Below are 72,089 nucleotides of genomic sequence, written 5' to 3' on the forward strand. Positions count from 1 at the left end.
GACACCCAAATTGGCTCTTAAGCCCAAATTGGGAGTCAAATTTCCGGCGATGATCCAACGATCCAGAGAGAGGCCGCTCCTTATTTTAATTATTTAGTGTGGGCGCGTGTGGGTGGTTCATTCTATTTTGGACCACTTACTGCTGTCTGACCCGTGCCGACACCCGCATAGGTTTGAAATTGCCCGAGCATTTTCCCGTCGCCACAGTGGAAGGTGATCTGCAAGAATTCGTGGCGCGCCACGAACTTGAATTCTGCAGTCTCTTGGAAAAGCTTTGTCAAATCATCGGTGACAAGCTCGCCGACAAAATCATCCATTTTGCAGCAATGTCGTCGAACACGTATGCGAGATCGGTGGGCTCGACATGAAAGAGCTTCTTATCATCGACCTCCTCGGCCTTCTCGAAGCCTACATAGTGCACCTGATCATTATCTGAATGCTCCTCGATGTACGACGCAACAGCCTTAAGATGAGCCGCCTGGAGGGCCTACTGGAAGTTGCTCACAAGGCGGCGGCGCTATAGGGTGCAGGCCATATTGACTCTGATTAGATTATAGCTAGAGGTGAATGAGTTAGATTATATTATGCGGCGATGGTGCGTGTTGAGGAGACCTTGAAGAGGCTGGCTTTACGACCCTATCATGTCATCACTAATTTCACGGCTCAAAGTGGGCAATATTCCTCGTGCTAGATAATTTTGATTGAGAGGTGGGCGTGCTCGTGCTCGTGCTCGTGCTGCCCTGTCCAACTAATTTTAAGCGCATAGTCCCCACTATGCATGACTCATGATGAGCAAGCATCATCTTCGATACGGGTGGAATCGGGGCATGAGAAGAGAGCGATAAGGATTGTTCCTGCGTAAATCAATGGTGTACTCTCATCAATATGAGGAATATAATCGTTCATTCGACAAAATAATTATGGAATCGGGGCATGAGAAGAGAGAGATAAGGACTGTTCCTGCGTAAATCTTTTTTTTTACCAACAAGCGCAAGAATTAATTAAGAGAGACAAAATTACAATGACTGGCTGGGATACAGCACTGGGTTCACTGATCACAATCATCACAATCAAAAGACCTCAGATCATAACCCAAACCCTCAATAATCATAGCTTAATGCTTCAATTCTGGTTTGCAACATAGCCACAAAGTAGTTGGACTCATCAATCTTCCTTTGGTGCTCATTCAGCTGATCCTGGATGAAGTAGTCCATGTTCCTTAGTTGAGTTTGAGTTTCTCCAAGCACCCCAGCTTGAGTGGTGTACAATCTCGTCTGCACCATATGAAAATCATAAATTTGCACATGAATGTCAGCAAAAAGACTTTTCAGATTTGGAATCTGGTAAGCACTTTTCAAATGCAGTTGCACATCTATCTTTCCATATCACCCAAAGGAATTCAGCTTTGATTCTAGCCTAGCACCGGGGGAGCACCCCTACAGTATCCCCTAGTAACAGTTGTTTAGCAGAGGGCAGACAACCCAAAACAGACCAGATCGGTGTGACAGAATATCTATAGATCTCTAGCAATTTCTGAACAGATGACCAATATCTTCGATACTTAGTTTGCACCTAGCACATACCCCATCTGTTAACCCACATTTCCTGCACTTGTCGCCTGTCCATATGGCTTTATGCATAATCAGCCACAGTAAAACTGATTTCTTAGGCTGAATCTCTTTAGACCAAATTGTTGAAAACTTAAAGTTCCATTGGCGCCTGTCACATAGAGAACTGACGAACTCTTATTAAGCACCACATGCACAGGGAACGACGGTGCTGAGTGCACACGAGGGGGGTGGTCGAAAGCTGATCCTCCTCTCCAACATAGAGCTTTGAGGGATATGGGCTCTGAGACTCTCAGCTGGCCAAGCCTCACACTCAGGAAAGTTGTTGATACGCTCACGTACTAACTGAACTTCCCAAGGAAGAAGCGAGAAGCTCTACATCAATTCATCATTGGTCATCCACCTTTGGGAGTGAGTTTGCCACACATTTGCCCACACTCTGATGCCCTTTTTGTGAATACGTAGGGCAGTACGCATTACATTATGAGACACCGATGGCAATGGACTAAGAGGAAACCAGAGAGAGTCAAGAGCTCTGATAGAGTAGCTATGTCTGCTTTCCCACACCACTCCTACCTTATCCCGAAATTTGTTCCAAGCCTTCCACAATGAGCGAAGAAGCTCCGACCCTTTTGGCTTAATAGCTTCATGGCCTATCAAAATAGTAATCTGAGGCAGATCCCTCCAACCTGAAAATTTCTCAAAGGAGAATTGGCCAATATTTCTGAACAACAGAACGGACGAAAGTTCCTCAGGGTGAGAAACTGCTCTAATGATAGTTTTAACAGCAAGCCTGTCGGCCCAAGCGTGTATATCTACAACCCCCAATCCCCCTTTGTCCTTGGGGAGACAGCAGAATTCCCATCTCACTTTGGCAGCTCCTCTCCTGAAAGGGTCTCCTGTCCACAGGAAGTTTCTACATAATTTTTCAATTTCCTTTAGATGAGAGTCTCGAGGTCTCCAGCAGGTAAGGAAGAAGAGAATGTAAGCAACTAGAAAGTGATTAATTACCAGCACTCTGCCAGCTACCGATAACTGCATACCCAGCCACCTATTCAACTTACCCCTGAATTTATCAACTACCCATTTCCACCGTTGCTTTAGGGTAACCTCGAAACCCATAGGTATACCCAGTAGCTGAAATACTTCACCAGCACGAATACGCTGACAACCCTGCTGCACCAGCCAATTAGGAAGATTTCCTTATGCAGAGAATAATCCCATTTTAGTATGATTTACCTTGGATCCAAATGCTAAGCAAAAGGTGTCAACACCTTCTAGAAAGTCAAGAGAGAATTCTAATCATTATTGAGTAGCGCATTGGTGTCATCCGCAAACTGAGAAAGTATCTGATCACAATTTGAGATAGGCAAGGGAATGCCTTTAATTTGCCCCAATCCCTGGTATCTTTTGACCATACAATTCAAGCTATCCACAGATAACACAAACAACAATGGAGCAAGAGGACACCCCTGCCGGACTGACCTGGCCAGGGGGAAGGAATCTGACATTGCACTATTTAACGCCACTCTAACTGAAGCATTACCGAAGAGGGTTTTTACAAACTGAACCAAGCCTGGGCCATATCCCATCTTTTCCAAATTGAGCAATACAAAGCTCCATTCAAGCCTGTCATAGGCTTTGTCAAAGTCTACTTTGGCAAAAATAAAGTCGATCCCTTTTTCCTGAGCAAACTCTACTCCTTCCCAAATTGCAATGACAGTTTCAATAAGTCTCCTTCCTCGGATAAATCCTTTCTGCTCTGCTGAGATGTGCCTCATTAAGCTGGGTGTGATTCTAAACACTATTACTTTGGCTAACACTTTGTATATAGAATTCAGCATAGTCAGTGGCCTCCAGTTTTCTAGGAGCTCCTTAGGCCCTCGTTTGTGAATCGGTTTTATCACTCCAGCATATACATTGGTGGGCAAGGCCGAAAACTTCACAGATTCTTCCCAAACCCTTTAGATGAATGGGGCAATCCAATCTTTAAAAGCATGAAAAACTCACCTGGCATTCCATCCATACCCGGAGTTCTATTAGGTTTTAAGCTCTCAATGGCCATATTAATTTGAGAGATTGAAATAGGCAAATTTAGATGCCTTGCCAGCTCATCAGAGATGACTTTAGTTCTAGCCTCCCACACAGAATTGCAGGCCTTAGCCTTCAGCTCCGAGGACTGCTCCGATGAACTAAAAAGCTTTTGAAAGTGGTTGCGAACCAGCACAAGCACTTTTCCTCCTCAGTTCTGGTGGCAGCACCTTCACTTGTAGACAGCAAAGGCACTAAGTCCTTAACTTGTTTTTTCCTAAGAATCTTGAACATTTCTTTAGAAGGACGGTCAATCCTGCCAGCCCACCATTCTCTGAAGAAGACCGTGGCATGTTTGAGGGCCAGCTCCTCCTCTGATCTGATCTGAGCTCTCAACCGGGTAATCTCATCCTGGTCCTTCGCTACAGGATTAGCCTTGGCTTCAAGTTCCATAAGCTGTTGGTAAGCTGAACTTGCTTTAGCTAGAAGAGGGAAGCATTAGTGTGGAACCAAGAATTTCTGAGCTTGGTGGCTTTATCATCCAAAGTGACCAACAGTGGATAATGATCCGACAAACAGGAGGAATATTTCGGTTTAGCCTTAACCCTGGAGTAAATATTGGCTATCTCTGAAGAAATGTAGCATCTATCACGTCTAGCCTTTTTGGCGTTATCACCAGAGGAGTAGTTCTGCTAGGTAAACTCAGCCTCCTCACCTAAGTCCCACAACGACAAGTACTCTTTGACTTGAGTCCACCTCTCTTTCTCCAAACCCTTAATTACCTGGCCCATGCCTTTATATCTATCCGCTGAAGACTCCACCATATTGAAATCTCCAACAATCACTGCAGGACCATCCATCGCCTTGAGCTCACTCCACAGATTGGCTCTGTCAGCAGTAGCCGACCCCCTGCATAGACAGAACAAATCTGCATTTTGACTGGATTATCTAGCCTAACTGAGATCCAATTCAAACCCCCAACAATCAAGTTAGGAGCAACACCCCAACTACCAGGAACTCCCAGAACAGCTCCTCCAGAACCCCTGGTATGAGCCGAAGAAAACCACCTGTGATCCTTTGAGACCTCTTTTAGACAGCTAAGAAGGTTGTCACTAGTGGCTTTAACCTCCTGTAGTACTATTACCTTCGATTGGTTGATGCAAAACCATTGTTTCAGTTTCTTAGCCTTGTTGGGGTCTGACACACCCTTGACATTCCAAGAAACAATCCTCATTTATGGGACTTCTTGAGGGATTTCTTAACCTGGGATCTCTTGGGCGATGCCTGAGAAGCAGCTTGCATTGGTCTTTATGAATCTCCATAGGATTAAAAACCCATCCCCCTCCACATGCACTTCATTATCTTTATTAGCAGAGGTTTCCACCCCCTGAGTATTTGCATTCAGATCGAACATTGTAATTTGGTCGATTTCATTGACCTGGTCTTCTAGCGATTTGTCCACCTCGACTTCTTCATCAGAACCGGAGAGAAGAGACTCTTCAACCTTCGAGTCCACCCACTTTGGTAGAGAAGCTAGGAGAGCAAATTTGTTGACAATTTTCAGGCTAGGCTTACTGTCCTCCTGCCAGGTCTCTTTAGCCGCCCTCTTAGGGGGAATGTCTCTTACTTCTTTAGGACCTTGCTGAAGCGGGTGGAATCTGGAGAAGTTGGGGAAGGAGCATTATCCGGGGCACGACGAGGGCAATTTCTGACGAAGTGCCCCTTGGCACCACAATGAAAACAAGCAGAGGGTAGGTACTTGTAAACTATGGCTTGCTCGAGGTACTCCCCATCGTCAGTGAAGATGTCTATAGCTGAGGGCAAATCCAGAGAGATGTCCATTTCTATGAGTATTTGACGGTGCCATGACGGCACATAATCAGAGCAGGGTTTACCTCCCAGAACTTTCCCAAGCTTAGAGCCAATAACTCCAAGGTGATTATGATAGTGGAGGGGCAGAATAGGAAATTCTACCCAGACCGGGTAGTTAACCAAAGCAGAGGCTTCAGGATTGAAGTCTTTATTCCAGTGAAATAAACTAAGGGGGGAATTTTGAATGAGCCACTGGCCTCTACTGAGGACATCAAACGCCATTTGCGGGTGTCTGAACACAAACAAATAATGGCTTTTAGGGAGAGCGTGGATGGTCTCCACTTCAGCACCAAGCGCACCCCACTGAGAGCATATCTAGCTTCTAATCGCTCTGCAGGGGGTCTACGACCCGCCAACAGCCCGATGAGTGCCGTGGCTTCCAGATCATCCTGAATCCTCCTGATTTGGGAAGAAGGAAGAGTAACTGAGGGCTTACCTCCATCCTCGGTCTCTCCTGCGCCTGCTCCAGCAGCACCGATGCTTCCGCTCTACAGAGATGTTCAGAGGCAGGATGTCCGTGGGAGACCAGAGAAGCGATAGCCAGAGGAATAGGGGGTTTCTCAGCTGGACCAGATTCAGCATCATGCACCTTGCGACCAGCTTCCTTGACATGTCAACTTAGGGGGCCACGGAAGGCTTCGTACACTGCAGCAGCAGCAGGTGGAGAAGGTACGCTTGTAGGGCTTGGTGCAAATCCATTGAAGTTGGCTGGTCGAATTGGAGAGTTGAACTAGAGCAGAGAGGGTCTTGCATGTGCATGCACCTGAGAGGCATGTCCTGATGCGGCGGCCATGCAGGCTACCCTAGCGGTAACCTGTCCACCGTTAATCTCTCATAGATAATGCTTTACACAACGATTAGCAGACACTAAGCTTTCCACTAATAGCCGTTCTTGCTTAGCATGGCCCCTGCGCAACGATTCTAGCTTGATTTTTGAAAATTGACGGTGTTTGGAGGAATTTAAGCCATCAAGAAAACTTGGGAAATAATCTTATTCCTGCGTAAATCAATGGTGTACTCTCATCAACAATCATCAATATGAGGAATATAATCGTTCATTCGGCAAAATAATTGTGGAATCAGGGCATGAGAAGAGAGAGATAAGGATTGTTCCTGCGTAAATCAATGGTGTACGATAAGGAAGATGGATGGGACTATGATTTTGATGATGATGTGATAATCCCCGAGGAAGACTTAGGAAAGGCACACCTACTCTTGAGAGGAAGGGAGATTCAAATAGAGATCCCTCGAAGTCGACCCAAACGTAAATGCTGTAAGAGCCATAAGAGAATCCGTAAACAAGATGAGAGGGAACGATGTGAGAGAATACAAAAAGAAGACAAGGAGTTTGAGAATGAACACTCTGGACCACCACCTCACTTCTCAGGAAAGAATGGATATCTATACTATGTCCAAGCACAAGATAGTATCAAAGACCAAGTAAAACGATCAGATGGATTCCAACCAAGAGAAAAGCTAAAAACTGTTAGCAAAAATCACAAAAAAATAAAGAATCTAAAACAAAAACTCAAGTCTCGAACAGATTCAAAAGAGAGTGTCGGAAGTGCAAAGATAAAGGTTGAACGAAAAACTCTGATGCAAGATTGCAAAAGAGAGCTCAAAACTGCATGGTCTTCAATTAGTGATGACTCAAGTGGACAAGAACAAGGTCTCAATGTTCCCCCCAACTTCACACAATACACTCTTCAAGATCGGAAGATTGTTCTTCAACAGCCCGTGCGACAAAAGCCAAGCATGCCAGGGGTTTCATATGATGGTCCAGAAGATGCGAAAAAATTTGATATCGCTGAGCCAGGAAAAGAGCCTCGCTATGTGTGGATTGCCACAGACTTGTCCTTAGATGAGGAGAAGTTATTAATTCAAACAATAAAGGAGTATCGCGATGTTTTTGCTTGGAGTTATAAAGACCTCATAAAGACCTCAAATGATTTGATCCAAGCATATGTCAGCATACAATTCCATTGCGAGAGGATGCAAAGCCTTCCAAGCAACGTCCTTATACTTACAATGAGAATTTTGCACAAAAGATAAAAGAAGAAATAGACAAGCTCTTAGAGGTAAAATTTATCTATGAGATTGAACACACTGGGTCTCCCCTATTGTAGTGGTACCCAAGAAAAATGGAAAACTTCGAGTATGTGTAAACCTCAAGAAGGTAAATGCAGCTACGATACGTGATCATTACCCACTTCCAATCACGGATCATGTTTTGGAACGAGTTGCAGGGAAAAAGGAAGTACAAACAATTGTTTCTCCTAGAAGTAAGCATACAATGAAAACCTTACCATCTTATTTGGGAGAATATGAGAACTGTTCTCAAACCTTGAGGATACCCTCCATGCATAGAAGGTTGATAAAGGAGGTGGATATGGGTATCGTGCAAGCTATTTTGTCAGCACCAGTGGCTTGTACCTTACCTTTGCTTGATTTGATAAAGCTCCGACCAGAGTTGTGAAATGATATTGCCACATGTTTGTCAGAGCAGGTATTGCTACAAAAGGGTCACCATCATTGTACTATACACCCTGAGACAAAGCATGTTATGCTAGTTCCTATCAACAAAGTAGGAAAATTTTGTGACGACGATCAGGGAAATGCTACCCTCCCATTAGAAGTGTGAAAAGTAGTTTCAACTGCAATACTTGATAGTGGTGCAGGAGTGGGCATTGTGACAAGGTCCATTTGGGAAAAGTGGAGCAAACCAGCTATTAGGAGTACCAGGATGCGCTTGCAGCTAGTAGATGGAAGCTTAGAACATCCCATTGGGCTGCTAGAGAACATATTGGTCACCACATGTGGGATTGAATATGAGCACACATTTGCAGTAGTGGATTTTGGAAAGCATCCAAACTATGAAGTGATATTGGGTAGACCATTCATGCGACAATTTCAAATGATTCAAGATTGGGGATACAATTATTTGTACCTCCGACATGATTCTGTCATCACAAGGGTCAACCTAAAGAATCACTCATATCGTGATGTAACAAGGTCTCCAATAGATGAGTTTGATTCTGCTTCATCTGAGGGCTCAAGAGTTACATTGTCAGATGGGCGAGAAGATATGTGGATGTGTGGAGCCTCATGTAAGGATTTCAATAGTGAGAGACTTAAGGGTAATCGAAGTGTATTAGATGAGTCATACATTCCATAACCCTTCCCTGAGCACTTAATTGATCCCCTAGAATGGAGTCATGACCTTGCAACATTATTGACATGTGCTTTACCTAAGCCAATTCAATTTTGTGACTAAGATGGATATGACATTATTCCTATACGAATGGTACAACCACGTGACCTTCTAGATGATTTGTACTATGGGGATGCATCCACAGCACTGCATGTAGAGGAAGTCTCGGTGGAGGATTTAACACTCGAATTTGCTAATGATGCTGATAAGGAAGATGGATGGGACTCTGATTTTGATGATGATGTGATAATCCCTGAGGAAGAGTTAGGAAAGGCACACCTACTCTTAAGAGAGGAAGGGAGGTTCAAATAGAGATCTCTCGAAGCCGACCCAAACGTAAATGCTGTAAGAGGCATAAGAGAATCCATAAACAAGATGAGAGGGAACGATGTGAGAGAATACAAAAAGAAGACGAGGAGTTTGAGAATGAACACTCTCGACCACCACCTCACTTCTCAGGAAAGAATGGATATCTATGCTATGTCCAAGCACAAGATAGTATCAAAGACCAAGTAAAACGATCAGATGGATTCCAACCAGGAGAAAAGCTAAAAATTGTTAGCAAAAATCACAAAAAAAACAAAGAATCCAAAACAAAAACTCAAGTCTTGAACAGATTCAAAAGAGAGTGTCAGAAGTGCAAAGATAAAGGTTGAATGAAAAGCTCTGATGCAAGATTGCAAAAGAGAGCTCAAAACCGCATGGTCTTCAATTACTGATGACTCAAGTGGACAAGAACAAGGTCTCAATGTTCCCCCCAACTTCACACAATACACTCTTCAAGATCCGAATATTGTTCTTCAACAGCCCATGCGACAAAAGCCAAGCATGCCAAGGGTTTCATATGATGGTCCAGAAGATGCAAAAAAATTTGATATCGCTGAGCCAGGAAAAGAGCCTCGCTATGTGTGGATTGCCACAAACTTGTCCTTAGATGAGGAGAAGTTATTAATTCAAACAATAAAGAAGTATCGCGATGTTTTTGCTTGGAGTTATAAAGACCTCAAATGAGTTGATCCAAACATATGTCAGCATTCATTGCGAGAGGATGCAAAGTCTTCCAAGCAACGTCCTTATACTTACAATGAGAATTTTGCACGAAAGATAAAAGAAGAAATAGACAAGCTCTTAGAGGTAAAATTTTTCTATGAGATTGAACACACTGAATGGGTCTCTCCTATTGTAGTGGTGCCCAAGAAAAATGGAAAACTTCGAGTATGTGTAAACCTCAAGAAGGTAAATGCAGCTACAGTACGTGATCATTACCCACTTCCAATCACGGATCATGTTTTAGAACGAGTTGCAAGGAAAAAGGAAGTTCAAACAATTGTTTCTCCTAGAAGTAAGCATACAATGAAAACCTTACCATCTTATTTGGGAGAATATGAGAACTGTTCTCAAACCTTGAGGATACCCTCCATGCATAGAAGGTTGACAAAGGAGGTGGATATGGGTATCGTGCAAGATATTTTGTCAGCACCAGTGGCTTGTACCTTACCTTTGCTTGATTCGATAAAGCTTCGACCAGAGTTGTGGAATGATATTGCCACATGTTTGTCAGAGTAGGTATTGCTACAAAAGGGTCACCATCATTGTACTATACACCCTGAGACAAAGCATGTTATGCCAGTTCCTATCAACAAAGTAGGAAAATTTTGTGAGGACGATCAGGGAAATGCTACCCTCCCATTAGAAGTGCGAAAAGTAGCTTCAACTGCAATACTTGATAGTGCTGCAAGAGTGGGCATTGTGACAAGGTCCATTTGGGAAAAGTGGAGTAAACCAGCTATTAGGAGTACCAGGATGCGCTTGCAGCTAGCAGATGGAAGTTTAGAACATCCCATTGGGCTGCTAGAGAACATATTGGTCACCACATGTGGGATTGAATATGAGCACACATTTGTAGTAGTGGATTTTGGAAAGCATCCAAACTATGAAGTGATATTGGGTAGACCATTCATGCGACAATTTCAAATGATTCAAGATTGGGGATACAATTATTTGTACCTCCGACATGATTCTGTCATCACAAGGGTCAACCTAAAGAATCACTCATATAATGATGTAACAAGGTCTCCAATAGATGAGTTTGATTCTGCTTCATTTGAGGGCTCAAGAGTTACATTGTCAGATGGGCGAGAAGATCTGTGGATGTGTGGAGCCTCATGTAAGGATTTCAACAGTGAGAGACTTAAGGGTAATCAAAGTGTATCAGATGAGGCATACATTCCATAACCCTTCCCTGAGCACTTAATTGATCCCCTAGAATGGAGTCATGCCCTTGCAACATTATCGACATGTGCTTTACCTAAGCCAATTCAATTTTGTGACTCAGATGGATATGACATTATTCCTATAACGAATGGTACAACCACGTGACCTTCTAGATGATTTATACTATGGGGATGCATCCACAGCACTGCATGTAGAGGAAGTCTCGGTGGAGGATTTAACACTCGAATTTGCTAATGATGCTAATAAGGAAGATGGATGGGACTCTTATTTTGATGATGATGTGATAATCCCTGAGGAAGAGTTAGGAAAGGCACACCTACTCTTGAGAGGAAGGGAGGTTCAAATAGAGATCCCTCGAAGCCGACCCAAACGTAAATGTTGTAAGAGCCATAAGAGAATCCGTAAACAAGATGAGAGAGAGCGATGTGAGAGAATACAAAAAGAAGACAAGGAGTTTGAGAATGAACACTCTCGACCACCACCTCACTTCTCAGGAAAGAATGGATATCTATACTATGTCCAAGCACAAGATAGTATCAAAGACCAAGTAAAACGATCAGATTGATTCCAACCAGGAGAAAAGCTAAAAACTGTTAGCAAAAATCACAAAAAAACAAAGAAACCAAAACAAAAACTCAAGTCTCGAACAGATTCAAAAGAGAGTGTCGAAAGTGCAAAGATAAAGGTTGAACGAAAAACTCTGATGCAAGATTGCAAAAGAGAGTTCAAAACTGCATGGTCTTCAATTAGTGATAACTCAAGTGGACAAGAACAAGGTCTCAATGTTCCCCCCAACTTCACACAGTACACTCTTCAAGATCGGAAGATTGTTCTTCAACAACCCGTGCGACAAAAGGCAAGCATGCTAGGGGTTTTATATGATGGTCTAGAAGATGCAAAAAAAATCGATATCACTGAGCCAGGAAAAGAGCCTTGCTATGTGTGGATTGCCACAGACTTGTCCTTAGATAAGGAGAAGTTATTAATTCAAACAATAAAGGAGTATCGCGATGTTTTTGCTTGGAGTTATAAAGACCTCATAGGAGTTGATCCAGGCATATGTCAGCATACAATTCCATTGCGAGAGGATGCAAAGACTTCCAAGCAACGTCCTTATACTTACAATGAGAATTTTTCACGAAAGATAAAAGAAGAAATAGACAAGCCCTTAGAGGCAAAATTAATCTATGAGATTGAACACACTGAATGGGTCTCCCCTATTGTAGTGGTGCCCAAGAAAAATGGAAAACTTCGAGTATGTGTAAACCTCAAGAAGGTAAATGCAGCTACAGTACGTGATCATTACCCACTTCCAATCACGGATCATGTTTTGGAACGAGTTACAGGGAAAAAGAAAGTTCAAACAGTTGTTTCTCCTAGAAGTAAGCATACAATGAAAACCTTACCATCTTATTTGGGAGAATATGAGAACTGTTCTCAAACCTTGAGGATACCCTCCATGCATAGAAGGTTGACAAAGGAGGTGGATATGGGTATCGTGCAAGCTATTTTGTCAGCACCAGTGGCTTGTAACTTACCTTTGCTTGATTCGATAAAGCTTTGACCAGAGCTGTGGAACGATATTGCCACATGTTTGTCAGAGCAGGTATTGCTACAAAAGGATCACCATCATTGTACTATACACCCTGAGACAAAGCATGTTATGCCAGTTCCTATCAACAAAGTAGTAAAATTTTGTGAGGACGATCAGGGAAATGCTACCCTCCCATTAGAAGTGCGAAAAGTAGCTTCAACTGCAATACTTGATAGTGGTGCAGGAGTGGGCATTGTGACAAGGTCCATTTGAGAAAAGTGGGGTAAACCAACTATTAGGAGTACCAGGATGCGCTTGCAGCTAGTAGATGGAAGCTTAGAACATCCCATTGGGGTGCTAGAGAACATATTGGTCACCACATGTTAGATTGAATATGAGCACACATTTGCAGTAGTGGATTTTGGAAAGCATCCAAACTATGAAGTGATATTGGGTAGACCATTCATGCGACAATTTCAAATGATTCAAGATTGGGGATACAATTATTTGTACCTCCGACATGATTCTGTCATCACAAGGGTCAACCTAAAGAATCACTCATATCGTGATGTAACAAGGTCTCCAATAGATGAGTTTGATTCTGCTTCATCTGAGGGCTCAACACTGAGAGACTTAAGGGTAATCGAAGTGTATCAGATGAGTCATACATTCCATAACCCTTCCCTGAGCACTTAATTGATCCCCTAGAATGGAGTCATGTCCTTGCAACATTATTGACATGTGCTTTACCTAAGCCAATTCAATGTTGTGACTCAAATGGATATGACATTATTCCTATACGAATGGTACAACCACGTGACCTTCTAGATGTTTGGTACTATGGGGATGCATCCACAGCACTGCATGTAGAGGAAGTCTCGGTGGAGGATTTAACACTCGAATCTGCTAATGATGCTGATAAGGAAGATGGATAGGACTCTGATTTTGATGATGAAGGCACACCTACTCTTGAGAGGAAGGGAGATTCTAATAGAGATCCCTCGAAGCCGACCCAAACGTAAATGCTGTAAGAGCCATAAGAGAATCCGTAAACAAGATGAGAGGGAACTATGTGAGAGAATACAAAAAGCAGACAAGGAGTTTGAGAATGAACACTCTCGACCACCACCTCACTTCTCAGGAAAGAATGGATATCTATACTATGTCCAAGCACAAGATAGTATTAAAGACCAAGTAAAACGATCAGATGGATTCCAACCAGGAGAAAAGCTAAAAACTGTTAGCAAAAACCGTAAAAAAACAAAGAAACCAAAACAAAAACTCAAGTCTCGAACAGATTCAAAAGAGAGTGTCGGAAGTGCAACGATAAAGGTTGAACGAAAAACTCTGATGCAAGATTGCAAAAGAGAGCTCAAAACCGCATGATCTTCAATTAGTGATGACTTAAGTGGACAACAACAAGGTCTCAATGTTCCCCCCAACTTCACACAGTACACTCTTCAAGATCGGAAGATTGTTCTTCAACAGCCCATGCGACAAAAGCCAAGCATGCCAGGGGTTTCATATGATGGTCCAGAAGATGCAAAAAAAATTGATATCGCTTAGCCAAGAAAAGAGCCTCGCTATGTGTGGATTGCCACAGACTTGTCCTTAGATGAGGAGAAGTTATTAATTCAAACAATAAAGGAGTATCGCGGTGTTTTTGCTTGGAGTTATAAAGACCTCAAAGGAGTTGATCCAAGCATATGTTAGCATACAATTCCATTTGCGAGAGGATGCAAATCCTTCCAAGCAATGTCCTTATACTTACAATGAGCATTTTGCACGAAAGATAAAAGAAGAAATAGACAAGCTCTTAGAGGCAAAATTAATCTATGAGATTGAACACACTGAATGGGTCTCCCCTATTGTAGGGGTGCCCAAGAAAAATAGAAAACTTCGAGTATGTGTAAATCTCAAGAAGGTAAATGCAGCTACAGTACGTGATCATTACCCACTTCCAATCACGAATCATGTTTTGGAATGAGTTGCAGGGAAAAAGGAAGTTCAAACAATTGTTTCTCCTAGAAGTAAGCATACAATGAAAACCTTACCACGAGTGGCTTGTATCTTACCTTTGCTTGATTTGATAAAGCTTCGACCAGAGTTGTGGAATGATATTGCCACATGTTTGTCAGAGCAGGTATTGCTACAAAAGGGTCACCATCATTGTACTATACACCTGAGACAAAGCATGTTATGCCAGTTCCTATCAACAAAGTAGGAAAATTTTGTGAGGACGATGAGGGAAATGCTACCCTCCCATTAGAAGTGCGAAAAGTAGCTTCAACTGCAATACTTGATAGTGGTGCAGGAGTGGGCATTGTGACAAGGTCCAGTTGAGAAAAGTGGGACAAACCAGCTATTAGGAGTAGCAAGATGTGCTTGCAGCTAGCAGATGGAAGATTAGAACATCCCATTGGGCTGCTAGAGAACATATTGGTCACCACATGTGGGATTGAATATGAGCACACATTTGCAGTAGTGGATTTTGGAAAGCATCCAAGCTATGAAGTGATATTGGGTAGACCATTCCTGTGACAATTTCAAATGATTCAGGATTGGGCATACAATTATTTGTACCTCCGACATGATTCTGTCATCACAAGGGTCAACCTAAAGAATCACTCATATCGTGATGTAACAAGGTCTTAAATAGAGGAGATTGATTGTGCCTTATCTGAGGGCTCAAGAGTTACATTGTCAGATTGGCGAGAAGATCTGTGGATGTGTGGAGCCTCATGTAAGGATTTTAACAGTGAGAGACTTAAGGGTAATCGAAGTGTATCAGATGAGGCATACATTCCACAACCCTTCCCTGAGCACTTAATTGATCTCCTAGAATGGAGTCATGTCCTTGCAACATTATCGACATGTGCTTTACCTAAGCCAATTGAATTTTGTGACTCAGATGGATATGACATTACTCCTATACGAATGGTACAACCACGTGACCTTCTAGATGATTTGTACTTTGGGGATGCATCCACAGCACTGCGAAGTCTCGGTGGAGGATTTAACACTCGAATCTGCTAATGATGCTGATAAGGAAGATGGATGGGACTCTAATTTTGATGATGATGTGATAATCCCCGAGGAAGAGTTAGGAAAGGCACACCTACTCTTGAGAGGAACGGAGGTTCAAAATAGAGATCCCTCAAAGCCGACCCAAACGTAAATGTTGTAAGAGCCATAAGAGAATCCGTAAACAAGATGAGAGGGAACGATGTGAGAGAATACAAAAAGAAGACGAGGAGTTTGAGAATGAACACTCTCGACCACCACCTCACTTCTCAGGAAAGAATGGATATCTATACTATGTCCAAGCACAAGATAGTATCAAAGACCAAGTAAAACGATCAAATGGATTCCAACCAGGAGAAAAACTAAAAACTGTTAGCAAAAATCGTAAAAAAACAAAGAAACCAAAACAGAAACTCAAGTCCCGAACAGATTCAAAAGAGAGTGTCGGAAGTGCAACGATAAAGGTTGAACGAAAAACTCTGATGCAAGATTGCAAAAGAGAGCTCAAAATCGCATGGTCTTCAATTAGTGATGAATCAAGTGGACAAGAACAAGGTCTCAATGTTCCCCCCAACTTCACACAGTACACTCTTCAAGATCGGAAGATTGCTCTTCAACAGCCCATGCGACTAAAGCCAAGCATGCCAGGGGTTTCATATGATGGTCCAGAGGATGCGAAAAAATTTGATATCGCTACGCCAGGAAAAGAGCCTCGCTATGTGTGGATTGCCACAAACTTGTCCTTAGATGAGGAGAAGTTATTAATTCAAACAATAAAGGAGTATCGCGATGTTTTTGCTTGGAGTTATAAAGACCTCAAATGAGTTGATCCAAGCATATGTCAGCATACAATTCCATTGCGAGAGGATGCAAAGCCTTCCAAGCAACGCCCTTATACTTACAATGAGAATTTTGCACGAAAGATAAAAGAAGAAATAGACAAGCTCTTAGAGGCGAAATTTATCTATGAGATTGAACACACTGAATGGGTCTCCCCAATTGTAGTGGTGCCCAAGAAAAATGGAAAACTTCGAGTATGTGTAAACCTCAAGAAGGTAAATGCAGCTACAGTACGTGATCATTACCCACTTCCAATCACGGATCATGTTTTGGAACGAGTTGCAGGAAAAAAGGAAGTTCAAACAATTGTTTCTCCTAGAATTAAGCATACAATGAAAACCTTACCATCTTATTTGGGAGAATATGAGAACTGTTCTCAAACCTTGAGGATACCCTCTATGCATAGAAGGTTGACAAAGGAGGTGGATATGGGTATCATGCAAGCTATTTTGTCTCAGCACCAATGGCTTGTACCTTACCTTTGCTTGATTTGATAAAGCTTCGACCAGAGTTGTGGAATAATATTGCCACATGTTTGTCAGAGCAAATATTGCTACAAAAAGGTCACCATCATTATACTATACACCCTAAGACAGAGCATGTTATTCGAGTTTTCCTATCAACAAAGTAGGAAAATTTTGTGAGGACGATCAGGGAAATGCTACCCTCCCATTAGAAGCGCGAAAAGTAGCTTCAACTGCAATACTTGATAGTGGTGCAGGAGTGGGCATTGTGACAAGGTCCATTTGGGAAAAGTGGGGCAAACCAGCTAGGAGTACCAGGATGTGCTTGCAGCTAGCAGATGGAAGCTTAGGACATCCCATTAGGCTGCTAGAGAACATATTGGTCACCACATGTGGGATTGAATATGAGCACACATTTGCAGTAGTGGATTTTGGAAAGCATCTAAACTATGAAGTGATATTGGGTAGACCATTCATGCAACAATTTCAAATGATTCAAGATTGGGGATACAATTATTTGAACATCCGACATGATTCTGTCATCACAAGGGTCAACCTCAAGAATCACTCATATCATGATGTAACAAGGTATCCAATAGATGAGTTTGATTCTGCTTCATTTGAGGGCTCGAGTTACATTGTCAGATGGGCGAGAAGATCTGTGGATATGTGGAGCCTCATGTAAGGATTTCAACACTGAGAGACTTAAGGGTAATCGAAGTGTATCAGATGAGGCATACATTCCACAACCCTTCCCTGAGCACTTAATTGATCCCCTAGAATGGAGTCATGTCCTTGCAACATTATCGACATGTGCTTTACCTAAGCCAATTGAATTTTGTGACTCAGATGGATATGACATTATTCCTATACGAATGGTACAACCACGTGACCTTCTAGATGATTTGTATTATGGGGATGCATCCACAGCACTGCATGTAGAGGAAGTCTCGGTGGAGGATTTAACACTCAAATCTGCTAATGATGCTAATAAGGAAGATGGATGGGACTCTGATTTTGATGATGATGTGATAATCCCCGAGGAAGAGTTAGGAAAGGCACACCTACTCTTGAGAGGAAGGGAGGTTCAAATAGAGATCCCTCGAAGCCGACCCAAACGTAAATGCTGTAAGAGCCATAAGAGAATCCGTAAACAAGATGAGAGGAAACGATGTGAGAGAATACAAAAAGAAGACGAGGAGTTTGAGAATGAACACTCTCAACCACCACCTCACTTCTCAGGAAAGAATGGATATCTATACTATGTCCAAGCACAAGATAGTGTCAAAGACCAAGTAAAACGATCAAATGGATTCCAACCAAGAGAAAAGCTAAAAACTGTTAGCAAAAATTGCAAAAAAACAAAGAAACCAAAACAAAAACTCAAGTCTCGAACAGATTCAAAAGAGAGTGTCGGAAGTGCAAAGATAAAGGTTGAACGGATGCAAGATTGCAAAAGAGAGCTCAAAATCGCATGGTCTTCAATTAGTGATGACTCAAGTGCGTGTAAATCTTAAGAAGGTAAATGCAGCTACAGTACGTGATCATTACCCACTTCCAATCACGGATCATGTTTTGGAACGAGTTGCAGGGAAAAATGTTGAGATATCGAGCTCATCTAGTGAGGCGGTCGCCACCGATGACCCGCCTGGGGGATAGGACCCACACTTACACCACTGGCATGGTTGGTGAGATCATGGGAGATATACGGCCAGTGGGATGACAGGCTGTGTGACAGCCATTCTAGAGACTGGCATAGTTATAGCGCCGGCTCATTTAGATGGGTTCACACTATAGAGAACCCGTGTATGTATTGGTTGAGTACCTTTCATATTATGTGTACTCTTATTCTTGTATATGGTGTGTTGAGTGTTGAGTAGAGAAGAAGAAGATTTCAGCCTCTCACCTTGTGTGTTCTCTATTAGGGTTTTGTGAGTGTGTGTGTGTGCTTGCAAGAGCTCAAGCTCTCTTCCCCCGTGCATCTTTTCAAAAAAGGCATATAGTTTCTTGGATGGATTCTCCGGTTACAATCAAGTGTCAATTGATCTAAAGGATCAACACAAGATAGCCTTTGCTACTGAAGATGGCATCTTTGCCTATCGTGTTATGCCATTTGGTTTAACAAATGCACCTGCAACCTTTCAGCGGTTAATGAGTCATGTATTCAAGGAGTACCTTAGGCAATTTCTTGAGATCTTCATGGATGATTTATGTGTTCACTCACAAGAGCGTGATGATCATATAGAACACCTCAGACTTGTGTTTCAAAAATGTCAAGTTTATCGTATATGCTTGAATCCTGACAAGTGCAAATTCATGGTAAGACAAGGGAAGATTTTGGGCCATATTATTTCTCGCAATGGTATTTCAACAGATATGGATAAAATTGATGTCATTGTCTCATTACCTCGGCCTATCAACCCTAAAGGGGTACAAATATTCATGGGACATTGTGGCTATTATCGTCGATTCATCTACATGTATGCTGTCCTAGCCAGACCATTATATGCTCTTCTTGTAAAGTTTAATTGGATTGACGAGTGTGAGGAATCCTTTGAAAAGTTGAAGCAAGCATTAGTTTCTGCACCCATCTTATGGGCACCAAATTGGAATAAAACCAAATCTTTCATGTCCATATTGATGCTTCAAACTTTGCAATTGGATGTATTTTGGCTCAATCGGGAGAACATAATAAGGATTTCCCAATCTCATATGCTAGTCGACAGTTGAACAATGCTGAGAAGAACTATACCACAATAGAAAAAGAAGGTTTGTCCATGATATATGCAGTGAAAAAGTTTCGCCATTACCTTTTGGCAAACAAATTTATATTTTTTTGTGGACCATCAAGCACTGCTATATTTGGTGAATAAGCCTTGTGCAACTAGAAGCATTGTGAGATGGTTTGTCATCCTTGTTGAGTTTGATTTTGAAGTGGCCATCCGAAAAGGAACAACTCATCTTAGGGCAGATCATTTGTCTCGAATCACCTCTGGAGAAGCTCCTGTGTGGGTGTGGATGATGATATGTTAGATTCAACACTTTTCCTTGTAGAGACAGCTCCTAAATGGTCTGAACCCATCTTAGAAATTTTGACAAGTGGGCAGATACAACTAGCGGGTCCTAATGTGGACCTATGGCGACCATTCAAGTTAATCTCAGGGAGATTATATCGTCAGGGTAATGATGGAGTGTTGCGGCTTATACCTAACCCTGACCAATATGAGGAGATCTTGGCATGGGCACATGAGGGTATTGGTGGAATCCATGCATCAGCTACTACTTGTGTGCGACGTATAACTCAGGATGGGCAATGGTGGCCTACCATGCATGCGGATGCTAAAAAATTTGTTCGTAACTGTGCTTCATGTCATATTCAACAACCAATTCATAATGTCACATTATTCCAAATTTCAACTACACCAAGTTGGAGTAAGTATATTGTGGACTATCTTGATCACGGTCATACTGATCGAACAATTCCTAAATATCAAAAGCATGCTATTGAAGTTGAAGCCGCCAAATATATGCTGATAGAGGGCCAACTCTACAAGAGGGGCAAGGATGGCAACTTGCGCATGTGTGTATGTGAAGTTGACTACTTGAAAATCTTGACTCATGCACATGCCGGTGTTGGGGATGGACACTTTTCAGGCAATACCACACCTAAGTTGATTAGGTGGTCTGGGCTTTGGTGGCCAACCTTACAAATGGATGCCGAAGAATATGTAAAATGTTGTGACGATTGTCAAAGGGCCAAACCTCCCATCACAAAGGACAATATGCCATTGCGGCCTATGTTAAGCACACGTGCTTTTGCCAAATGGGGTATTGATTTTGTCGGTCCCATTAAACCTCCAGCTTGTCACACGCATGCCAAATATATTATAGTCGCAAACTGACTATTTGACCAAATGGGTAGAGGCAAAGGCTACAGTCAAAAATGATTCCAGAACCACAGCCAAGTTCTTATATGAGTACGTGTTTACACGCTATGGCTTACCTATTGAAATCGTTAGTGATCAAGGTGTGCACTTTGTGAATGAGGTCATAGAGTTTTTACTTCAAGAATTTATGGTAATTCACAAGCGTTCTGCACCCTATCATCCCCAGAACAATGGTCAAGCTGAGAGTACTAACAAGATTCTCTGCAGAGCACTCACAAAGATTGTTGAGGGACATAGGACTGATTGGGAGCAAAAGTTGCACTCAGTTCTTTGGGCATATAAAACAGCCTATAAAACATCTATGGGCACAACCCCATTTGAGCTTGCTTTTGGGCAAGATGCAATTCTTCCCATTGAATTTCTTGTACCTACTCTACAAGTTGCTAAACAATTGGATTAGACATTGAGACTACGATCATAACCTGCGCGGTGTACAAGCACACTTGCCTTTGCATAGCACTATCTACCACTTAGTCTCACTTTGACTAGTCTTTACTCACTTCTTTTAGCACTCTTTAAAACTCTAATCGGCCTTTCACTTGCATGCTCATGTGTGAGATTGTCATTGGCTGGTTTTTTTCAATAAAAGGTTTTACTTGTCTTCCATTGTTTTTTGCAGCTTTTGTTTCTACCGCGCCCGAGAACGTGCGCGATTTAGGAAGGGGGGAATGTTCCACAGGAACACTCACGGGAACACGGATCATGGAAGGAGGCCGGAAGCAATTAATGCAAGAGAGCGGAATTGTAGCCATGGGAACATAAAGACGCACATAATTTTTCAATATTTTTGTGCCGAAGTGCAATGTAAATCGTTTTAGGCCAATGTGGGTTCTAAATGAGAGTTCTAAGTGTATTAAGCAAGGCTCACTTATGGGGTTGTCCACCCATGTGTGAAAGAGGCCTAGGGTTAGGGTTAGTGGCATCTCTATAAAAGAGATGTTAGCTAAAGAAAGGGGACGTTTTTGGCCATTCTCATAAGCTATTGAGTGAAGCTATTGAGCTCTCAAGCTATGGCAACTCTCTAACTCTCTCTCTATTGTACTCTAATGAGCATCAAGCTCCATAGCTCCACTTCTTTCTCTTAATCTGTTTTAGCATCATTGAAGTAGATTAATCTATGATTAGTTGAATGCTTATTTCTTTCTCTTGTGTATGGATGCTTGTAGTGTGTGTGTGTGTGTGTGTAGTCTCCATTGATGCAAGCTCTTGCCCACTTCATTGGCAATGAGCTATTCATGGATAGACTCTCTCTATGAGCTTGTGGGTTTGTGAATGTTACATTCTATGCTTGCTTAAGCTTGTGGGTTAGTAGATGCACGCTCATGGGTTTGCTGGCATTAGGGAAAGCTAATATTTAATCAATGTTTGAATGGGATTAAGAGATTGCCATGCATTGCTTGTTCTCTTGATTAGTGTAATGGGTTTAAGGGATTGAGAGATTGATTGAGGTGCTGAATGGTTGAATCATCAAGTGGTGGTTCGTGTATGTGAGCTCTCCCGCAAGGCATAAGCCTTCATGCACTAATCGGGTCGAGTCCTCGGATTGACATTGTGTTTCTCAACACATTTGTTGATCGGTAGTACTCTCTATGAGCACTATATTGCACAGTAGAGAGAACTGCTCTTCAGATGCTTTATCGGACATCCCCCCACCATGTCCAGACTTCTGATAGGTTTGTTTTGTCCTTGGCCATGCAAAAAGTGAAATGGTATTAAGGAAGATCCTTTTTATAAGAGAGTTGCAAAAAGGTAAAGCTCCCACATTTAGCAGTACTTTTCTAAAAGCAGATGTAACTACTTGTGAGAAAACCACACTACATGCACAATCGTCCATTGTAAGCTACTCCTTTCAACGCTTGGATCTTCCATCGGTAGAACCAATTAAATAGCTCATCCAATGCTTTGGTCCTTGTAACTCCCCTGCCATGAAATGTCGCTCGAAAATAGGTTGTACGAGTGACTTTTCCATTGCTTGGGTATTCCAAACCGCGAGAGTTCCATTGTTGTGGATAAAATATGGACAATGCACAAACAAAATATGTTATAACATGCATCAAGAGAATGTATTAAGTGAGTATCTATGTTTTGGGAGATTTCACCTAGGGGGTTGACTATGTAAACACTACCTGTAGCACGTGCTTTCAAGGGGTATTTAAAAACACCCGTATTAATAAATTTTGTATATTAAATATACCCTTTATGTATGGATTTTGGTAATAAAACTAGCCCTTATGTATGGAGATTTTCACTTTTTCAATTTAAAAACCCCTTATGTATGTAAATATTTCTGTAAGTCTATCTAAGAAAAAACCCCTTCTATTGAACACACGTGCTATCTTACATATTCTTTAGTGGACCCTCAATAAATTTTACAAGGTAATTTGCACCTCACTCACCAAATACCATGTTATGTCTTTCGATCCCCATGACTTCACAATACTTTGAACAAGGTTTTGAATAGAGTATGTGTACTCTTCCTCATATTTCTCTTCCGTTTGCAGCACATCACCTTCATTGTCATGGACAAGACGTGTCATCCTTAATAAATGTACAAAATTATCTAATTCTATCCACACATAGATACGTAGATTGGCCATGGCAAGGTGGATCTGAGTTAAGTTGAATACATGGTTTTCTTGGGCATTGCATCATTAAGTAGTATTATGGTGATGGTCTTGATGAAGTATCGGACCGAGTAAATGCTCAACCTTCAGGCATGCAGCTCATACGTGTATTCCAATTCACGCAGTATGGCTCATCAATCTCCATTCGAACACACACATATTCAACAATCGCATGAAGGAAATTAAGCAGCTTATTTTAAGTGTGGGTTAAGCAAGCATTGAACACAAAATTAGAGATGTACGTGAAATGTGAGATTAAGGTCAAAATATTCAATCCCATCTTGGTGGTAATTTCATGTCATGGAACACGTGAAGGCAATTGTTTCTTGCATAAGTAGGGCTAAGTTACCCGCCGGGGTGGGTATGGGGTCTAACCAAGGTGGAGCTCATCTGGTGTGGTAGTAGCAAATCAATATCACTTCACAATTAGATATAGTGGTGGGTACACGAGGTGTAATTGTACCATAGAGCTATCTTGTACTCTATTATTTTGCTGAATTAACGATTATACTGCTTATATTCTCGACCAATGCTCCTCTTAGTCAATCTTTGATGGAGAACCAAGCTAGCCCCAAGCACATGAGACTAGGGGAAGAACAAGTCTGAAGTCTATACCTCACGGAGAGAGAGAAAATGCAATTGAAGGAAGCCATCCTCAAGAATCCTGGGAGAACGCGACCAGAGCTCGATCCCAACATCACGTGCAACAAGGCCTTGGAGATGCTGGAGGAGAAGCTGCAAACAGGCAGACACAGTAAGCTCTCTGTCATCTCACTCTCTATAATGTTAGTACATGAGTGGCAAAGAGTCTACCAGACCAGGGCTTTGTTATGATCCGTGACCTCCTGCAGAGGTCCTTGAAACTTGGATAAGAAATAACTGGTCGATTGTAGAGCATACCCAGTTTCTTCCAAATAATTACTTTCAAGGAAGAAAGTATGGCCCTCAACACCCTAGGGGCCGGACAATGGGTTATCAAAAACTCCTCTTTATCCCTCTTTCAATGGTCTATTGATTTCTCCTTGGTAGGACGCAAACTGCCTCTCTGTCCTATCTAGGTCGAATTGCGAAATCTATCTCTACACTTGAACCCTCTAATCTAACTTCTTCTCGAGCCAGTGGGTAGACTCCTTGGGGTTAGGGCCAATGTTGACTTCAACCCTAGATGGCATCCTCAAGCCCTAATCAAAACAGACCTAAGTAAAGATCTCCCAGACTCTATTATGAAAGACATTGGCTTGCCTATTCCCATAGATCAGCCCCTTATCTTCAAAAATGTACCCAACACTTGCTTCCACTATGGGTCAAAGGACCACTATATCAAAAACTGTCCTATCAAATTCCCACCTCTGGCTCAACCCCCTATTAATCAGTACTCTCCCTCAGATGATAGTTAGGGATACCAATAGGTGGGTAGAAGAGGAAAAACCCAAAACCATCCCCAGCCTGCAAGAAACCAAACAAGACAACCAAATTATAATAGATTTTATCCTTTGCTAGTGGACCTTTCTGAACCTACGCTTAACATTATAGAATCATCTAGTGATGAAGAGGAAGAAGAAACTTGCCTTGCAAAGCCACGGTAGTGACCTGGAGAAGGAGGTTGAAGAAATGGACTTTCAAGACGGGTCTAAATTCAACCTCGACCATGGCCTACATCTCAAAGCTGAGGAAGAATCCTTGTCTGTTAAAAATAGAAAGGCAATTTCCTTGGCGACAATCAAAAAAACTATTAGAATTGTTGGTCATTACAAAAATGAGCCTTCTGCACAAAAAAGAAGACAATCACAAGTTGGTGGGATGGTCTCTCCCCTTCCCACAGAAAAAAGACCACAAGAGTCAAAACCCGCCCTCCCAAAGAATAAAAAATTATGACAGAGTTCTCCATACTATCATAAAGCACCAAAGGTCATACAGATGCTATTCGAGATAGAGTAATAAAGAATTAGTTTTTTCAAACCAATACCAAAGAGGATTTTATTTGCCTTCAAGAAGTGAAAGCGGCGAGTAACTTCCTCACTCAAAACCTAGCAAATATCTCTAACCAGCACAACTGGTTTCAAACTAACCATGATCAGGTCTCTAGAGGTACCGTGATAGGTCTCCATATATCTTGGATGCCCTACTACAAGTCCCATGAGATTGATCCATTCAATCGTTGGGTCGCTATCCATCTGGATCACCTCAATTTCAAGTTTGGTATTGTCTTTGTTTATGCAATAGGTCCAGCCACCTCTAAAGCCCAATTATGGGAATCACGAATGCATTTCACAAATCCCATCATCCTTATTATTGGAGACTTAAACATGGTTGAATCTCCACAAGATACATTGCTAAAGTTGGGTCACACTGTCAGAGGTGCAAATAGGAAAGTCTAGATGGATCTAAAAGGTTTTCACATCCTTTAAGGCCTATCTTGTGACCATGACTTCACTTGGGGGAATGGGAGACAAGGTGCCCCGCTGAGGAAGGCAAGGTTGGACAGATGCTATATGTCTATAGCCATCAACAAACGCTTCCTCAACACCAAAGTGAAGCTATAGTTAAACATGACACTTTTGGATCATTATCCTATCTCTGCTCCTTCTCACAAGGCTCTCAGAAAGTCAAGTCAGGATGGTTCCATATGGACTCTAAGCTATTTCAGCTCCCAACGGTTTGTGCAAACCTCGAAATGATCTGGTCAACCCACTTCAATAACTTTAGATATCCTACCAAGGCTTGGGGACATGCAATGAGAGACTCACAAAAAATGCTTATAGATATAAAGAAAGAGGTCACCAAAATTAGGACCAAAAGAAAAGACCTTAAATACCAAGAGCTATAGAGGATTGAACAGAAAATAAATCAAGGGTAAATAAACCTTCAAGATCATCTCATCAAAATAAAAGAAATCTAAAGGGAGAAGATGAGATCCAATGCCAACATATTCAACTCTTCTTTAGAGAGTGGTGGGTGGGGGAAATTGATTGACCATCAAAGGAGATGTTCTCCATCCTTTTAAAAAAAGGCAGTGGCAGATCATGTAGTGATGCTAAAAGGAAACAATGGTGTTTATGCAGAATCAGTCTTAGAGTACCTAGATAATGTAAAGAAACATTTTTCTACTATTTTTTATTTGACACTGGATTGTCATAATAAAGAAAAGCACCTATGGAAAGAATTTTTAAGTGAAGAAAAACAACAGTTCCTCCAAGTATTGCAAGCACTTTAGAAACTGGACCTCACTTCTGAAGAATTGGAGTCTGCTATCATGTCTATGAAGAACGGCAAAAGCCTTGGGCTTGATGGTCTTCCAACAGAATTCTACAAAACGTTTAAGGAATTCTTACTTGGTCCTCTCCTAAAAGTTTGGAGAGAGTCAGTTAGCTTTGGGGCTCTCCCTTTCTCTATGAATGAAGGAGTTATCAAGCTTATTCACAAGAAAGGTGCCAAGGATAAGATATCCAACTGGCGACTAATTACCATGTTGTCTATGGCCTATAAAATCTATTGCAAAGCACTAGCTAATCGGCTCACGATCCACTTGAAAGACTGATTAAGGCGAGATCAAAAGGGGTTTATCAAAGGTAGATATATTATTGATGCAATCATTTCATTATGGGAAGGAGTAGAGCATGCTCAAAACACCTAGCAGGATTTTATTTTTTTCAAAATAGACTTTGATAAAGCCTATGATAGGCTTAAGTGGGATTTTATTGTGCAATCCCTTAAAGACATGGGACTAGGCCCAAACTTCAAGAATATGGTACAAGTGCTATTTGGGAATGCAATGGCAGGAGTAATGGCTAATGGGAATCTCATCGAATCTTTTAAACTAACCTGCTCCATAAGGCAGGGGTGTCTACTACCTCCACTTCTTTTTGCAATTGCGGCAGATGCTCTAGGATGGCTAGTTTAAAATGCCATGGAAAAAGGTCTTCTTAGGGAATCCAACTCCCAAACAACAAAGGGCTGCCATGCAGGCCTGAAATTTGATGCCTAGTATTGGGCTTCATAAAAAATCTAATGACGTCTTCCCCTTATTTTCAAGGCATCAAATGATGCCCTGATGTAATTTTCAAGGTTTCAAGCCTTATGTATCGAACTCTATCTCTAGTCCCAAACACCTACGGCCATTGTCCAGTAATGTAAATCACTTAGTTTACAAACTATCAAATCACTCATTAACAATGTGATTGCACACACATAGATTGGCACTGTATGGTTTTGAAGAATGAATGATTCCTGCTAAAAAATAATTGAGCATATCGAAATCCACAAGAGAGAACTCTGCACTTACCGTGACCTCAATGGGGACTCTGGCATCTATGCGATGCACATAATAGAGATCACCATGTCCTCGCTTTCTACCACATCCACTATGAGCCTATGAGGGATGAAGCTGCATCGGCTAGAGCCTAGCACTTCTTTTCCACCAGCTACTACTCCAAACCCTGCAGCATACTATCAACAGAAATAGAACTTGACCAGCTCTTTGATACACAAAATACTCAAAAAATGCCAATAATCATCACATACCATCTCAGCTACATCAAGAAGAATGGCACCTCCAAGTTCCAACCATCGTCCCGTACGAAGAGAGCAGAGTTGAGCATGGACTCCACTGAAGTATATTATCACTCCTACAATATCTGCTCCAAGCAAGATAAACTCACAAACATGGATGAGTAAAACACATACTTGCTAGGCTATAAGAGACGTTCTTTTCTCCCTTCTACAGCTACAACTTTCTTAGCCTTTGCTACAAACAAACTGCAATCATCACTATGAGGCAACAATTCAAATCACCTGGCACCAGACCATAACAACATTAAATTTACCTTAAAAATTTTATGTCAAACCTGCAAAAGATGGGGAAAAAATTTACTCCAGACCAAATGAAGCTTAAAGCTGCTCCGAACCAAATCAAGCTGAAAGCTGAAATTTACTTCCTGTTAGATACGCTAAGGATGAGAAACCCAGAATTTTGCCAATAATTAAAACTTATTCAACATAAATCCAAACCAAATCAAGCTGAAAGCTGCTCCAAACCAAATCAAGCTGAAAGCTGACAATAGCAACATGACTTATAAGCCATCACAAACCCACGATTGGCAGCATGCTATTCCATTGAAAAATGAGTCAAACGTTGCTCCAAACCAAGTACATTGAAATGCATGAATCATAAGCCATCACAGACCCTTCTCGCTTTCACATCTTTCCAAATTTCATGAACGCATGGCCAATCCACATCATTAAGATCAGGACCAAGAAGGGAGACTCTCATCAAGGCATCAAGTGTGCTCACTTCCAAGCATTGACGTAGATCACTTTTGATCATATTTTGCTTTGAAAAGCCTCTTTCGCATGATACTGATGAGGCAGGAATCACCAAAATAGCTTGCCAAAGCTTCATCATGTTGGGGTATGTGTTCTGCCATTCAGTATTAGAAGCTAAAACACGCCATGCATCTATCATGTTCATGCCTTCACAACCATAATACAAAGTATCTGTGAATGATAATACCTCATTTTTGCAACCTTGTTCATCCACAAGGTATCCCCCAAACCTCTCCAACAATTGATCAAGCCACATGGAGACTTTCTTCTCTCTTTCCGTAGAGTCTCGTGGTCGTTTTTTATCACGTGGGTAATGCTGTGGATTGAAAAGCTTGACAGCATTGAATAGAAATACATCTGGAAATCTATCATTAATGCAATCCACAACCTTTTGTACAAAAGCCTTAGCAAGCATAATGCAACTCATTACATCACCTGGCAATACATCCAATGGAAGACCATCTTTATCCTTACCCGGAATACATGTGTATAAGAGTTTATGCGCATAGACCTTTCCATCATCATTTACATGCTGTAGAAATCCACTTTCTGAATCAGCCATAAACTTCTTTAGATAGAGTGTACCTTTTCCAAACTCCTCCTGCAAGAACTTTCTTCTCAACGAAGAAATAGTTACATCTATGCAAGTAGTTATTGAAGATATATCAATGATGTCTGCCTGAAACTGTTTGCTTAGCATATTCAAGTCATTCAAGACATCAGCTAGCATATGAATGCAAAACAAGACCTTATACACTCTCAGTTTATTGTACCATGCAGGTGCAGATTCTTGCCAAAAGCTCAAAACAGCAGGCATTAGCTTTGTCAACCGCACCATAACATTACCTCTGGCGAGCCATCGGACATCATGAATACGTAGCACTTCTAAAACCTGCAAATTCATCTCCTGTAACAAATTTTGGAATTCTGTATGTCGTATGCTAGATGCAGATATCCAAGTATACACCATGTTAGCCATTTTATCAATATACGAAAGACAACTGAAGCATTTTGCTGCATCAACTACGGCAAGAGCTTCCCTATGAGCTATACAATGTATGTTTACAAGGTGAGGCACATCTCGTTTTAACTTTGCTACAAGACCATCATTACAACCCAGCATGGAACTATCTCCATCCGTTGCAATTCCCACCATGCGATGCTTTTCAAGACCACACTCATTAAGAACATTATAAATTGCATCATTTTTTGTTTGAGCACAACCATCACTTACGAAAACCAATCTTGCAAACTCAATATTACATAAAGCTTTGCCATTCATAGGCAAAAAGCAAAGATAAATAATCAAATTCTTTTCTAATCCCCTATCAGTTGTCTCATCCACAGTCACTCCATAAAAAGGGCTTTGCAATAATTGTTTAGGTTGAGATCTTTTTATATACTCAGAAATGGAAATGACAAAATCTCTACATGCTATTCTATTTGTGTATGAAGAATAGTCATGTTGTATAGGCATATTCTCCACACCCATTGCATAAGCAAGATCACATAATTTCTCATACTTTCTCAATGCTAAGTCTTGTTGTGCATTAAAATAGGCCAGCTTCATCACTGTTATCACCCTGGATGTGTTTCTACATGTCATTACCTCAATATGTGCTGGCATTTGTACCCCACACTCACTTCGATACCTTCCAGCAGCCCATGCATGTTCTCTAGACTTTCGATGCTTTCTAATGGCACTTAGCATGATACTTTTGCATCCATTTCCTCTACCCCATGGCCCTTTCAACTTGTATTTTTCACACCAAATGCACTTCATGAATTCTTCTTTACCACAAACTACATGTTTGAGAAAAGCATATTTACGTACCCATTCTGAACGAAACTTATGTACTGGACCTTTCTTCTTCTCTTCACTATCTCCAGTGGCGGTAGAAGGAGCCCTTACTGTCTCCTCTCCGAGTACCTCCATGTCAAAGTCAAGCTCATCCTCGCATGTCTCAATTTCAGAATCAGCAAATTCGTCGTTGTTGTCATCACTTACGCCAAATATCTCCTCCATCACTACATCATGTCTTGTCTGCCTCCTTGATGGATGTTCTTCAATCCTAGTCTCATTCACTTTTCCTTTGCCAAAAAGTTGAACGAGAGTAGTTTGACTCATCTAGCAGAATATTAAGAGCAATCAAATCATCACTAATCATCGATACCAAACACTTGCAAGTAAATACAATTTCATATAGATGCTCTTGATGAAAAAAATCAAGTTTTGTCTAACCTTTGTTTGTATATTCATGCCTCTTGATGATGAAGGTGCACCGGAAGTTGCCGAGACGAACATCTTTCTGTCTGTGCCAGCCTCCAGGCTTTCCAATTGTGAGGTTTCTTTTGTGTGTTACTCTAGGGTTTTGAACTTGTAGGGTTTCTGTTACGGCAGACTGTAGGGCTTCTGTCCTGGTTAATGCCTGGTCTCAAAGCTTCTGCCATGTCCTACGCTAGGAGATGAATTTGCAGGGTTTCTGAAAACCGCTTTGGCCATAACTGTGAGTCTGTGGAGTCTGGACTCTGTGGGTATGGCGCCGCGCGCGTATGGGGTCACCCTCTAGCAAGACGGTCCTGTCAGACGGGTCACGGTCCTCATCTAGCAAGACGGTCCTGTCAGCCTGGCAGCCTGCTGTTCTGGCCACGTGTGGTCCAAAAACTACGCTTCTTTGTAGGCTGCGCATTGATATCCATGGCGAATTGAAATGAAAAATTCAAATACCCAAGTTGCACAACTGTGGTAATATTAACGAAAAGAAAGATAAAAATGATGCCTTCGACAACAGTAATTTGAGATCTGCATATAAATACAAACCCTGCAATCAAGGCAATTTCAGGATCTGAATGCAGCGGGTTGTAGACCGGCGAGCGGCCAGCCGGCAGCCAGTCGCCTAGAGAGAGAAGTAAAACGTGCAGCTGCAGCCCATGTACAGTGTTCAGTTCTGCATCTCTGTGGCTGCCTGCAGTCCTCAACCTGTTCGAAACATAGAGAGAGAAAGGACCGTGGCCGCCTGTAAGGCTTAAGCTCTTTGCTGCAGCCGCCTACGTGCCAGCTTTCTATCCACGATAAGCTCCAGCACCTTTACTACAACCCAACATTCGCCAAAGAGAGGGAGAAGAGAGTGCAGTCCATCCTTGCGTGTCGTAGCCCTTCCAAAGAGAAAGAAAAGCACCTAAGTCCAATTCTCTCCAAAAAGCCAGCCCCTCCAATAATAGCATCTAAGCATGGGAACTTACGGGTAAGGTATGGTCGGCAGTCCGCGTGCCACCTGGGCTCAGTGAATTTTGTTCTTGCAAGCCCTCATAAATTATAATTTTATTGACCTTGCCTGCCCTCATAATTTTATTGACCTTGAGGCTTGCCGTTTAAAAAATATATATATAAATCATGGATGATGGGACTCGGCCCTCGGGTCACGGGCCACGGCCCACGGGTGTCATATATTTAGGCCCATATATATATATATATATATATATATATATATATACCCATGACTCCTTAGGGGTTTTTATAGGGTTTCTTTTGACGCCTTAGTCCCGTTGGTAAGATTTCGTGTTGACACCTTAGAGCATTGTGCAAGGTGTATTTGACGCCCAAATTTGTCGATGACGCCCAAAATGGGTATCAAATTTCAGGCCTGCTACCCAGCACCGGGAAATTAGTCCTGATATGATAGGCTCGTAAAGCCAGCTTATAAAGAGGCGTGAAATTATTCGGGCATCAAGGGCAGCACGAGCACGAGCACCGCTCTATCAGTATTATCCACCAGGAGGAATAATGCCCACTTCAAGCCGTGAAATTAGTCATGATATGATAGGCTCGTAAAGCCAGCTTATAAAGAGGCGTGCCTCTTCAAGGTCTCCTCAACACGCAACATCGCCGCATAATATAATCTAATTCGTTGACCTCCAGCTATAGTCTAATCAGAGTCAATATATCCTGCACCCAGCAGCGCCGCCGCCTCGTGAGCGCGGGCATCGTCACCAGGCCTTCCAGGGCACGTTGCCCCCGGCTCATCTTAAGGCTGTTGCGTCCTACATCGGGGCGCATACGGATAATGATCAGGAGCACTACCCAGGCACCGGGAAGGCCGAGGAGGTCGATAAGCAGCTCTTTCATGTCGAGCCCACCGATCTCCCATACGTGTTCGACGGCAGTGCTGCAAAATCGATGACATTCACTGCGGGAAGGGATGATTTTGCCGGCGAGTTTGTCACCAATGATCGGACAGAGCTTTTCCAAGAGACTGGGCAATTCAACTTCGTGGCGCGCCACGAATTCTTGCAGATCACCTTCCACAACGGCAACGGTAGAATGCTCGGGTATTTTCAAACCTACGCGGATGTAGGCACGCTATACGGTCACGGCCCACGGGTCAGGCCTCGGTCCAAAACAGAATGAACCACCCACGCCGGCCCGCTACCCACAATGAATAATTAAAGTAAGGAGCGGCCTCTCTCTGGATGGTGGCTTATGTACTTAAGCTTTTATATGAAATAGTAATAATAATAAATAGCTACTAGCTACTTCTCCCAGACCTATGACTTAGTCCCTCCAATCACGAAAATCCAAGGTTTAATAATAAGCCGATCGGTAAGCGCGGGTTTTTAAAATTTCAATAAAAACCTGCACTTGAAAGCTATTGTGACTTTTTATCAGAAGAAAATAATGGTTTCTTATGAACATTGGTTATGACCCATAAGGTAAACACTGCACAAAGTCGCAATACACTTTTGATACATGGATCGCCTAGCCACATAGATTTGGAGCTGAATCCTACATTTCATTAAAACGTAGCAGAATATAAACTTGTTGGTACTAGTTTTTAAAATTTATGGATGGAAGAGGCTTGATCAGCAACTTTGTGAGGCATTGTGCACAATACTGCCAATCTAAAAGCCGACTTATTTTTTGAGTCTTTTATCATCAAATATCTATAGTGGTCTATTTATATAGATCTACTTCAGCATGGAGGCTTCACAAAAACCGGTGTAGCATAATAATATTCTCCTAGTAAGTTAAATTTTTTTGTTATCCATGATGCATCGAAACAAAAGCTCTAGGTTCAGATCAACATGTAGTTGTGTCTCTATATAGATCTACTTCAACATTGGAGCCATTAGAAACCAATGTAGCATATGCGTACTAGCATATATATATTTTTCAATACTCGCCTACTAGTAAGTTAACATTTCGTGCTTTTGGCATAATTAACCTCTTTCCATATCCATACATATATACATGCTCACATGTTGATATTATTTACATTTCTTTTCTAAATGTCATTATTTGTCCCTTTCCATATGTATACACAATTATTTTCCACTTTGAATATGTATATGGGTGGTTGCAATATGAGGGTACTCACTTTCGTTCACTCTCTCTTAAATTGGGACATCGATGCAACTCGGGCAGAGTACCTCGATCGTGATATCGCCATCAATTAAAACACAAGACGTGCCTCTTGAGCCTAAAGCGCCATATCTCGAACGAGATACCAACTAACGCCACGCTAGCAGGTCCGGGTTTCAAGTCACCATCCATGTCACCGCCACCACATTATCTCGATCGAGATATGCACACCACTCGGATCCACATCAATGCCACGATGAATCCCTCTCGACATGACCGCTCAAATGTATATTCAGCATATTCAATGAGGCCATCTCCATCGTCCACATATCTCGAACGAGATAAGAAAATATCATCTCGGCCATTGACAAATCTCATTCGAGGTATAGAGATGTGATCTTATCCATCCACATATCTCATTCGAGATACCAAGATGAAATCAAAGCTGTTGAAAAACCTCAAACGAGATATATCTACACAATCTGACCCATCCATTCATGCACATTTGAAGATGCGATCCCAGTCATTTATATATCTCGATCGAGGTATGAAGTGAATCTGGAGACCATCAAACATACCTCAATCGTGGTACTTACCCAAAATCTAAGCCGTCCATGTACCTCGAACGAGTTACTTAATTCAAATCGCAGTGGTTGATCCCTCACCAACCCTAAAATCAAATGCATATCTTGGCCATTTGTCTCACTAACCCTAAAATCACACGTACATCTTGAGCGTATATCTTGCAAACCCTAAAATGCATGCCACCGAACCTCGATTGAGGTTATAAAACCGAAAAGTTTTTTTTTCACCTCATTCTCACACGTTGTTTCTCTCTCCTTGCTCTCTTGATTTGAACTAGCAATTAGTGGGCTAATTAGTATTGTTTATAACTTCATTAGTACCACTTAGCACAAAGCATTGGACCTTTCACATTAGCCCTTCACATTGATATGCCCATTTGTGTTAGGCGTAGGTTCTAGCATGGAGTCACGCGAGGAGGGCCACGAGGAGGGCTGCTCGTCTATTGTGAACCTCATCACGTGGAGATAGACTACAAGTTAGTGGCTATCCGTATAGAGACACACCATCTACATTACATATCGTGTCAGACTTGGAGGCGATGCTATCGTCCCTTCATAGCCTTCACAATATTGTTTATGCAGATGAGTGGATAGCTCACCATCGCACTGCTCTTGTGTCACATGGCCTGACAGATCATCAGGTCTGTGATCTTGGTCCGATTAGGGATGGAGCCTAATTAGACCTTTTCCTTGATAGTCGTGGGATGAGGTCTGGGAGGAATCCCCTTACTATTTCGCGGTGTTCGCATCCTCGTATGGCGGCACATATCTAAAGTCGATATGTTGCCGCATATGGGAGAATGCCGAATAACTGCCAAATTTCCATATACTTTGCAAAGCAATTATATGCGGAGTTTATTTTAGGGAAGGAGGTGGAATATACTAGCCATCTGATGGCAGTGCTGACCAAGGCTGTCTCTAGGACCAGGGTAGGTGGCCTCCACCAGCCCTTTATGTAGCTCCTATAGATCCTGCGTTTGTGCCTTTGTCGATGGTCAAGTCTCTTTGCACCCAGGTGGGTATATCAATGTACGGAGTATCACAGAGAGCATCAAGCACACGTGGTGCGCTTGTTCTCACGATCAATAGATCGACGACAGATGTAAAGGTATTTACACATTTATTTTTTCTTAAGTTTTTTCATAGTCATTTGTTTACATGTTTACATGTACTTTTCTATATTTTTAAACTGAGCGGCATTGTTGATTATGTCATGTAGGGTCCCACATCTACCAGAGAGACTCACTCAGGAGTTGATAGAGGCGAGAGCAGAGATTGACCACCTTACAGCTGCATTGCGAGAACGGTAGAGGCAACCACTGCAGAGGCACACCATGTGGTGAGAGAGTCTGACATCTAGCAGCAGTAGGTAGGTTTCTCTTGTACGTAAAAGAGTTATAATTAAGGTCTAAAGTTATAAATTTCTTTAAGTAATACCTAATGAGAGAGACTTATCAATTATTTGTATGCTTTACTTTTTGAGTTGGTTGGAACTGAAGTAGAGAGTTCTAGAGCTAAGGTGGAGCAGCACATGATTATGGAAGAGGATTGCACATCATAGACAGAGCACTTGATACTGCATGTTCAAGAGTTCCGTAGATCTTCAAACCTGATAGTGCCTTACTTGCCTCTATATCTACGGCTTGTATAGAGGTTTTTCGACGACCTCTCCCTTAGAATAAACTACCATTCCTCTGTGATGCCTACTACCTGCTCTATGCTTCGAGGACATTGACAGTACTGCTGAATATGCTCTGGGATGTGGATATTTTTTTTCATTTGTCTTGCAATCACGCAGGAGCTAGTACGCTTCTTTGCATGTCCCTCTTGCCACGCACGTGTCACCCTAGCGACATACAGAGTTTTGGGCATTCACCATCTTCACCACCCAAGCTTCGCTCGAGTAGATGCTAGGATTGGAAGGAAACTTGACTTTACCTCAGCCTACTGACCTAGGACTTGACGTCCCCGATGACAGAGATCAGGAGCTTGAGGTGCCCCCAGATATTGAGTGGAGTAAGTGCACATGATTTTGATGCATACTAGAGAGTTCATCGATATGAAGCCATTCTATATTAATCACATTTGGTAGAGGTTCCAAGCTAGGTGGGAATGGCAAGCATCTATTTTCTCTTCTGAAAGCTCTTCTCTCATCCTTTCGTCTATTGATTGCATCCTTGTATCTCCCAATCCACTTCTCCATTATGGGACTATTTAGAATGCAGAATGTATTCACCTTGTGGTGTAATGCTTCATCCAGTCTTCGTTGCCTTCCTTTTCCCTGAGGCACATTAGTGATTAGTCAGTCATCCTCCTCATTGCTCCATAATTGTGGCATGGAATGATCTATGAGAGATAGATGTTTTGAGATATACATAAGAGACTCTTGCATCAACCATCCCTATGCTTATGTCCTTTCTCTTTGTCTCACAAAGTCCTTTAAGATTTTCATGAACCTTTCAAGGGAAAACATCCATCAAACATGAACAACGCCACTTCTGAGAATTGTTTTAGGGAAGTTTTCCTCGATTATATACATTTCCTCAATAGCATTGAGGATGTAGGATCTATCTCCTTTAAGGATATGTACCTACATACATAGCAATTACATGTACTATTTACTAATATATAACTTGTGAGCACATAAGAATTCCAAATAATCAATATAACTTAGTGAATTGAAGAGAAGATTTATACCTCACCAAGCTTCCGATTTTATAAATAGTCTCTCTCACCTTTTGGTCTCCACAACCAACTATAGCAATTGGAAGAATAAACTATGCATAGAAAAAATTGGAAGTTAGTATATGAGCTTACAAATTATGTACCACTGTAAAGAAAAAATGGAAAAGTAAATATTTATAAACTTGTAATATCTTGTGCCAATCATGTGTCTTGAGGCCATATAATTGTTCCTCTCCTTTCTTTTTGGTATTTGTGAAGGCATCCTTCAATGAATGCATTACTCACGTTGGTGTACGAGAAGAGGCGATCACACTTTTCACCTTATTATGCTCTCTCTTGGTTAATACCTATGGTGTATTTGGTAGGACTATTTTAAATCTCTTACCTTCAATTGGCCATGCACTCAATGTTTTGTAAGTCATTCCTTACACCCTTTGTATCTCTTTTACTAATTAAATGGTCCCAAATATTTGTTTCCACATTCTTGAAGATATGCATGGGATCTAAGAGATGATTGATCTTCATGTCACACCAATATGGAAGTCAAAAGAATATTGAGTATCTAGACATCCCATTTGGTGATGGATTGGGAGTGCTTCTCCATGCCTCAAACCAATCTCTACCTCTCGTCACAAGTGGTGAGACATCATGTGGCACACACTTGGGATGTGAAGGAGGGAGAAATTGATGATGTTTGTCATACACCACCTCCTTAAGTGTAGAGGGTCTTTCTCTGAAACAAGTGATGGTTTGCAAATCAAACATGCATGATGTCCGGAGGTTGCCAAACCTATTTTAATTCAGATGATTGAGATAGAGATATAAACTAAAGTTTAAAGGATAAGACTTATGCATATAAGGTTCAAGTAGGTACGTAAGCACTCTGAGAACCCGAAATAGTTATGCATCTTCCAAAGCAAAACTCCTTTCACCTCCACCTCACGCCTATTTATTGGCCTTGAAACGTCATGTACTTTGATACCTCGCCATAGTGTCTCAAGCTCCTCAATCAAATGATCGAGGTACACATCCATGTTTTCCACCTTATATCTACCTGGTACAAGGAGAGCAAGCATGATATGAACTTTATTGATTGCCACCCATGGAGGGAGGTTGTAATTCACCAATACAATAGGACAAGTAGACCATGATGTGGACTTGAAGCTAAATGGGTTAACACCATCTATGACCAAGACAAGACGTAAGTGACGAGGCTCATCTTTAAACTCTAGCCACCATTGATACTCCACATGTTTCCATGTCGGTGAATCAGTAGCTACGATCCTCATGATGCCATCGTTCGAGCGTTGAGTAGCATGCCACATCATAAGTTCTGCAATCCCCTTACATTTAAACATGAGTTCTGCAATCCCCTTACATTTAAACATGTGTTGGATGCGAGGAATGATAGGGAAGTGTCTCAAAACCTTCCGGGGAACTTTATCAGCTTGCAAATCATCCTTATAGCAGCTCTCCCTCAATTGTAGACATTGTGTTGTATCTTTATTAACCCCTCTAAATAGCATGCAATCATTGGGACATGCATGTATTTTTGTGTAATCCATATCTAGCATAGAGAGAATTTTACAACACTAATCTCGTGAGTTCAGTAATAGATTTTGAGGGGGGGAAGAATTTTCTTAAGAAGCCTATAACATAGGGTAATAAATAATATATCAAAATATTAGCAAGGAGAGTATATAGAACATGAAATATTTTCAATAGAATGAGGCGGTCTTACCGAAGAAGACTTGTGACATACTTGCATCACTCCATCCATAAGTTGTTTGCAAGTTCAATAGCTCCAAGTTTTCTCACAGTGTGGAGTACGAACATCCCTCATACTACAGACGTGTGCTTGCCTCTCTATGCAAGGTTTCCTCCTCTTGTGACATTGAAGCTTGCTCACTATCATCTATGACCTTTCGTCCAAAGAAGTCATTCACCATATCGTACATGATGAGATTATCTTCCTCCTCATGTGGCAATGGTGGAGGCACCTTATTCATTGGTTGGAAAAGATAAGTCTCAGCCATGCTTTCCATATAAAGCCTTGCCACCTTCCGCACTCTACCCGATGTCACCAAATGATATGGCATGTTACCTAGAACTCTCCTATGGTTCTCCTCTATGTCATCATCCGCATTTGTCTGTGCCACTAACTCATGAAGACCATATGTTCGAACATGCTCACTTGTTTTACGATGTTGTCGTATATACTAGCCCTTGCATCGATCCTACACACATCGAATTTTCTCTCTCAAAAATGTCTCAGATTTAACTTATGGCCCTTGATGATCATTGTTAGTAGACATCTTTAACCTGGATAGAACTGATTTAGGGTTCATACAAAACACACAACAATATCCAGTACTGCAAACAAAAATTTATCTAGGTTTTTTTCACTACTAGGACAGTGACCATAGTAGCATTTTTTTGAGGCCGAGCAGTGAAAATACGGTGCCCAATAGAAAAATTTCGCTACTCAGTACCAAATCTACTAGCAAAATTTTGTTGCTTATTAGCAACGACCTACGAACCTGTCACTCCCGCCTAAATCGCTGCCAATAGGTGTCAATACCTACCTACTTCCCTATTGCTGCATATGCACAGCTACACCTGCATCGCGAGTTTTCCTCCCACCTCTACTCATATCTCAAGCCTCTTGAATCAATCAAGTCTCCCTCTCCAATGTAAGCTCTCTTATGGATGCACGAGGAAAGAAAGTCATGAATTTTATGCATGTACTTTTGCAAACCTGGAGTTCTGAACTCCTTCAAAAAATGGAAAGCACAAGATGAAATTTCTAAGCAATATGTTATGGATGTGCGTAAGTAAGAGTTCCTCCTGCCACATGTGGGTATGTGCTTCTCCAAGGAGTGGATGAAGCAGCGCATCAAAATTTTTCTCTTCTAATAGGAGAGTAAATATCAAGAGAGAAGTGAAAAAAATTTTGGAGAATCCTAGCATGTGTACGGCTGAGGAGTGGAGGCACGCACACAATTTTGTGAGCAAGCACCCAAGTTCTTTTCAACAACAAGCGAGGGCAAGTGCTTCCTGACTATGGAAGTGAGGGCCTTCGAATTTCGGCTCTGGCAGAAAATCCTCCTTTCTTGCTTGTTTTGTAAGTATTATTTCTTCTCTACTTTCATTTCATTTTGTACTAAAATGTTTTATAGAAATAATTATATATTTTCTTATTTGCATTTTTGTAGAGGGAGGTTGTTGGGCATGACCCAACAAAGGAGGAAGGAATATGACTATGGGTATAGAGACCCTCGTCCGATTGTGGGCATGGATGCGTACGCGAGGTGTACGCTTGGATGAGTCCATTTTGGGGACTCAAGGTAATGAGGTAATGTGTTGCCTAAACCATTATCATTTCTACATCTAATTGTATTTTTGTGCTTTCCTTACCTTAGGCTTTATGGCATGTATGCAGGATGAAGGGAAAGAAGAAGAGGAGGATCCAGATTATCAGCGTGAAGCAAGTGAAGAGGATGAGGAATCGGATGATGAAGATCACTCGGAATCCGATGAGGATTCTAGTTAGACACCCACCTCTTCATACCTCTTTTGTAAAAACTTTATGTATATATGGCCAAAGGCCCAACAATTTCTAAAATACAATAACTTTTTGAGCTCAATTGTGTTTCTTGTGTTTGTGTTTGTGTTATAAATATGAATCTGTGACTCTGTTTTAAATTTTTTTTAAAGAGCTAGGGTAGACTCGGGAGTCATGTGCAGACTCCCAATCTCCCCCAACTCTTTTTTTGCTGTGCAAAGCATTCGTTGCTTATTAGCAACGATATTTTGCTACAAAATATCGCAATATATATTTCGTTGTAGAACATCGATATTCCGCTGCTATTTTTGCTACTAAGGAGCAAACCCGTGCACTGAAAATAGAAGTGTTTCTAGCAACGAAAATGGCCCGCCGACACCTAGGTACCCTTCTAGTTATAAAAACACTGATAGACCCTCATTCTATTGTAGTGAACTAGGTTGACCATGTTGACATGGAGGGTGGAGCTGGCAAGGTGCTTATGTGGATCCTCTCAAAGCTAATGTGGACATAAAGTGGCATGCATATATAAGATTTGTGCCTACCCAAGCCTCACACATGGCATGATATCTAGGCTTTGAATTTTACCAAGCCTAGATTTCCAAACCTAACTAGGATTAGATTTAGACTTGAAAAGGGGAGAGTGGACACAATATGGGAATTTTCACTAGAGGATTGAAAATGGACCTTCCCATACTCAAATTAAGCCAAATGTTTTTTAATAAATTCATGGCAACAAGTATATTAATCCCTAGAGTTTTTAGATTGAAAGATTTAATATTTGATTTTCTAGAATTAAATTACAATGGATCTAATGGGCCTCTCAAAATAATAACAAATTTTCTTAACACATTTGGAGTCTTCATTTTGAGTTATTAAGTCTTGTATGGGATTAGTTTGAAGGTTTGAGAAGCCATTGCCAAAGTATAAGGGTTTCAAGATTCCATTATCAACGTTCCCTCTTCTTGATTCCTTCTCATGGATATATGGCATGGAGATTATGGTCATCTAAAAATAAATGGCTCTAGAAGAGCTCTAGCCACAAAAATAAATGGCTATAGAAGAGATCTAGCCACAAAAATGCAAGGTACACAATAAAGTAGAGTGAAAATATAAATTTCTATTATTCCAAAACTACAATAGTACAACTGGTGGTTTAGTCCACCCATGTGCTCCCAAAGTCAAGGCTTAGATAGAAATATAGACAAATTCTTTGACAAAGGACTTTTCAGCCTCAAGATTGGAAGACTCAAAATCTTCTCAATGATTTGAACGCTACCAAATAGTGTTTATATATATTATACATTCATGTGGAGGTTGTCGAAAAATTGATTGCTAGTCCTATGTAATATCCCAAAATAGGACTTTTGACATTATGGACCGAGTAGTGCTATAATAGATTCACAAAATCCCATAAGGATTGGCATGGCTCTAAGGATGATTTGAGATCATCTCGATTTTCAAATGAGCCCCACAACTCGATGCTAACAAAAATCATAGACCTAGAGATACGTTCAAACTATGGAGGGTGAAATGCTATGCAACTCATAATTAGTCTAACATGATACAAACCAAGTACAAGTGAGGCTACTTTTATAGCCTTTCCTCTCATACACTTTCCACACTCTCTATGGAATAACTCTCTTACACACACAAGAGCTCCCAATGCACACATACTCTCAACACACCCATACTCTCAACAACCCCCTTAAAGATGATTATCTTGATAGACCCAATTCCCATACTCCATTTCTTTTTCCTAAGTATCTTGCTATTGGTGCCTCAGGTTCCTATAGCCTAGCTTTCCTCTACCTTACTGGCCCAAACCTAGTTCCACACATGTCACTTTTCCACCATAAATGGCTTAAAGGTGACTAGTCACTCACACATGCATACAGAGTCCCATTGCCTACGTCATCAATGGCACATAGTGACTTACACACTTACATTGGGCTCATACAACCACATGATCACAATGGTGGGTGGTCGTGATTCTCTCTTCTTGTCTTCATCTTCTCTTCTTATCTCTCCACACTAACATTTCCTTAATATTCACCAGCATGTACTGGTTTCATCTCACTCACACACATGTAATGAGAACATCATGCCGTAGGCAGTGTTATCACGTGTGATGAGCACATGCAGTGTCTTTATGCAACATGATAACCCCGGGGGGTTCACCTAAAAGTATGTAAGTGTAGCACGTCAGTTCATCTAAGAGGGGTATTTAAATTCCAAAAAGTTACAGGTTTACATATACAGGAGGGGCTTTTTTATCCAATTTTGAAAAAAAGTTGTAAGTTTCTTAAGAAAGAGGGGTCATTTTATTAGCGTGTGACATGTAAGTAGAGGGGGTTTTTTATTACCTCTTGAACGCACGTGATATGCAACATTTTTTAAAGGTGAACCCCCCGAGATGATAACACAACAAAATTGTGCAAGATGATTATAGTATAGTAATATTGTTCTATATAACTTTTTTAAATGATAAAAGTTTCTCACATCAAGCCCAAGATTATTCACATACTCCTCTAAATGCCAAGTAGCCTCCTCTATGGGTAGACGCTTCCACTTTGTCTATAATTCCTCAATTTCCTAATTTTGTAGGTGACAACCACTCTATTGGGCTCATAAATGATTGCCCCACCTTCATCCAAATCACCAAGTAACCTTATTCTTGTATTTTCAATTGAGTTTGACAATCATCCCATACTTTCACCCATCAACAAATGACTTCATTAACCTACTTGGCACGCTATCAATCTTTGTGAAACTTCCATAGTTTCTCCAATCATTATTGTGTTCTTTCTTTGATTGGTAGATGATATATAGTGCTGCCCACACAAAGTTTTTGGCCAAATGAAGGAAAATTAAATTCCAACCCAAATGTGACAGAAATAGGTGTTTGATTAGTACTAGCCTTATATGTTGTGTAGTAGGCCCAAAGGACAACAAACATATTTTTATCCCAATAATCTTAATTTGAATTTAACACCTTCTTGAGAATGGATGATTTTGCAACAATAATAACCACCCAAACGCTCTAAATCACAAGGAAGAGAGAGGTGGTGGTTATGGGGGATGCAAAATGGTAATTCTTGGCATTGAGGGGTGATAGAAGGCACATGATGTGTAGGAGAGGAGATAATGGTAGGTGTGAAAGAAACTAGGGGTATGTCTTGAGATTCCTCGTGCTCACACACTAGAGGGGGGAGGACTTTTATGTGAACCCAAGTGTCTCATCACATTCAGTGGGTGTTATACTCTTGCAAAAGGGAGAGCAAGGGCATATGCAACTAGTGTATTATGCAAGCCGACAACTCATTGATACTGAGGAGAGGTATGGTGAAATGGAGAAAGGTGGTTTGTCTCTTGTTTTTGCAGTAAAGAAGTTCAGGTCATACTTGTTACCTCGCCCTTTTTTCTTTCTCACATCTCAACCTTCTTTACAATTCTTGGTCCGCAAACCCAATCTTGCAGGAGGGAAGTTTGTAAAGTGGATTTGTGAGCTTCAAGAATTCTCTTTCACTTTTATTACAAAAAACACCACTAGGGCCTCTCTTGCAGATTTGCTTACCACGAAGGAAGAGGAAGAACAGGAGCAAAGGAAGAAGTATATGAAAATTTGGAGACACCACCAACTGCTTTCACTATGCATTTTGATGGAGCCTTTAGGCCTTTAGGCCTTCCAGGCAATGTGGGGCTGGGGGGATAGTTTTATTTGATCTAGGAGGAAAAGAGGTATGATGGCCGTGTGGAGAAAAGGCTAGATAAGAAGCTTCTTCGATGCTAGGAAGGCCCCTTCACGATAAAGCAAAAGTTCAAAAATAACACCTATCTTCTAGAGGATGCAAGTGGCCAAGAGGTTCTTGGACGTGCCAGCTAAAGATATTTTACCCTCGATTAGCACCATGGCCAGTAGATCCCCAAGACAAGCATGGAGGATCTGCTGGGGGGGAATATGTGACATGAAGAATTGATATTTTTCATTTTCAAATTTGTGCATATTCTGATGGTTTTTGAATGGTAATAAGGTGGAAGCTTGTCTAAGAAGATTGCGGCGCCCACAATGCAATAATGGCATGGTGATGCGACGGCTTGGCGGCTCCCTTGATAACAGCATTCTATCTTCAAATATAATGGTTTTACTTCATTTAGGGTGCACACATTGTAAATGCCACAAGTATGCTTGATAAATACTTTTGTATGGTAGATAGGCTAGTGATGTGGAAAATAAAAGTGAGCGTTCATGCTCACATGGATTTTAATTGTACTATTAATATAGTATTCACCATAAGGCTACAAGCTGGGGAGTGTGGAAGGCATGTGGAGGAGTGTGTGTAGGTGCACAATTGGGAAAGATTCTTCTAGAATGCCTACATGGAAGAGGAGAATTCTGCCATGTGTAAGTGGGATCTCCACCTACATGCCACTTAGACTTGACTATTATCTCATCACACTTTCAAAGTCAAAAAGTCTTTAATTTTATAATCAATAGAAGACTTAGCCTAAGAGGACAATTGATGGTGACATCTACCCTTAGGTAACTGAAGGGTTGAAGATTTTTATGTTGTAATTTGTAACAATGGAAGAGAGGGTGATTCTCCACCTATAAAAGGAGCCCTCCTCTCCCTTTCAAATAAATGGATGAAGCCGCCTCAATTGAGCATTTTGTGTCATTGCCATTCTCTTATCTTTCAAACACTTATTCAAACACTCTCTTTACATGTGAATATCTCATTTAGCATTATCTCCTCATGCTTAGTCTAATTTTGGACCTCTTTGATGATTCATGATAAGTGGGATAAGGAGTTATTATCTTGGTGGGCCTGTGACTTCTCAAGGTAGCCCTTGCCTTATTATCGCCCTCCTTTGGAGATACCAATGGTTTTAGTGGTAATGAGCATGCGGAAAGACTTTGGGGACCATAGGTAAATCTTTACGATTGTCCGCTGAGCAATGTTAACCCTTACCCTCTAGCTTAAATCATGAAGGAGATGAAAGGCAAGAGGCTATGTGATAATTGAGGTTTCATGCAAAGAGAGGGAAGTGCAGTTTTTGTGGTCCAATATCCAAATTTCAACCGGTAATTACTCATCATCACTCGGGTATTGGTTTCTAAAATTGATCATATGTCTAGGAAGATCTTTATATGCTCTTTCCAATCATGCAACTAATTTCTTAATCCTTTACTTCATTGATGATTAGAATTTCTCCCAAATTTGCTAACTTTTAGATGAATTTTGGCAGTTTTATAGTCTTGTAGTAAAATGCTCATAAATTTTCGCTCGGTTGCCCGTTTTTGAAAGTTTTTATATAGGCGCAAAGCTCTCTTCAAGCTCTATATAACTATATAACCAGTATCTAAGAGCACTTCCAAAGAATATTCATGTGGATTGGCTACTTGACGAAATGGAGAAAGCAGAGAAAGACGAGGGGATGCATATCACAATGGAAGAATGGGAGTATGCTAGGGGATGCATGAGCAAGGTCGGTATATAGAATGTTATGGATAAGTTAGGAGCTTTCAATAATTTAGATTGCTTATTTAATTGATTTTGTCTTGGTGTAGTGCACTATGTTCAATGCTATATGGTGTTAGGGCAAGCATTTTCGAACACAACGGATTGATGAAAAGAGAAACACACAAGATTGCGGCGTCATTGCTAGCTTTGAGGGAGCCAATGGAGCCATGGATGATTATTGTGGCATAATCCAAGATATTATTAAGCTTGACTTTTGACGCTTCTTTGTGTATGTTTTGGATGTAAAGTGGTTTAAGGACGTGGTGGAAAGTGGCCCTAATGCAACAATCAAACGCCATGCAAGTAGCTTTGTATCTATTGACTCCACAAAGTTTTGGCAAAGTAAGAAGGACACACTAGTACTACCGCAACAATGTGAACAGGTACTGTACACACATATAAAAGTACTTACTTTTAAATATTTGATACCTTTGATGCAAGGAAAAAAACATGATTGTATTTGTGTTTGAATTAGGTTGTCTATCAACAACCAATGGTGGATAATAACAGATGGCGGCATGTCATACCTATTATGCCACGTTCCAAAGTGATGTATAGTACATTTACGAATATGGAGCGTATGGAGGATGATCATGGCCATGGAGGTGATGATGACCGTGATACGAGAGAGGAGGATGATCATGAGATAGGAGATACAGATATTGAGGCCATTACCCGTGAGGACGAGCCTACCATTGGTGATGCTGATCTCGATGAGCACATGAGTAGCACAAGTAGTAGTGGGTTGAATGTATTTGTAGATCTAAACACTTGTTTGGATTTTGAAGTAGATAGTTTCGCAAGGGTTGATCTCATTGAGGATGAGATTGAACCGTAGCCCATCATTGATATTGGCTAAACTATTTTACATATTGTCTCATTCTCCTCACCTCACTTATTTTTTGTATATGTGGGTTTGCAAAAAAGCATTGATGTTTTTGTTAAAATTATGTGCTTTGGTAATCATGGGCAATTTTTGGAAAGCAGTGATGTACATTTACCAGCCTACACCAAAATCTCACTTTTTGTACTCTCTGTTTTGCGTCTAAATACGCGTCTAATTCTCAGTGTAGACGCACTAATAGACGCCCTAATACATGCGTAAATAGACGCGCAGTTAGACGTAGTGTTAGATTCTCAATGTAGACGCCCTAATAGACGCGTCAATACACGTGCTATTAGACGCGTTGTTAGACGCACCCGTAATTTCTCTATTCAAGCAACGCCTATAGACGCGCCTGCTATTTTGCATGTCTATCAAGCGCGTCTATAGTTGCTTTGTGTTGTTTTGGGAGGAGAGAAATATTGAAGCCTTTTTAATTTTGACCATGAAAATTTTGAGAGGGATTAGGCAAGTGTGTGAGACATTCTTAATCTTTACCAATGAGCTTAAGGAAGAGACAAAGAAGGAAGACCATCCCGAGTATGTGAAGAAACTCCTCGATGAATATCATGATGTTTTTTTGGATGACCTACATGGGATGCCTCCTCCTAGAGATTTAGAACATGCCATAGAAGTAGAACGAGGAACCCAACCTTACTCTAGGGCATCCTTTAGGTTAATGTGGGTGAGTTGAGAGAGCTGAAGCTTCAGTTGGATGACTTGATGCAAAAGGGTTTCATCAGACCTAGTGTTTCCCCTTGGGGTACTCCAGTTTTGTTTCAAAGGAAAAGGGATAGGACATATAGGCTTTGCATTGACTATAGAGAGGGTGAATAGGCAGAACATTAAGAATAAGTACCCTTTACCTCACATAGATGAGTTGTTGAGTCAACTGAGGGGGTCCTCTGTCTTTACCAAGATTGACTTGCAATCTAGATAGCATTAAATTCACATCAAAGAAGCAAGCATTCCTAAGACTGTATTTAGGACTCGCTATGGGCATTATGAGTTTAGTGTTCTTCCTTTTGGATTAACTAATGCACCTTCTACTTTCATGTGTTTGATGAATGACGTGTTTTGTGAATATTTGGATGATTTCATTCTTGTATTCCTAGATGATATTTTTGTGTATTCAAAGAATGGAAAAGATCATGAAATTCATCGTAGGAAAACACTTCAAAAGTTGCGGGATCACAAATTGTATGGAAAGATGAGCAAGTGTTTCTTTGCTAAGGAAAAGATTGTGTACTTAGGCCATGTCATTTCTAAGGAGGGTATCAACATAGATCCCAAGAAGATTAAAGTGATTATGGAATGGCCTAGACCTAGGTGAGTGAAAGATGTGAGGAGATTCATAGGATTGGCACAAATCCAGAGAAAATACATTAGAGACTTTTCTAATATAGCTTCTCCATTGACCAATTTGACCAAGCAAGAAAAAAAATTTAAGTGGGATGAAAGGTGCCAAGTAGCTTTTTACACATTAAAAGCTAAGATTGTAGAGAATTGTGTTTTGAAAATACCTGATATGTCGAAGAATTTAAAGATAAGTGCGGTTGGTTGCAAAAGGCAATAGAGTGGGAAGAATGTTTACACTAGATGTAAATATGTCTGAAGTGAAAGCTAAAATGTTTACATAGGGGTCAGGACTTGTTACAGATACATACATTTGGCGAGAATTGGCAATGTAAATGTGCAAAGAATGAATTCTATGTAGATTAAATAAATTGTAGCAAGACTACCTAAGTTTAAGGTTGATGGTATGTAGAAAGTATGTGAAGCATGCCAATTTGGAAAGAAGACAAAGCATGTATCTCCATGATAGAAATTTGAGCAGGAATGTACTAGATGTAGTGCATTCACATGTATGGGTTCCTACAAAAACTACTTTATAACATTCATTGTGAGGCAAGTGTGGGTGTCTTTCACAAAGGAGAAGAGTGAAGTGTTCACTCATTTTTAGAATTTCAGAGTGATGGGATAAAAAGAAGAGAGGGAAGCATGTGAAGTGCCTAAGGTCAAATGGAGGGGGAGAGTACTTTGCCAATGAGTTCTATGATTTTTTGTGAAAGAATGGCATTTAGAGAAAGTTTATATGTAGATAAACTCCGTAGCAAAATGCATTTGCTGAGAGGAAAAACAAGCACATTGCAAAGATATCACAAGCATTGATGATAGAGAATAATATGCCACATATCTATTAGGCTAAAGCTATTTCTACAGTAGCTTCTATCATAAACAAGACTCCTACTCCAGCCATACATGATGTAACACCAAAGGAGAAGTTTAGTTATAAGAAACTTGATTTGTCTCACTTGAAATTTTTTGGATGCATAGATTATGTGCATGTGCCAAATGAGTTGCATAAGAAGCTAGATCCAAAGGCAAAAAAATATGTGTTTACTAGATATTCCCTTGACCAAAACGGATGAGATGTTGTGTTTGATGAAATGAGTAGCTGATATGCTGCTGAAAACGATGTTGTTGGGGTTGATGTAATTGTAAATGTGATTGCACAGAATTCAAGTTAGCAATCACAGTCATTGAGTGGACTTGGAGAGTCCTCTTGTGTTGGGTGTGTTGATAGACCATGGAGTGGAAAGCTGCGTCAAAATACCAGTCCTAAAAAATGTAGTTGGTTCATCACAAAAAGGAAAAAAAAAGATTGGTGAGTCTCTTGGTATGCCTAACACTTGTGTAGGGCATTCTTATGTTGATGGAGAGTCTAGTGGCTTGGTCCAAAAGTTGCCTTTCTTCTCAATGGCAAGGACCTAGAGTCCTTACATATGAAATGAGACAGGGCATCACCCGTCATGGAGCTTTTGAAAAATTGGCGAGGAACCCAATTTTTCATGCACGAGGACCAAACACAAAGAGGTCCACTATCACTTCATCAAAGAGAGGGTCTTAGCAGGAGACATTGATCTCATGTATGTTAGCACAAAGGAGTAGGTAGGTGACATTTTCAGGAAAGACCTGGGAGGAGCAAATAAGCTTCGTAGATTACGGACTATGCTTGGAGTCCTGGAGATGAAGTTGATCTTGAGGGGGAGTGTTGAGATGTCAAGCTAAACATGAGCCGACACTTATGATATTCCTAGGTGACAGTTGTCGCCACTTATATTACAGGCATGTTTGGTAGGATGCTGACATGAAGATGACCATTGAGTTATGGCATACTTATCTTGCCACCTCACTCACTTAGCAAGTTCACATTATAGACCATATGTACATAGTACTTTACTACTTATGTTGTATTTCCCTTCTGTTTTGGTAGAACCCTTTTGTTGTGAAGAATAAGAAGAACAATTTTTAGCCTCTCATCTTGTGTGTTCTCTTCCAGGGTTTGTGTGAGTGTGTGTGCTTGCAAGAGCTCAAGCTCTCTTTCTCTCCACATCTTTTGATGGACCTCACTGATGCTAAGACAAGAAGATCGGATAGTTTAAGGGAGGCTCTGAAGAGGAAGTATGGTCAAACTGGAAATCCTAAGGAGTTGTGGAAAGAGTTGGGTAGGATGACCCACCAAAGAGAAAGTGAAGAGGTGGTAGATTTTGTTGAAAGGTTTGAGGCTTCTTGGTGGAAGATGCTGAAGAGTTTGGGAGAGAACCATGTACCTCTTGAGTATTTGAAAAAAGGTAAGTTTATTGATGAAGTCTTAGATGATGTTGTTTGTCAGGAGAGATACACATTGTGTGATGGATTCTCAGCTTACTTCCACATTCCCATTGCCTTGCAAAGATAATAAGAAGATAACTTCTGTAACCCCTTGGGGTTTCTATGCCTACAAAAGGATGACTTTTGGTTTGATGGATGTTGTGGCTACCTTCGAAAGATTTGTGAAGGTGGTATTTGTTTTATTCTTAGGGCAGTTTATCTGAGTATTCTTGGATGATTTTTGAATTTAAAGCTCTAATTTGGAGCATTGTGAAACATCACAGATGTCTTTACCAAAGATTAGAGGAGTTTAGGGAAAAAATAAATCCTACTTCCAAATGTCAAATTGTTTCCCTAAGTTATTAGTCCTTGGCTACGTGGTTTCACCACAAAAATGGCATAGAGGCTCATTCAAGCAAGGTTTAGGCTTTACTTCTATTGGAAATACCAAAGAACTTGAAGGAATTTCTCACTTTTGTGAAGATGACAAGGTATTTTTGCCACTTTATGCATATGATGGTAGATTACCCACATGACCTCTGAGGAAAGACAAATCTTTAAGAGTTTATATGGAAAAAAGTGGGTCAAATGTAGTTTTAAAGAGTAAAGGTGTTTCTTGATACTTTGTTGATTTTGAATTCCCTAAATTGGAGTTGGGTATTATCTACTTTATTAATAGAGTGGTCACTGGAAGATGAAAGATTAACCAAGAGCAAGTATCAAAAGAAATTATCTTCCTTTTGCAAAGATTCTATTGTTATTGCTTGCCAAAGAATTTGATTATTCTAACTTCATGCACTCTGTTACCTAGTTTGATCAGCATGAATGAAGTTTCTAAAAATATGATGAGACGGATTATGGACATTCAAGATTTCTAATTCACTTGCCTCATGAAACAAGGGACAAGAGCTAAATTGGCCAACTTCCTTACATATAAGGATCTTCCTTTATCCTTGCAGGAGAAGTAGGTCCATAAAGTTGAGGTGGTGGTAAAGATGCTAAAAGAGTTGGGAAATTCTCCTACTTTGTTCTTTGATGGGAGCTTGTGCAAAGAAATGTGCTATTTTAACAAGAAGTGTTGTTCCTTTGAAGGTAGATGGGTTTATGGTGCTTGAAAAGATAGATAAGGTGGAAGTATCCACATCCAATGAAGTAGAGTACAAAGCTTTGATCATGGGATTAACAAAGGGTTGAGCAATGAAGATTTGAAGGTTGTTTATCAAGGGAGATTCCTTCCTTGAGGTGCAACAAGTGAAAGGTATTTGGAAATACAAACATCAAGGATTAAGGGAAAAACTTGTGATGGTTTAGTGTTTGCTTCAGAGTTTTGAAAAGTATCATATGATGCATGTTGCAAGGGAACATAATTCCTTAGCTCATGAGCTTTCTCAGCAAGAGATGCAAACAGCAAACACCCACGAATGCCTTGTTCTTTTTTGAAATTTTTTTGCTTATTTATCATGTAAGGAGAAGCCTTAAGGAAATTGAAGAATTTTTACAAACATGTTTTGTGCTAGGAAGATGCAAAACTAGAGGGAGAGAGAAAGCTTTGTGAGAAAAGCTTTGCGTTATCAAGTCATCAATGAGAGATTATATCTTTTGGGAGAAGATCAAGTCATGAGGTGGGTGCCTAAAAGGGGATAAATTTCATCTATTCCTATGTCTCAACATGAAGGTGTGTGCAGTGGGCATTTTGGTTTCAAGCTAACTTGCAAGAAGGTTATGTTGTCTAGATATGCTTGGCCTTCATTAAAAAAAGGTTATGTTGGCTAGATATGCTTGGTATTCATTTAAAAAAGATGTTTCTCATTGGTCCAAAAGTTTCCTTTCTTATCAATGGGGGCAAGGACCTAGAGTCCTTACATATGAAGGGAAACAAGGCATCACCTCTTATATATGGAGCTTCTGCAAAGTGGGGAATTGATGCAATGGGACCCTTACCTACAATATCTAGAGGTGAAAACTCCACCATTGATTACTTAACTCGCTAGGGAGATGCCAAAGGAGTGAGACGTATTAGAGCTAAAGGTGTAGCAAGGTTTGTGGTGGTGGAAGACATTTGTACAGGTTTGGCACACCTTTGGAGATCTCTTGTAACAATGGTCTAGTATTTAGAGCAGGTGTGGCTAATGAATTTCTTTCTCAATTGAAGATCACTCATCAATATTCTACCCCTTATTACCCTCAGTGTAATGGTTTAGTGGAAAAGTTCAATGCCAATCGTGGAGTACTTTAAAATAGATTGTGGAAAAACATAACAATCATTGCGATTCGCAATAACCCTTTTCTTTGTGGGATTAGAGGTGTAGTAAGAAGACATCCATGGGAATAACTCCTTATCGCTTAGTGATGGGAGAAGAGATCTACAAGAGGCTCTTTTGCCAATACTGGTAGTTAAATGGCCTACTTTGGAAATTCTTGCTAAATTGAGATTATCAGACAAAGAACAGATGCAAATAAGGAAGATGAACTTGAAAGAATTACATCGACTAGTGGTTAGCTATGGATTTCTACAAACAACAACTAGAGGACACATTGAAGAAGCTACATGAAGGAATCAAGGAGAAGGGCCTTGAGGAAGGAGGCTAAACTCATCTTGAAAAGAATTTCTCTACCAAGTTTATTGCCAAGTGGGAAGTTCCATTTATGATCAAGGAAAAGTTTGACAATGGAACTTATAGGTTGCAAGACTTTGATGGGGTAATCCATCCTGAAAGGGTTAATGGATATAGTCTCAAGACCTATTTGAGTTGCGTGATGGAAGTGAGTACAGAATTTGAGAAATTCCCTCTAAACTAGGGGTTGATACTACTTCACTGAACCTAGATGAATTTAAAGGGAAAATTTTTGGTCTATGAAGGCTCTTCTAGAAGAAGAAGAAGAAGAGACATAAACTCGTAGCTTACCATGAATGCTAATCTAGGGGGGTGATAGGATGATGATGGGGTGATTTAAGCATGTCCAATCGAGCTTCAAGAAAGATTTTTGCCCCCTCTTAGAGCTATTGAATAAAGTCTACACTTTTCATGGCACCTCTAGATAGGACTTTGCACATTTTCTTGGAAGCATTGTTCACTTGCACTTTTATAAGAAGCCTTAGACACATCATTTCTTAATGTATATGGCATATAGGTCCACTAGTTATCTTGCATAATAACATGATGAAGCAGTATTTTCATTAATTATGTCATTGTGTACCCTTCACTTGTGCCTTGAAGATGTGCTTTTATAGGATACCTGGTGGTCATGTACTATATCAAGGGATTTCTTTGAATTTTTTTGTTGGGCGATGGCCAGTAGGAGGCCTGGCTTGTAAATGAATTATTAAGTAGTTTTATGGGCACATGCAGTGTCTAGATCTATAGAGTTTGTCTAGCACTTTCCACATTTCTTTTGTAGTCATTAGCCTTGATATGTGGTGTACAAGGTATTTTATGAGGTGAAGAAAATTGATAGACTGCACCTCCTTGTCATCATAGACACATCAAATTTTTGGGTTGGTTTGGACTACACATATACAGTTTCCTTTTCCATATTTGGGAAGGTTTTTAACTAGCTTATACAACTCATGGCCGTGTTTTGTTCCTTATAGTGGCACGAAAGGAAAATTGAAGTGGATTAAAAATACACAAGGCATGTGAACTCATTGCATTTTAATGAACCAAGAAGGGGGGCTGCTAAGATCCTTGGCCCACACTCTATACAATTAAAAAAATAACTACCGTTTTCTACACAAAGAACCAAATCAAACATGGAGAGGTGCTACAAGTTCCTTATAGATTACTTTGGAAAATTTATTATGATTGTGAGAGGCCCATTAGATCAATTTGTTATGATTGTGAGAGGCCCATTAGATCAATTGTAATTTAATTCTAGAAAATCAAATATTGAATCTTTCAATCTAAAAACTCTAGGGATCAATATACTTGTTGCCATGAATTTATTAAAAAACATTTGGCTTAATTTGAGTATGGGAAGGTCCATTTTCAATCCTCTAGTGAAAATTCCCATATTGTGTCCACTCTCCCCTTTTCAAGTCTAAATCTAATCCTAGTTAGGTTTGGAAATCTAGGCTTGGTAAACTTCAAAGCCTAGATATCATGCCATGTGTGAGGCTTGGGTAGGCACAAATCTTATATATGCATGCCACTTTATGTCCACATTAGCTTCGAGAGGATCCACATAAGCACCTTGCCAGCTCCACCCTCCAAGTCAACATGGTCAACCTAGTTCACTACAATAGAATGAGGGTCTATCAGTGTTTTTATAACAAGAAGGGTATCTAGGTGTCGGGCCATTTGCTAGAAACACTTCTATTTTCAGTGCACCGGGTTTGCTCCTTAGTAGCAAAAATAGCAGCGGAATATCGATGTTCTACAATGAAATATATATTGCGATATTCTGTAGCAAAATATCGTTGCTAAGCAACGAATGATTTGCACAGTAAAAAAAGAGTTGGGGGAGATTGGGAGTCTGCACATGACTCCCCAGTCTACCCTAGCTCTTTAAAAAAAAATTAAAACAAAGTCACAGATTCAGATTTATAACACAAACACAAACACAAAAAACACAATTGTGGAGAATGCAATTGAGCTCAAAAAGTTATTATATTTTAGAAATTGTTGGGCCTTTGGCCATATATACATAAAGTTTTTACAAAAGAGGCATGAAGAGGTGGGTGTTTAACTAGAATCCTCATCGGATTCCAAGTGATCTTCATCATCCGATTCCTCATCCTCTTCACTTGCTTCACGCTCATAATCTGGATCCTCCTCTTCTTCTTTCCCTTCATCCTGCATACATGCCGTCAAGCCTAAGTTAAGGAAAGCATAGAAATACAATTAAATGTAGAAATGATAATGGTTTAGGCAACACATTACCTCATTACCTTGAGTCCCCAAAATGGACTCATCTAAGCGTACACCTCGCGTACGCATCCATGCCCACAATTGCGAACGAGGGTCTCTATACCCATAGTCATATTCCTTCCTCCTTTGTTGGGTCATGCCCAACAACCTCCCTCTACAAAAATGCAAATAAGAAAATATATAATTATTTCTAGAAAATATTTTAGTACAAAACAAAATGAAAGTAGAGAAGAAATAATACTTACAAAACAAGAACACCATATTGGGGAATATGGGAATTTCCCACAAGTTTGGGACACGTGATCAAAAGTTTGGATTAACCATAACTTGAACACCACTAATCCAAAATGAGCGCTTTACAGCTCTTTAGATTCCATTTTTCAAGCACTTTCCAACGATAGGTCATATGATAGGGTTTTGAGAAACTTACAAACATGTTATCCATGTCCCTTTTTTTAAGTATTCAAAAATGGGAATTGGGAAATTCCCAAATTCACTAATATGGTGTTCTAAGCAAGAAAGGAGGATTTTCTGCCAGAGACGAAATCTGAAGGCCCTCACTTCCATAGTCAGGAAGCACTTGCCCTCGCTTATTGTTGAAAAGAACCTGGGTGCTTTCTCACAAAATTGTGTGCGTGCCTCCACTCCTCGACCGTACACATGCTAGGATTCTCCAAATTATTTTTTGCTTCTCTCTTGATATTTACTCTCCTATTAGAGAGAAAAATTTTGATGCGCTGCTTCATCCACTCCTCGGAGAAGCACATACCCACATGTGGCACAAGGAGCTCTTACTTACGCACATCCATAACATATTGCTTAGAAATTCCATCTTGTGCTTTCCACTTTTTGAAGGAGTTCGGAACTCCAGGTTTGCAAGTACATGCATAAAATTCATGACTTTCTTTCCTCGTGCATCCATAAGACAGCTTACATTGGAGAGGGAGACTTGATTGATTGAAGAGGCTTGAGATATGAGTAGAGGTGGGAGGAAAACTTACGCTGCAGGCATAGCTGTGCATATGCAACAATAGGGAAGTAGGTAGGTATTGACACCTGTCGGCAGCAGCGATTTAGGCAGGAGTGTCAGTTTCATAGGTCGCTGCTAATAAGCAACAAAATTCTACGAGTAGATTTGGTACTGAGCAGCGAAATTTTGCTGTTGGGCCTCAAAAAAATGCTACTATGGTCACTCTCTAGCAGCAAAAAAAACCTAGATAAATTTTTGTTTGCAGTACTGGATATTGTTGTGTGTTTTGTATGAACCCTAAATGAGTTCTATCCAGGTTAAAGATGTCTACTAATAGTGATCATCAAGGGCCATAAGTTAGATCTGAGGCATGATTGAGAGAATGTGTGTAGGATCGATGCAAGGGGGCTAGTATATTCGACAATGTCGTAAAACAATTGAGCATGTTCGAACATATGGTCTTCATGAGTTAGTGGCACAAACAAATGCGATGATGACATAGAGGAGAACCATAGGAGAGTTCTAGGTAACATGCCACATCATTTGGTGACATCGGACATCGGGTAGAGTGGTGGCAAGGCTTTATATGGAAAGCATGGCTGAGACTTATCTTTTCCAACCAATGAATAAGGTGCCTCCACCATTGCCACATGAGGAGGAAGATAATCTCATCATGTACGATATGGTGAATGACTTCTTTGGGGACGGGAGGTCATAGATGATAGTAAGCAAGCTTCAATGTCACAAGAGGAGGAAACCTTGCATAGAGAGGCAAGCACACATCTGTAGTATAAGGGATGTTCGTACTCCACACTGCGAGAAAACTTGGAGCTATTGAACTTGCAAACAACTTATGGTTGGAGTGATGCAAGTATGTCACAAGTCTTCTTCGGTAAGACCGCCTCATTCTATTGAAAATATTTCATGTTCTATATACTCTCCTTGCTAATATTTTGATATATTATTTATTACCCTATGTTATAGGCTTCTCAAGAAAATTCTTCCCCCTCAAAATCTATTACCGAACTCACAAGATTAGTGTTGTAAAATGCTCTCTATGCTAGATACGGATTACACAAAAATACATGCATGTCCCAATGATTGCATGCTCTTTAGAGAGGTTAATAAAGATGCAACACAATGTCTACAATTGAGGGAGAGCTGCTATAAGGATGATTTGCAAGGTGATAAAGTTTCCCGAAAGGTTTTGAGACACTTCCCTATCATTCCTCGCATCCAACACATGTTTAAATGTAAGGGGATTGCAGAACTCATGTTTAAATGTAAGGGGATTGCAAAACTTATGATGTGGCATGCTACTCAACGCTCGAACGATGGCATCATGAGGATCGTAGCTACTGATTCACCGGCATGGAAACATGTGGAGTATCAATGGTGGCTAGAGTTTAAAGATGAGCCTTGTCACTTACATCTTGTCTTGATCATGGATGGTGTTAACCCATTTGGCTTCAAGTCCACATCATGGTCTACTTGTCCTATTGTATTGGTGAATTACAACCTCTCTCCATGGGTGGCAATCAATAAAGGTCATATCATGCTTGCTCTCCTTGTACCAGGCCCCGGGGGGTTCACCTAAAAGTATGTAAGTGTAGCACGTCAGTTCATCTAAGAGGGGTATTTAAATTCCAAAAAGTTACAGGTTTACATATACAGGAGGGGCTTTTTTATCCAATTTTGAAAAAAAGTTGTAAGTTTCTTAAGAAAGAGGGGTCATTTTATTAGCGTGTGACATGTAAGTAGAGGGGGTTTTTTATTACCTCTTGAACGCACGTGATATGCAACATTTTTTAAAGGTGAACCCCCCGAGTACCAGGCAGATATAAGGTGGAAAATATGGATGTGTACCACCTCGATCCTTTGATTGAGGAGCTTGAGACACTATGGCGAGGTATCATAGTACATGACGTTTCAAGGCCAATAAATAGGCGTGAGATGGAGGTGAAAGGAGTTTTGCTTTGAAAGATACATAACTATTTCGGGTTCTCGGAGTGCTTACGTACCTACTTGAACCTTATATGCATAAGTCTTATCCTTTAAACTTTAGTTTATATCTCTATCTCAATCATCTGAATTAAAATAGGTTTGGCAATCTCCGGACATCATGCATGTTTGATTTGCAAACCATCACTTGTTTCAGAAAGACCCTCTACACTTAAGGAGGTGGTGTATGACAAACATCATCGATTTCTCCCTCCTTCACATCCCAAGTGTGTGCCACATGATGTCTCACCACTTGTGATGAGAGGTAGAGATTGGTTTGAGGCATGGAGAAGCACTCCCAATCCATCACAAAATGGGATGTCTAGATACTCAATATTCTTTTCACTACTAGTCCATGGGCTCGTAGAGCGACGACGGAAGCAACGCAAAAGCGTCGCTTACGCGACATTTCGAGCCGTCGCTACAGGCGTCGCTATTGTACGTCGCTTAAGCGACAACAATAGCGACTTCTGTAGTGATGCATATGCATCGCATAAGTGATAAAATTTTAAAAAGTTATTTAACGTCGCTTAAGCAAGGATTAGATCGCTTAAGCAACGATTCCGATGATTACATCGCTTAAGCGATGACGCGCAATGGAAAAAAACAGACAAATACAAAATTTATATACCGGTTGATTCATTTACATTAAACATAATGTTGTCTATATTTTTCTCATGATCTACCTACTGTTGCTCTCTTTGTAGCTTGCTTGCAATTGTGATTGCACTCCGTGCTGTCATTGTTTTTGCGGAGATTGGTCAGACACCGGTGCATAAACGAACATGAATTCTGGTAAACAACGCTATCTAGCTCTCTTTTATTGTTATTTTTGAAATTGAAACACTCTAACTTTAACTATTTTCAAGCCTTACTTTATCTTTATAATACATGTACATACGCATATACAATGTGCATGCACATACATAGTACATACACACATAGTAGTACATACATATGTTTAATGTTATGCATACATAATGCAAGCATGCATGGATTATATATGTATGTATGTAAGACATTATGTATATATGTATGTATATCACATGTATATATGTACACATATAATAGTACATACATATGTTCTGCATACATAATGCATGCATTATATATGTATATATATATGCACGGATGTATGTCATATGTATATGTCATATTATATATATATCTATATAATACATATACATATACATATAAATATACATATACATACACATATACAATGTGCATGTACATACATAGTACATACACACATAGTAGTACATACATATATACATGCATACATGCATTGTATATGTATACATAATGTATGTACATACATATGTTATGCATACATAATGCATGCATGCATGCATTGTATATGTATACATATATGTATGTATGTAAGACATTATGTATGTATGTATCTCATCTGGCATCTGCTCTCATCCGGTATCCCGTACTCTTTTATTTCCGTACAGAATCTAACTGGTTTTTCGTATGGCTTGCGGAAGGTTCCTGTCCCGCATTCTTCCATACTGTATGCGGAAGGTTCCCGTCCCGCACTCTTCCGGATCTCCTCTGTACCCGTGTCTCTGCCTTCCGGAACTCCATTCCGGTTCATATAGATATTCCGGCTCCTTCCGAATTCGCATTCCGAACCATATTTTCCTTCAAAATGAAGACTAGAAGCAAACGGTGGCGTACTTCTATTACGCCCCAGACATGTTAGTAATTGACTCAAAATATATTATTTTACTACTAAGAGGCAAAACATACACAACCAAAAATTAAGTCTTTATGCCAAAATTTTGTATATACATGTCTATATCAAAAAGGGTCCTTACAGTATGTATGTCATATGTATGTATGTATATACATGCATGTATGTATGCATGCACATTGTATGCATGTATGTATGTAAGCAATCCCGACGAACGGAAACGGGGATGGACAAAAAACGAATTAAAAATCTTTTTTAATAATAACTATTTTCAAGCTACTTGGTACATGGTACTTGGTGCACTGTACTTGGTACATGATGGTAATTGGTACATGGTACTTGGTTCATGGTACTTGGTACATGATAATTGGTACATGGTCCATATAGTAATTGGTACATGGTACATGGTCCATAGTAATTGGTACATGGTACATGATAATTGGTACATAGTCCATAGTAATTGGTACATGGTACTTGATAATTGGTACATGGTCCATAGTAATTGGTACATGGTACTTGATACTTGGTACATGGTACTTGGTACTAGATTCGATGCTTGGTACTTGATTTAGTATCAGGCTCCATAATGAAACTTCGAACTCACAAACTGATACATGATATATGATATCAATTGGTCGGTCTAACTTTGGGGTACCTTAAGCAATAAAAATGGGAACAAAGAAAGCTTTTTAGTGTTAGACTTGGTACTTAAGTTGGGTATCATGTTGAAACCTCGTACTTGCAAATGGTTACATGGTACAAGTACGTGGTACATAAATTGGTGCTTTGAAATCACGTGCTTTGAAACTTCATGGTTCGGATCTTTAAGCTTGAAAGTCAGCTTGAGTTGATACGTATCGTACAATCAGGGACCCCTGCAAAAAATATGAAAATCAAAAGCTTGTTAATATTAGAGCCTAACATGGAAAAACAGTCACTGGAACTGCGATAAAGTTTTTGATTTGTCTCTATCTAGATTTCCAAGAGCTTTTGAGAAATTGGTGATGCTTGCCAATCTTTTGCTTCTTTTGATGTGTTACATTGTGGGCTCGCCTCTTTTCTTGTTTAGGATTTGTTTTGTTTTAAAACATACAGATAAATAAATAACGTTCTAGCTTCTCGCACATACTTAGGCTAATTAACGTACCGACAAAGAATTAATTGTTTGACAATAGACAAATTTAGCGATGCAACGAGAACATATGTCAATATATATCATCAACAAATATATGTACATGTGTCTATAGTGTGTGGTGATCAATCCTCTCATATACAAAACAGATCACTAAGTATCACTACGTGAGCCATCACTACATGAGTCGCTACTATCAGACTCGGAATCATCATCAATATCAGCACTGTCACCACCCGTGCCCCCAACCACAACACCACCATCACCACCGCCACCACCCGTGTCCCCACCCGGGATCACACTGCCACCGCCGCCGCCCGCCTCAAACTCTCGGCCTCCTGTCGAGCCACCTCTGTCATGTCCTCCTCGCCATGTTGCTCCTGCATTACTTAGTGAAATCAAACAAGAATATATTACAGTTAATATGAAAATAAACCACAAAATAAATCAGTGATACCCACAAGTCACATGCACATGTCAATAGAGTGCATGAGGATCCTACGCAGGAGTGATCCTAATACATATGCAAGACTAAAAAAATAATATTCTCAGGACTTCAATAATGTGCGGGACCATATCTTTGATGACGACGATGGCATGTCTGATTTTATTGAGAATTGGTATCAAAATAATAGTGCGAGCGATATTCCTAATAACAACGAGAAGTATCTTCGAGAAGAAGCTCTAAAGCGTATCTATGCAGGAAGCCAACTGACACGACTCAGTGCAAGCTTACTTATTCTGAATCTTCATCACCATTTTGGATGGAGTAATATATCCATTTTAGCACTTTTGAAGTATGTAACAATCTAACATTTTTTTTAATCTAAATATTTTAGGAGTAATCACAATATGTTTTGTTCTTATTGATTATATTTTTAATGGACTTTGCAGGCTACTCTCTCAGAAGTTCTTGCCGACAAGCAATTCCCTTCCTACATCACATCATGAGGTGAAGAAGATGATAAGTAGTCTTGGACTTGACTATTCTTCTATATATGCATGTCCCAACGATTGTATTTTATATAGAGGCCAGTACGAGGATGGTGTGACATGTCCAAAATGCCAAACTCCTCGTTATAAAGAGGAGAAAGGTAAGGTCCCTCGAAAGGTATTGAGACATTTTCCATTGGCTCCGCATATAAAATATATGTTCCAAAGTCCCGAATTAGCTACGCTTATGACATGGGGAGCGGAGCACGAGAGAAAAGATGGAGTAATGCGAATTCCATCAGATTGTCCTGCATTTGAGCATATTGATCTACGATGGCCAGATTTTGCAAAAGAACCATGCCATTTAAAGATGGGTGTAGCATTGGATGGCATGAATCCATTTTCAATGAGATCAAGTAAATGGTCTACATGGCCAGTGGTAGTTATTAACTATAATCTACCCCCGTATCTCAGCATTAAGAAAGAGCATTTAATTGTTGGAGCTCTATATATGGCTCACTCTACCTAACTTGGTCTCACCTATATATATGTATCTTGTCCTCAATATGAATCAGTCTTTGGGAGCGTACATGATGTGTCTCTTGTCTCGTCTCTTTCTCTCTACATTTCAACATGGTATCAGAGCATCTATGAGGGAAGCATCTATGTCTTCTTGTTAAATTCATGATTCTAATTTCATGTCTTACAAGATTGTTCTTTGATTATGTGTTGTCTACATGATTTTATAGCTTAACTTGTTGTAATTAGAGTTGTTTCTTAATCGCGTCCTTAAAACCAAAACCATCAAAAAAGTTTGTCAAACGGAGTTGTGAGTCAAAAGTTATGACAGTTCAGGCAAACTGCATCTGTAAAACAGCAAAACAGGTTCTTTGTGTGAGCACACAGGTTTCGTCTTCATCAAGTGTCTTTGTGAGCACACAGGTTTCGTCTTCGTCAAGCGTTTTTAGCAACCCGCCCAAATCTAGCTTCTTCGTCAAGCGTTTTTAGCAAACCGCCAAATCTAGCTTTTTCGTCAAGCGTCTACCAATGAATCTTGCGTCCCACGTCTCGGATTTTGCTATTTTTAGCAAAGCGACCAATCTAGCTTTTTCATCCAGCGTCTACCAATGAATCTTGCGTCCCACGTCTCGCTATTTTGAGGACTCTTTTCTTATTGACGTCTCTTATCTCTTGCAGTCGTCCTTGTCTATGGTGTGCAGATTTTGTGATTTTATCTTATACGTCTTCTCACAGATAGATATGGCTATGACTGTTCTCGTCAATGGTTTTCCTTCTGGCCAACGTTCTATTCCTTCTTTTCAAGGCCAAGGGTTTCCCGGTTGGAAAGCAAAGATGCTGTTAATTCTTGAAGGCGATGAGCTCTCAGATGTTGTTATTGGCAATTCTCTATGTCCGTCTCAGCCTATTATTCCGAATTCTGACAACGTTCTTATCACGGAAGGCCCTGTTTTTGATGCATGGCGTCTTGCTTATATGGATTGGCCGAGGCGTGATAAAGCAGCTCGTCGGTATATTCTTTCTGCTCTTAGTGATTCTCTCATGCTTGATGTGTATGACTTTCCTACTTCCCATGACGTATGGGAGTATCTTATAGCAAATTTTCAGAAAAAGTCTGTTACAGAAACACTTTATTTGAGAGGTTTGCTTTCAAAGTTACAGTATGAAGTTGGTACTGCTATGACCGGACATATTGATTCTTTCAAATCTATTATTAATCAACTTGCTGCTGCGGGTGATCCTGTTCCACGAAAGCAACTTATTACAATTCTTCTTGATACAATAAAGGATCCGTCTTATGACAACATTGTTACCATTCTTTCTAACAAGGACGGTCTTGATTTTGACCAAACTTGCATATCTTTGATTGAGTATTCTCAACGTCAACAACGACGTAGCGTTGGTCATGATGCAGTTATGTTTTCACAACAAGAGGAGCCTGAGTCACAACAGTTGGAACGGGCCTTTAATGTGCGAAGGCGTTCTTTTCAACGAGGCAACCGTAGAGGTGGTCGTCGTGGTGGTAGTATCTCTCGTCTCAAATTTCCTAACAAGCATTGTTCTTACTGCAATAGGAATGGTCATACTGAAGATGACTGTTGGGCACGTCAATATGATGAAGAACACAACATTACCACAAAACAACCACGTTTATCTAGAGATTCTTCTTCTTGTGATTATTGTGGAAAATCTGATCATCCCTCTTCCATGTGCTTTAAGCGTCGATTTGATGTAGATTGAAATCGAGCATATGCAGCCGAGCATCATGATAATGTTATGCCTGAAACAAGTTGTGTTTTATGTTCAGTTCCCCCAGACAGAATACTTCATGTACGTGATGGTTCACTTTTCATTATTGATTCTGGTGCTACAGGAAATATGACATATGAATCTAAGTGGCTACATAACTATCATTCTTTACCTGTTAAGCGTGTTGTTTATCTTGCTGATGATACAACTTGCCAAGTCAAGGGCATTGGAGATTTATATCTTGGCACCTTATCTTCTTCAACTCAAGTTTTACGAGGGGTTTTACATGTCCCAGAACTTCAACGTAATTTTCTTTCAGTTGCAAGACTTGTTGATCTTGGTTTGTTTGTTGGATTCGACCACACCAAATGCCGCATTGAGAAAGATGGACAGATTATTGCAACTGCTTCTCGTAATGGCAATTTGTTTGAGCTCTCTCTTAATGATGCTGTAGCAAATGTTGTCACTGCTCCAGGGGATCATGATTGCAAGATATGGCATCATCGCTTTGTTCATGCTGATTTCTCAAAGCTTCTTAATCTTCATCGTCAAGGTCTTGTACGCGGAATGGATCTTAAAGCTCATCCTCATATGGGAATCTGTGAGTTTTGTGCTCTTGGCAAACACAATCGTAAACCCTTTCCTCTCTCGAATTCAGTTCATTCTCATGATTTGTTGGATCTTGTTCATACCGACATTTGTGGACCTTTGCCTCCATCGAGAACACAACATCGTTATTTCATTACGTTTATTGATGATTACTCATGGTATACAGTTGTTTTCTTGCTTCAACAAAAATCTGAGGCGTTATCTGTTTTTAAGCAATTTCACAAGGCTGCCGAACTTCAAACTGGACGTCGCCTCAAGAAACTTCGCAGCGATAATGGTGGAGAATATGTGTCTCGTGAGTTTGAGAGTTATTGTACAGACCATGGTATTCACCCGGGGGGTTCACCTAAAAGTATGTAAGTGTAGCACGTCAGTTCATCTAAGAGGGGTATTTAAATTCCAAAAAGTTACAGGTTTACATATACAGGAGGGGCTTTTTTATCCAATTTTGAAAAAAAGTTGTAAGTTTCTTAAGAAAGAGGGGTCATTTTATTAGCGTGTGACATGTAAGTAGAGGGGGTTTTTTATTACCTCTTGAACGCACGTGATATGCAACATTTTTTAAAGGTGAACCCCCCGAGGGTATTCATCATGAACATACAATTCCATATTCACCTCAACAGAACGGTGTTGCTGAACGTAAGAATCGCACTATTATCAATGCTATACGATGTATGCTGATTCATTCTGGGTTATCTCGTGTCTTCTGGAGTGAAGCTCTCTTGACAGTAGTCTTTGTTCAGAATCATCTTCCTACTACTGCTCCTTCTGGTAAGATACCCATCACAGCATGGACAGGTGAAATTCCTTCTGTATCTCATTTTCGAACCTTTGGATGTATTGCTTACATTCATGTTCCTAAAGAAACACGAGCAAAGCTTGATGCTCCTGGCCTTAAAGTTATTTTTGTTGGGTATTCTGACACTTCCAAAGGTTACAAATTCTATGACCTATCCTCCAAGAAAGTGCTTGTGAATCGTGATGCTATTTTCAATGAACAGCTTATGGGCGGTACATGGTCCATGGATGATTCTGATGATACTAAATCTTTGCTTCAAGCTTTTCCATTCTTGTGTGATGATGAATCTTCTTCTATAGAGCAAATTTCCTCTTCACAACCATCTAAAGAGCAACTTTCCTCTTCACAACCATTGATTCCGAATGCTGTCATTGATGATGTTGACATTTTTATTGATCTGCCTATTGATTTTGAGCATGGTTCTTGTCATGTTTATGATGAAGATTTTGAGGCTAATGTTTTCTCTACTTCTGAAGATCCAGCCACATACAGTGATGCTATTTGTTCTCCACAAAAGGATCAATGGCAAGAGGCTATGGAAGCAGAGTATGATTCTCTTATCTCTAAAGGTACATGGATACTCACTGAGCTACCTCCTGGCCGTACTGCCATTAAGTGTAAGTGGGTATATAAGACAAAATTTAAAGCAGATGGATCCTTTGACAAATTCAAGGCACGTTTAGTTGCCAAAGGTTATTCTCAAGTTGCTGGCGTTGATTATCACGAAACCTTTTCACCAGTTGTTCGCATTACTAGTATTCGGGTTTTATTGGCATTTGCTGTTCAATTTGACTTAGAAATTCATCAAATGGACGTGCGCACAGCTTTCTTGAATGGAGATTTGAATGAAGAAATTTACATGGAGCAGCCAGAAGGATTTGTTATTGCAGGGAAGGAAGATCTTGTTGCTCGTCTTCATAGGGCTTTATATGGTCTTAAACAAGCTTCACGGGCCTGGTACATCAAGTTTGATCTTTTTCTTACCTCCCATGGTTTTCTCTCTTGCTCTTCTGATCCCAACTTATTTACCAAACACCAAAATGGTAGTTTTTTAATCCTTGCCCTTTATGTGGATGATACAATCCTTGTTTCCAATGATTTGGGATTTCTACACCAAAGTAAGCAGTTGTTATCTTCGGCATTTGATATGGTGGATCTTGGAGAGCTTCACTCGTGTCTTGGCATTCAGATTCAAAGGGATCGCAGTAAAGGTATTTTATTACTTCGACAGTCAAAGTTTATTGAAGATACTATTAAGAAGTTTGGTTTGGAATCTGCACATTCAGCAACTACTCCTTGTCTTGCGAGTTCCATGAAAAACACTTCTGATGGTGGTGGCCAGCTTGTTACAAATCAACCATATGCTAATTTGGTTGGATGTCTTCAAGTTGTTGGTTTGAACACTCGTCCTGACATTTTGTTTATTGCTAACTATCTCGGGCAACACCTTGCATGTCCTTCTCTTAAGCATTGGTCTTCAGCAAAGCGCGTGTTGAAATACTTGAAAGGCACTATAGATTATGGTTTGGTTTATCAACGACAATTCACATCCGACTCCATTCCATCTCTTTCTCTTTTGGGTTACACAGATGCAGATTGGGCCAGCTCACATTTATCTATGCGATCTACTAGTGGCAATTGTTTCTTCATTAATGGTTGTCTTATTTCTTGGACCAGCAAGAAACAACGTTGTGTTGCAGTTTCTACAACCGAATCTGAATATGTTGCGGCATCACTTGCAGCTCGTGAACTCATTTGGCTTCGACAAGTGTTGACAGATATCGGCCATTCTCCTCTTTCTAGTACACCCTTGCGGTGTGATAATCAAAGTGCTATTAGTCTTGCAAAAGACTATGTCCAACATAACAAGTCAAAACATATTGCTGTGCATTACCATTATGTTCGATACGAAGTACGCAAAGGCACTATCATGATTGAACATTGTCCAAGTGACCAGATGATTGCAGATATTCTTACCAAAGGTCTCAATGAGTCACGCTTCATTCTCTTGCTCAGAGCTTGGAGTTGCCTCGGGCTCACTCTTTCTAGATTAGGCTCTTTACTCTTATGGTAGCTTTGTACATATATCGTTGTAATCTTCTAGACACCATGCACTTTGCACATTCCACAATTGCTCACTATGACCTCTTGGTCCTTTTGTATATTTGTACATAGATGCACAATGCACTTTCACATCATTACTTCTGGTTCATATTTTCACATTTGTATAGGGGCTTGGGTTTTTCCCTTGTACTCCCCAAGGGTTTTTTCATCCATAGCTAGAGACCCTTGTTTGAGTGGGGGTGTTGGAGCTCTATATATGGCTCACTCTACCTAACTTGGTCTCACCTATATATATGTATCTTGTCCTCAATATGAATCAGTCTTTGGGAGCGTACATGATGTGTCTCTTGTCTCGTCTCTTTCTCTCTACATTTCAACATTAATGCTCTCACTCTTAATTCCGGGAAAACAACAAGTTAAAGATCTGAATGTTTATTTGGCCCCTCTCATTGACGATCTTCAAGATTTGTGGAGAGGGATTGATGTCATGGATATGTCTAGAAGCATCGGTCAAAGACAGTTCATTGTTCGTGGAATTTTAGCATGGACTATCCACGACTTTTCAGGATATGGTTTTTGCTCAGGTAAATGGTTTAAATATATATATTCTTTCATAAGTTTGTACGATGTTCATTACGCTAATCATCTTTGTTATGTTTTCCATGCAGGGATATGTACGAAGGGTTATAAAGCTTGTCCAATTTGTGGTGATTGGTTGAGATCGACTTATAGCAAAAACCTCAACAAAAATATATATCTTCGACATAGATGATTTTTATTTGAGGATCATTATCTACGAGACAGAAGGCAAGCCATACATTTTAATGGAAAGGTAGAAGAAGGGAGATGTCCAATACCAATGACACCAAAGGATTGGTATCTAAAGTGGACTGTTGGACCCGCTATCGATCGGAGTCGGAGATCATAAGCGGCAATGATGATGATGCTGTAAAGCAACGAGTGAGAGGAAAACGTACTGTAGCTCAAAGTCCTTCGATATGGTATACTTTGGAATATTGGAAGGATTTGAGGATATTTCATCTTCTTGATCCCATGCACATATTCAAGAACGTTGGTCAAACCTTATGGCAACACCTCGTTGGCTTGAAAGACACAGCGGCTGCAAGAAATGACTTAAAGGATCAAAACTCAAAGCCCAATCTATGGCCACTTTATGATGAAACTCGACGTGAGACAACCTACGACGAGCCTGCCCCATGGGTGCTAAAGACAGAAGAGCTGGAGACTATCAATAGGAAGATTCAGTCGACTCGTACGCCTACAGGATATGGAGCATCTTGTCGAAACATGTTCACTCTAGATGACAAGAGCTTGTCTAGTTAAAAAACACAAGATTGGCACAACTTTGTGAAGGTAAATCTATTCAGATCTTTGAAAGTATTTATTTTCTTGTATGTTTGTTGATTGGATTAATCATGTATGTAGCATGTTCTACCCCTTGTTATTGATGGATGTACTACAAGAGGAGTCCGAGATGTGATATATCGCCTTGGATCACTTGCAAGGTATTTATCGCTCATTAATTTCTAGTATAAAATTTTATTTCATATCTTCTTTATTCAATAACATCTCTAATGTCTTCTTTCTTTTACTGATGATAGATGGATTACATCTAAAGAGATTGCCAAAGGGTCAATTCCACAAAAGAAGCATGAATGTATAGAGCTTCTTTGTTTAATGGAAAAGGAATTTCCAACCTCCTTTTTTGATATCCAAGTTCATCTTCTAATCCATCTAGTAGACTAGATAGAGCTCGCTGGTATTGTCAGCACTCGATGGATGTTTTGGGTCAAGAGGTTTATGGGAGTATTGAAAGGTTATGTACGTCAAAAAGCAAGACCAAAGGGTTCTATGGCGGAGGGATGGATGCTTGAAGAATGCATGTATTACATTTGTGAATACCTTGAGAAAACCGATGCTAAAGCTCCACGCGTATGGACAAATGAGTCGTCTTCTACCATGTATGACGAGGTATTGTCCGGTAAGGGAGTCCCTTTTCGACTTAAGATCCAAGATAGATTGGATATTTCTACTTTCATTGTCTATAATAGCGAATGCATGCAACAATTTGTTGTGATGAGTACGAGGAGGAACTTGCAAGCAAACAAGTTGGTAGACGTAAAAAGAGGAGATCCAAATGTCAAACCAATGTAAATAACGACGGGGACGTACCTACTTTCATGGATTGGTTATACACCCGTATGCAACGTGAGGTTAGTGATCATGAGCCAATCTCTATGGAACAAAGAGAGTTTATGATCGGGTGTGAAAAATAGGTAACTTGTTTGGTTTTGAAAACTCTGAACTAAACAAATGAATCTCAAATTTTTTTTAATAATTTATGTTTTGGTGTAGGCTCGAATGTATACCATGTGGGCTTATGGACAACATCTTTGGATAAAATCTATTGACGACTTGCGTCTAACTCAGGATTCTTGCGTTGTTGCCTCTTTTAAGCAATTATCATGCGCAAGTTCAAGAGACAAATCTTATCGACAGTGAACTTGGTTACGTGGGAACCATAGTCGGCATTTATGAAGTATCATATCGTATCTTCAAGCAGGTAAATGAGATCTCTCTTCATGCAACAATAACATGTAGATTTCTTAAAGCTAAACATAATTCTAAAGTTTTGATTCGTGTATTTTGACAGGTGGTTTTGAAGGTGGATTGGTTCTGTGTGCCGGGTATAAAGGCAATAATGCCACAATGAAAAGAGAACCATTCGGATTTTGGTCCGTCGACTCCTCGAAGTTATTGCGTGCAACAAAAGAGCCTTACATTTTGACAACTCATGTTGAACAAGCATTCTTTTACAAGAATACAGATGCTCATCCATGGTGGCAAGCTGTGCATGTCCAACCTAGAGGTCGACACTTGTTTGATAGCGTTGACTCTGAGACAGCGGATCAGGATGATTTGATTACATCCTCGAATCTAGACACATCGACCTCAGAGTGTAGAATTCTTCTATCCGTCGATCATGATGACATTGTAGGTGATGAGAACGACAACGATCCAGACTCTGACACTACAGACACCGAAGAGGAGGAAACAATGGATGTCGAGCCTATGGAGGAAATGAACGTGAACACAAATTTAACGATCGAGGAGTTCAAAGAAGTCAACAAGGATAATGAAGATGAAATTTTATTGACGGTTTATCTGAGAGATGATGATGAGGACCAGTAGTCTTACGTATCAACTCACGGATCACAGCCTATGTTCGGTAAGATTTAATCTCAAAATCATTCATTGTGAAGTCTTATTTTTTTTTTATAAACTTACTAACAAGGGTGGGTGGTGGGGAGTCTCGTGGTGATAGCCTCATATGGCTAGTGTCGGGGTTCGATTCCCCTCAGACTCGTTTTTCTTACCCTAGTTTCCTACAGGCTTCTATCTCACGTTTCAACCCCAGTATCAGCATCTCAACCTTCAGTACCCACAATCAAGCAAGGTTCGCTTGATCGACTTGGCCTAGCAGTAGACCATCGAAGCCAGCAGTCTTCTAGCATTTCGTGGGGCAGTAGTTCTAGCAGCACTCTCAGTGACTACCCGCAGTACCCTTAACCGCATCACACCCCATGTTTCCCATTGGTATCAGAGCTCTCTGGTGGTAACTTTTTAGTCTCATAGGTCATTTTGGCCTTTTGAAGACGTAAATATAGCATTTCATTTTGTTTCTTTTCTCTCTCTCTACTTACTGTGCATTGTTACGTCGATGACTCAAGAGTTTACACATTTGTTTTAGCAACCACTTCCGACTCCATCCTGCCCCAAACTCCATCTCCAGTG

General features: G+C 40.4%; 1 protein-coding gene across 1 annotated transcript; it reads right to left on the reverse strand.

The window, feature by feature from the left end:
• Positions 1-28,813: 28,813 nt before the first annotated feature.
• On the reverse strand, positions 28,814-30,975 carry LOC147633150 (uncharacterized). Its single transcript, XM_086805690.1, has 3 exons — positions 30,915-30,975; positions 29,184-30,800; positions 28,814-28,819 (listed from the first exon to the last, which is right to left on the reverse strand). The coding sequence occupies exons 1-3, from the start codon at positions 30,930-30,932 to the stop codon at positions 28,814-28,816; spliced, it is 1,641 nt and encodes a 546-aa protein (XP_086661816.1). The 5' UTR covers positions 30,933-30,975.
• Positions 30,976-72,089: the final 41,114 nt, after the last annotated feature.

This window comes from Cibotium barometz, chromosome 12 (assembly GCF_041138505.1).
Source record: "Cibotium barometz isolate CiBa-2024 chromosome 12, ASM4113850v1, whole genome shotgun sequence".
NCBI classification, from domain to species: domain Eukaryota; kingdom Viridiplantae; phylum Streptophyta; class Polypodiopsida; order Cyatheales; family Cibotiaceae; genus Cibotium; species Cibotium barometz.